The sequence below is a fragment of the Lissotriton helveticus genome, chromosome 5_1 (assembly GCF_964261635.1).
Source record: "Lissotriton helveticus chromosome 5_1, aLisHel1.1, whole genome shotgun sequence".
Taxonomy (NCBI): domain Eukaryota; kingdom Metazoa; phylum Chordata; class Amphibia; order Caudata; family Salamandridae; genus Lissotriton; species Lissotriton helveticus.
Window position 1 is genome coordinate 383,323,514 of NC_136065.1, and position 72,089 is coordinate 383,395,602.

Consider the following 72,089-nt stretch of genomic DNA (forward strand, 5'->3'; position numbering starts at 1 on the left):
GGCCAGGTGAGCCGCACACACTGGATGTCCTGCGAGCACGTAAGTACCCGCTCCGCCTGACAGCCAATGTGACTCGCAATCCAGATTGCCAAACCCCCAGATGGCCTCCCCCTCCCAGCCCATTTGGCAGGGATTTCAAAAACTTCAAACCCTCTCCTAATCTGAACGGCCCTCGCCCAAGTCTCCTGAAGGAGAACAATGTCACAGCCACCCACCAGGGAGTCCCATTCAGGAGAGCCCTCCTTATTAGCTAGTCCTGCCACATTCCAGGAGAGAATTCTCAGTCCTGGGTCAAGTGGCAGGCTGCCCTTGGCTCCAGCATGAGGTTGCAGGGTGGCCTTCAGTGGACCGACGTCTAGAGCGCCGGTTCCGCCGACAGCGGTGGCAGCGCCATCGGCCCACTCTGCTGCCCCTATTTGGGAATTGTGGGCCAGCCTAGTGTTAAGTGGGGGACTCAGTTGGCACGAATTATCAATCGTGTCAGCGCCTCGCTCATCAACTGCCTGGAGCCGGAGTTCCGGCAAAGGGGTCACAGCCAAGCCCACATGACTCTGCACCTCATCCACCCCATTCCCATGGCCAGACAGGATTGGGCGAGTTTGTGGTCAATCAACCTGGTCCAGACAGGAAAACCTGTTGTGGTGAGTGAAGTTGGCCTGAGCAATTGGCAAGGAGGGCCTTGGTCTATAACGAGAACCATCTACGGCAAAGCCCACCCTGGTCCATCCCTTCTCCGTCCCTCCCACCGTGTTGCTAGCACTAGGGTAGAAGTAAGCAAGGGGTACAAGTTCTATTGCGGACTTATCAGGCCTTACAAGCCAGTTGCAGATGTAGTTAGCAACATGCGGGCTCCTGAAGCTTAAAACGATACAGTCCCCTGGCCTGTTTTTCTTGGTAGGGCCAATCCACGGGATCCTCCTTACCATCAAAACCTCACCCTTCAAGCTTGGAGGCAGCGGTCTGTTGATACTGAGCCAGCTTATGACCTTATTACGTAGGGAGTCCTGGGACTCCCTAACACCACCAGCTAGCTCAGGAACTCCCACCATGATAGCCGTATATGGGACAGCTTCTGGGGGCAAGTTGACCTCCCTGCGTCTATCTGGGGGGGGGACACAACCATCACTCAGGGCATTTGTAGGACCCACTGTCGCCCTTGTCTGCGGCACAAGCCGCGGCACAGGGGGTGGCTTAGATCTCCTGGGTGCCGGAACAGGAGGCCCCGGAACTGGAGGTAGCGAAGTGCGCGTCTGGGAAATAGACACACCATTTGCGCTAGGCAGTGCCCTACTAGAAGCCTGGGGTAATGTAGCAGGTGGTAAACTGTTCCCAGATGGTTCCCCGGTGGTTACAGAAATGTTAGGAGCTAGACCAGGGCTACTCCTGATGTCAATATTTCCCCGGGACTGAAGCAGATTCTCTATAGCCTCTAGTCTAGCTAAGATGGGAGCTAACAGGTTCTTAATAGTGGCTGTAAGGGAATTGATTACTGCATCTGAACTATTAGAGGACAGCCCCCCAAAGATAAACGGGCCCTCCATCATTGGTGATGACACAGGAGCTGGCGAGGCCCCAAGATCCGACCCAGACTCAGAAAGAGTGAGCTCAGGGGAGACCGAAATATCTGTACTATCTTCGAGGGTTGTTTCAGAAGCAGCAAATTTTGCCCTTTTTGCCCTCTTTAGTTCAGCTGGTCTTTTCCTCTTTAAGGGCTGAATCACCCCACTATCAACAGGGACTGTTGTCAACACCACTTGACCCGCTTCCAGCGTATTTGAACCCATATTGTCCAGAACAGCGGAGTGGTTGGAGGTCCCTGCTGGCCGTGGGGAATCACGATCCCTCTGCGTGACCGGTGTTCTTAGCTGCCGAAGTACAGACTCAATAGTCTGGTCAATGCTATCCAGGAGAGACATGTGGGTAGCGTCCGTAGTGATGGGTGTACTTGCATCATTTGAGGCGGATTCCTCAAGGTCCAGGAACACACTTTCAGCACCCATCTCTAAGTTGGGAGAGTCCGTAGATAAGTGACACTTGCTAATTTGTGAGCTTGCCTTTGGAAAATTTTTTTCCAAAGTGCTTGTGCCAGGTTGTACCGATTTACTCCTTAAAGCTCTGGTTGCCATGATGGGGTGAGTAAGGAGCAAAATAGCGGGGACGTTAGAGGGGTGGCCCGGTCCGGTCTCTTCCGGCCACTAACGGCCTAAAACGGCCCGCTCTTTGCCCGGTCTTCGCCCCGGTGACCGCCCCGCGCGCGTCCCGCTGCGCGTGTGAGGCGATTCTCCTAGGTATAGCAGGGGGGTGTGGCACTGGGAGGGGGCGCGGCGCGGGCGGGAAGAGGAACCAGCTGGCGGTGTTCAGCAGGAATGCTGGTCCTCGCAGTCCCGCTCGCCGTGCGTCTCACCTCCAACTGCGGCCAACCTCCGAATGTTACAGCCTGTCCGCCCAGGGCTCCGCAAAGAAGGAAGTGGAGGAGCTACTCCTGTAGCTGGCAAAGGCTTGTCCCAAGGAAACTGTCTCGAGCGGCTCCCGCGGAGCGGGGGCCGCGAGAGGTGAAATGCAGTCAGGCGGGGGGCGTGGCACTGGGAGGGGGCGCGGCGCGGGCGGGAAGAGGAACCAGCTGGCGGTGTTCAGCAGGAATGCTGGTCCTCGCAGTCCCGCTCGCCGTGCGTCTCACCTCCAACTGCGGCCAACCTCCGAATGTTACAGCCTGTCCGCCCAGGGCTCCGCAAAGAAGGAAGTGGAGGAGCTACTCCTGTAGCTGGCAAAGGCTTGTCCCAAGGAAACTGTCTCGAGCGGCACCCGCGGAGCGGGGGCCGCGAGAGGTGAAATGCAGTCAGGCGGGGGGCGTGGCACTGGGAGGGGGCGCGGCGCGGGCGGGAAGAGGAACCAGCTGGCGGTGTTCAGCAGGAATGCTGGTCCTCGCAGTCCCGCTCGCCGTGCGTCTCACCTCCAACTGCGGCCAACCTCCGAATGTTACAGCCTGTCCGCCCAGGGCTCCGCAAAGAAGGAAGTGGAGGAGCTACTCCTGTAGCTGGCAAAGGCTTGTCCCAAGGAAACTGTCTCGAGCGGCACCCGCGGAGCGGGGGCCGCGAGAGGTGAAATGCAGTCAGGCGGGGGGCGTGGCACTGGGAGGGGGCGCGGCGCGGGCGGGAAGAGGAACCAGCTGGCGGTGTTCAGCAGGAATGCTGGTCCTCGCAGTCCCGCTCGCCGTGCGTCTCACCTCCAACTGCGGCCAACCTCCGAATGTTACAGCCTGTCCGCCCAGGGCTCCGCAAAGAAGGAAGTGGAGGAGCTACTCCTGTAGCTGGCAAAGGCTTGTCCCAAGGAAACTGTCTCGAGCGGCACCCCGGAAACTGTCTCGAGCGGCATCAAGCGAATTACATATACAATTGTGTAGTGCCTCTCTGATATTATGATGAAGTTCCCTCACCACACATACAGACTGAGACATGCAAATAAGCAATTGACCTTACATGCATACACTAATATTTCTTAGTACTGCAGAACACCTATGTGAGATCAATGGCTTCACAATCTAAATGCATCACTGACATGGAAGTGGACACTACACCTGTAACACACCCCCATTCATCTTGCTCACTGCTGTCCATTGCCAGATGATGCAATTGAGATATATATCTCAGCGGACTTGACATGTGTTACATGTAATTTGGATAAATATAACTAAGCACCATGTACAAGTGTTGACAAAGAACAAGGCACAATAGCCTGTCTAGGGTGATCTCAGTGAAGGGCCTTGAATGTAAGCAGAAATCATATACCAGACATGTTTCAATGTCAGGGCAAGCCTTAAAAGACAGAAGGAATGAGAATGAGTCTTTCATAGAAGAATAGAGTGGCCTCCGCAAGGACAGGGAATGTGTGGTCAAAGCTAGTGTCTGGTGTCTGCCATCCCTGTGTTGTGCTGACTGTTGACACACAGGGCACATCAATGTCTCAAGAGCTCACTCCCTGATGCAAAAGAGTAGCCACAACTTGACTTTGCACTGATGCATATGTACACCCCTCCTCAATGAACACATAGTAAGCACTGCCACTCAGAGTGACATAGGATGACTTGCTTGCAATCTGCAGCACATTACTTTTCAGATGCTGATATAGCACTAACTCTACCAGGAGGCTACTCAATCATTCGGGCTGACAGAAAAGGGAAACGAGGGGGGTCTGGCTATCATCTTTAGAAAAGAGTTGCATGCTTGGGGCTCGGGGCTGGGCAGTAGCCCAGACTGTGAAACCCTATCCTTTCAGATCACCATCACTAACAATTATACTTTAAAAGGCCTTCTGATCTACAGACTACCAAGGGCAAAAACTCCTCTGCTACTGCTATTAAGTCCTTTCTTAGAATCTAGTGTAAAGGGCTCAGATTTCACCATTCTTGGCGATTTCAAGGTACACCTAGAAAAGATTTCGGATAAAGCACTGTATCATTGGCAGATACAATGTCCAGCCTGTCTCTGGAGCAGATTGTTAAGCAGGATACCTACATGGCCGGGCATACGCTCAATGGGATTGCCCGTTCCCTGGTCAGACCATACAGTAATAAAATTCACCTTAAAGGTAGAGCAGGTTAAAGCAGCCACTGCTCCCCAGGCCAGGTGCGTCACTTATCAGGACGGGGCCAAGATTGACACTCCTAGATTTCAGGAGCAGCTTCTCAGGACCATTCCGGAACTTGGGTTATATAGCAACCTAGCTGCTGATCAGGTTTTCAGTTGGGTTAACTCAGTGGTCTAATCAGTAGCCCCCTGAAAAGGATTATCTCTGGGAGGAAAAATCCCTCAGAACCGTGGTTCACCGAAAAATTGAAGGCGCAAAAATCAGCAGGCAGAAGGGCTGACAGAAAATGAGGGCTGACTATGAACAACAGACAAAAGACGAATACAGAAGCACTCTGGCAACATACAAAAAACAAATAATAGAGGAAAAAAGTAATTATTTTACATGAAAAATAAATGAGGCCAAGAACTCCAGTAAGGAACTATTTGCCACGGTAAAAAAACTAACAAACCTCACCATTAATAAACAGATAGAATGCGGCGTTGAACTATGTAACACACTGGGACAGTTCTTCGTTGATAAAGTCAAATCTGTATATGAGTCTTTTGAAACGACCAACAAATCTGTTACTCCACAGTTACACATACAACCTAAGCATGGCATGCACACTGGAAACCTTAATCCGGGGTTCCACTTTCGGCCCCCATCAATGGAACAGATTAAACAGGTGGTAATTATACCTAGGTCTGGGGACCTAAGGGACCCCTGCCCATCCAAGGTGATGCACCTGTTCCCAGATCTACTGAGTGAACAATTAAAGTTGGTTTTCACAAAGATAATTAAGTCTAGCTGTTTCCCAGATGCCTGGAAAACTGCTTCAGTCCTCCTGTTACTAAAGAAGCCAAATCTGGGTCTGCATGATACTGGGAACCACAGACCAATTTTGAGAATTCCTTTTCCACTGAAACTATTGGAAAAACTACTGAATAAGCAACTGTCAAAATTTCTAACCTCTGAAAACACCCTGGACCATTCACAGTATGGGTCCCGGGAGGAACATGGAACCAAGACAGCTTTGATCATGGCAGTTGAGGAACTCAGGAGTGTATTGGATGCAGGGGGGAAGGCGGCGCTGATCCTTTTGAATCTCTCGGTGGCCTTCGACACTGTAAACCACGATGTACTCCTGACCCGACTAGCAGAACTAGGAGTTCATGAGACGGCACTCAAGTTGCTATCCTCATATTTGACCGATAGAACTTTCACAGTTAAATTAGGAGATGCCACATCCAAACCCTTTAATTCACCATGTGGGGTACCTCAGGGGTCCTCCTTGAGCCCCACCCTTTTTAATATATATGTTGCTCCACTAGCAGCTATAATAAGGAATTGTGGTTTCCTACCAGTCTCCTACGCAGATGACACCCAAATAGTGGTGTCCGTCTCAAACAAACTAGAGGAGACAGCAGACAGATTTAGCAACTGCATGAGACAGATTAATCACTGGATGCAGCGTAATTGCCTAAAATTAAACGGTGACAAAACCGAAGTTATGCTGCTTGGGACAGATAGGAATTTTTGGTCGCCGAAATGGTGGCCGGATAGCTTAGGCGACTGCCCCTCCCCAGTTGACAAAGTTAGAAACCTGAGAGTTGTATTTGATAATAAACTGTCTTATAATGCTCAGATAAATAAATTATTGCCTATTATTCACAGCACTGGCCTTGTCTAGGTTGGATTACGGGAACGCCTTGTATGCGGGGATACAAATCCAACATCTAACAAAACTACAGCGTCTACAGAATGCAGCAGCAATGCTGGTGCTGGACATTCCCAGATCTGAGCCGGTCGCCCACAGACTAAGAGCACTCCACTGGCTACCAATGGAGAAAAGGATACAGTTTAAGTCAGTCTGCCTGGCCTACAAGGCCCTCCACAGGGTAGGATCTTACTTTTTAAAAACTCATCTGAAACAGTATGAGCCATCCAGGAACCTGAGATCTGGCCAGGAAAATTTGATTCAGGTCCCTAAATTCAAGCAGGTCAGGTGGGGGGGGGGGGGGGGGGGAGAAGCTTCCTGCTGCAAGCAGCCAACACCTGGAAACTTCTCCCTATTGCAATAAAAAATAGCCCTCGCTACATTCATTCAGGAAAGACGTAAAAACCTGGCTTTTTGCTTCTTAGTTAGAACATTATATCACTGGCAGATCTAGACTTTTACATTGACTCAGCGCCAAGATGCCCCTGGGCATTCGCGCGCTCTACAAATTTGCAAATCAGATCAAATCAAATCTTTTGAAACACAACAAATTACCATACACACTGATATCATAGAACCATGTCAACCCTCACGGGTGAACAATTTCACCCAATACCCACATACTGTTCTATTGCATCAACCTTACACTGTCTGACCATCACAAAGACAAATTGCCATGTACACAATGTCCAAATTGACATCACCTAATGCATAACTGTGCTCATTACCATTTACAACATCAGCACATATGTGTAGCTGCTGTGATTGTGGCAGGAAAACAACTATTGTGATGCCATGCTGCAGGTAGTCAAATAAAGGTTGAGATGAGATAATGTAATCTGTATGATTTTGCTCTACACAACGCATAAGACAAGTGTATCTTCTGCTAACTCATTGCACCCTGAGACCTCAATTGGACATAACTCAAGCCACTGCCACGCCATCACGAGGCACAATAGTCTTGGAGCCACACTGCACACACAAGGATGACAAGTGTACGTGCTAGACAATTTACTGCCTTATGTTCATATGTCTGTATGGGTTACTTCAGACATCATTCTCCAGATGGAATCTGCAAACATGGTAAGATTTTTGGACTCACACTGGTCATACCAATGAAACATAATTTGGAAACAGTTGTATACACCCGGCACCTCCTGCTACTCCCACACAAGCAACATTCAACAGATTGCATCACACATGAGATATCTCTGAGCTTCCTGGGCTGATGATGGCTGTAATTAAGGTAGTCAGTCTTGCACAAAGTCACACTCAGCCCAATACTCACTCCCTTACTTGCTGCTATTAGGCCCTCAAGCATCCATCCAGCGGGGTCACCACCAGAATGTAGGCCATTAGCGGGGTCAAGGCCCAGCGTGCCTACCTGCCACTTCGAGGGGCCAGCCCCAGCTGTATCTCGGTGACATGCTTGCTGAGGCGGCAGATGTCATCCCACCTCTTGTGGCAGTGGGTACTGCGCCAGTTGGAGACTCCCAGGGTCCACACCTTCCGGCTGTTGGCCCTCCATATGGTCTTGCGCTGATGGACTTTGAGCTGTAGGCATGGGAGACATGTAGAACAAGTTTTCAACAATATGTAGTGGACCTTTGTGTGCCAGTTTAGAAGCAATTCTAAACATACCACACACATTAATCCATTGCCAGCATAGTCTCATAGACCATGCCACATTCTACACTCTGATCAAGCTTGATGAGTACAATGACAACGTCTGTGAAGATGGACCTACCACCTGGTCATTACATACTTATGCCACTTAGATCAGGGTGAGCAAGGACATCATCTGTGGTGCGTAATGTGAGTGACCATGACAGACAGTACACTGTAATTAGTACCTCATGGAAATACTCACTGTCTGACACTACATACACCATTATGGTACATGACACTACATTCACTCACTTAGGTGACAAGGTTAAGGGCTGTCATGTTTACAAATGATATCTATATCTGTATGTGTCGAAATAGGAGAATGCACTTCTCAGAAGGCTAAGCAAGTCAGCTGTGAGATGTGGACTTTATACATTGTGCATTCCCAGGTCAGCCCTTTTGCCAATTGCGACACTGAAACTGGGATGCCCTCACAGTACTCCCCTGCATGTGGAATGTGAATGATGACACAGTACATATACATGTGATCCTCACCTCAATATGGTAACAAAACTAGGATTACATCTCCACTGTACATGTCTCAGTTGTGTAAGAGATGTGTCCAGAGACATCTAGACAGTTACAGATACAGGCCTTGATCTCGTGGGTAGACAGCACTCATCTCCATTGTGTCACTGTATACCTATTTAAGTAACTTATCTGTACCCTCAGCCCAATCGACATGTCCCATCTCCATGATGTTGACATAGTAATTGTGAGATTGATTTAGCAACACAGGGAACAGGTGCACAAAGTGATAATTGTCCCAGTCATCAGTGTAACTGTACAATTGCCAAACCTCATTCTGTCTAACTCCTCATTGCATGCAGTCAGGGGTCATGGGGAAGAAGGCTCTACACACTATTGCACCATTACTGTTAAGTCATTATGCAAGTCAGAGTAGCAAACATGATTCTGAGCCGTGCGGAGAACAATATCTGAGGTTAAAGTGTCAAAGAGAGCTACACTATTTACAATGGTGCCATCCTCGCCACAGACCTAAGTGCAACATATGGAATGTCATGTATGGGCCATGTAGTGGTCCAACGATGAAGACATTTACATTGGCTTTCACTCTGAAGCACATACTAGTGTACAGGTACATAAGCTAAGCATGGTAATCACTCCAAATAATGTAAACATTCACTTACCAGTACCTCTGGCGCACCATGTAGCCTCCCGTGCTGGCCAAAGACCTCGTCCACCAGGAGCCCCAGCTCCTCTGGGGTGAAGGGAAAGGCCCTAATATTCTCAGTTCCAGTCATAAGTGATCCCAAAGATGAAAAACAGCAGCAGGTGAAGGGGAGGTATGGCAGGCAGCAGTGTGTGAAAGCAAGTGTCAAGTATGCCCATTTGCCACACATATATAGGTAATTAGGGTGGTTTCAGTGGTATTCTGCCATTGCCATTGGTCTGCCTTGGTCGCATTTATCAATTGCGTGTAATGGCAGTGACCGCCGTGGCTGAGCACTCCTACTGCGATTTTCAAATCCTTCAATTCTGGCAGTAAGACATGTCCCATTGGTTGGCATGTTATTCGCATAGGCGGTGTCACATCGCGGGGGTCAGAATCTTTCCACCGCATCGCTGGCACTTTACAATGGTCTCCAATGGAGGTGACCACAGTGACTGAGCATGCCCACCGTGCTGTTCAAATCCTCAAATGCTAGCCGTGACTACATGTCCCATTGTCATGTTATTTGCATAGGCGATGTCACACCACTGGGTCAGAATCAATCCACCGCATTGCTAGCCTTTTACAATTGTCTCCAAATACAGTGACCACAGTGGATGAGCACGCCTTCCGCGATATTCAAATCCTCAAATGCCGGCCGTAACGACGTGTCCCATCGGCTGCCACATTATTCGAATAGGGGTGTCACACCGTGGGGGTCAGAATCTCTCCGCTGCATCGCTGGCATTTTACAATTGTCTCCAATGGCAATGAGCGCAGTGGTTGAAACCTACCACGCGGGTAACACCATCTGGCATTTGCAGTTCTTGAGTTACAATTTGCAGAATTAATCTCCACACCAAATCAGACATCAATGGCACCTTGTGAAGGGACTCAAGAGTGTGACATTAATTTTTGTCATCCAACACATGAAATAGCACTTCCCAGTGGATTTACAACACTGCTTTGCCCTTCCTCATAAGTCAGTGTCATTCATGTGTGCATGGACACACATTACCAGCGGAGTTGTGTTTCCTTATTGTGAATGTGGCAATGTGTGTAATGCAGACTCCTCATACAGGCTTAATGGACTAAACACAAAATTATGCATATATGCTGTACACAGTGTTGTGAAATAATGATGGCTTGTCCTGTTTTGTCAGAGACAACAGGTATTTCCATTTCTGGCTTAATGCTGTGTGCCACCTGTGGTGTGCTCACTACCCACATAGCTTGGTACCCATGAATTAGCAATGTGCCATAGGTCTATCACCTTTTCCATTGAACCCATTCTGGTAGTCTGTATGTACATCTTATCAACCTAATCAACTATATGATGCCAATGTATGTGTATAGGTCACACGTGCATGACAATGCATCAACATGGCTGTAAATCTTGTACTGGTCTGAGTCATTGTGTACACTGTAACCAACCTATCATCTTTGTCTATTTCCACACATGTGTACCCTGCCAGAGGGAGAAGGAGACAAGCGCCTGTCTAATGGCCGTTTCCAGACCTGTTGACCATGGAAGAGCGAGACATCATCAAGAAGTTCCGACTGTATCGCCTGACATTTCAAGAGCATTGTCGGCAGTTGGTGCCTCAGTTAAGGGCTAAAAGAACCTATCCCACAGCTCTGACCCCAACAGCGAAGGTGATGGCCACCCTGCATTTCTTTGACACTGGTTCATTTCAGTACACGGTGGCTACATCAGATGCCACCGTTGCGTGATGCCCTGTCTGCATTGATGATACGGATGGACAGATATATACATTTCCCAAGAAGAGTAGAATTGACAACTGTGAAGCGGAAACATCATCCTTCTATCAATGTGCAAGTTACATGCCTCACATATTTGACCCTTTTACATGTCTGTACAAAAATTGCCAAGGTCTGCCCATGACTCCTATATCATGAAGAACAGCAACACAGCCCGTTGATGTCACAGTTTCATCCAGAGAGGGCCTGGTTTGTTGGTGAGTGGGATGTGTCAATTTTTTGTTTGTGTGTGTGACATGCTGATCCCTCATCAAAAATATTGGTTGTGATTGTACATCTGTGTGTCTCACAACTAGGTGACTCAGTGTATCCAAACCGGCCTTAGTTGCTGACCCCACTGAGAAATCCAACAGCACCGGGGTAAATCCAATTCAATGATGCTCATAGAAGGACACGTCAGGTTGTGGAGTGGGATTTTGGGCTCCTGAAGGCCAGTTTCTGGTGCTTGGACAAGACCAGTGGAGCCCTCCTCTACTCACCTAGGAAGGTGTGTCAGATCACAGTCGCCTGCTGCATGCTCCACAACCTTGCATTGCGCAAGGAGATTCCTCTGATTCTGGATGATGGTGACCCGCAGGACTCCCAGGGTGAGAATCCTGACATGGACAGTGAAGCTGATAGTGGTGAAGAGGAAGGTCTGGACCGGCGTCAACAGCTCCTCATCAACTACTTCCCTTGAGTGTAAGTAATTATGCCTCAAGATAGCATGACTGTGACAGTTGTATTTGCTATCGTGGTGAAGCAGTGAGGATGTGGTGGGGTGCTGACAGTTTTTTTGTGCACATCTATGGTGTACTTTGTGCATACCTGTCTTTGGATGGACTCTTAACTGATGTATGCGTTTAAGGTGTAGTTATGGGTTGTCTGATCTGATCCTTGTACTGTGTACTCCAGGAGTGGAGCGTTGTTGTTGTGACATCATATAACTGATAAAGTAAATCTTGTTTTGTCATTGTAGGTTCCCTCGCCCTGTCATTTTCCAATGTGAAATGTCGGTGTAATGACATCATCTGCAGAATGATGCTGTCCTGCCATGCAAAATGGACATGAAGTGTCTCTGGGAATGTCTGACCCAGACTTTGTGACTACAACTCAGCACTGCAAGCTACTTGCACTGCAATGGATAGATGTTTCAGGTACAAATAGCTATTTCACATGTGTTGTGTGTTGGTGCATATCCTATGTGTTCCATTGTGTTCCTCATCATATTTCGTCTGCGGGACAATACATGTTGTCAATGTTCACCTAGGGTGATATCTCTCTGTGTGCGAACTGGATGTAGGTGGATGTAGGTGACCATATGTGTCATTATTGTATGCAACAGAAATCATGTGACAACACATACACATGCCCTAAGGATATCCAGAAGATGTGGCCACACCTGTTTGGAGTGTTCCAGTGCAGAGTTGGAGTTTTGACTCCCTGTTTCTTTGACTGTTTGGCTGTGTGAGGTTTCTTGGGGTCTACTTGACATGTCTTCATCCGCACTAATGAAATACCAGTGTGATTACTCTGGGATTGAACAGTACATAATGTTTTCCTAAACATATTTGTATCTTTTAATCAATGGGGGACAATATTTTAATGATGTCCTACTCCCTAGCTCCTCCCGAGAAAGAGCACAATTATTATCAATATCAGAGTAGTTCCTCTGTCAAGTGGACACAGACCGTTGCGCCAGATGGCTAGGATACGTGTCGCTAGGAGATTTGAGAATCAGATCTTAATGCCCTCGCACACCTGTTAGGGTGTCATGGTTCATCATTGGGCACTACTCGTCTGGCCGGCGCAGCAATGCCTGACAGGCCTGGGGGCTTCTTTATCAGAGATTTTTTGAGTGGTGACCTAAAATAGGCTCTGGGACCTACAAACAACTGATATAATGAAAAAAGGGTACCAGTATTAGGGAATAACAGAGGTGCTATTTTGTAGTCCTTAGGTACTAGGATAGCTACTAGTCATAAATTGGCAATTCAGGTTGGATGGAGGAGGGTAAGTTTGACTGCAGTGTGACTAGCAAGTGTCCCTCTCTGTGGTCAGGACCCTCAATTTGCCTAAGAAACATTACCCATTGTCAACTGAGGTGGAATTGCTGACCGGCACCCTAGTAGGGGATACCGGCACACACTATTAGGACTAGGCCTGGACGGTAAATTCAGTTCCACTCGCTGGATTTGCGGAATTTTGTTAACTTTGCGTTCCGCTGAGAATGCGGAATTTTTGCAAATTCTGCGTTCTCCGCAAAACGCAAAGTGAACAAAATTCTGGAATTTTTTGCTTGATCGTGCTTTCAAAATGCGTGTTCATGAGATATTTCCCCCCAAGCACGCAAACAGCGTTCGCAAACAGGAAAAAAGCATTGCGAACGGGCGGAACAAGCAATTCCGCGTGTTTGCAGAACTCTGCATGCTCGCGGAGAAGTTTTTTACCATTTCGTGGAGCTTTGTGTAGCGCGACTACACAAATTTCGCCCACCCCTAAATTTAGGGCTCCTTCGATTATTGAGGTGCCCCTCAGCCCCGATAGGGGATAAACTGACTTTTGGTCCTGACGAAGTGCCGCCCGTAGATTGGAACGAAACATGTTCACCTCATGATACTAGTGACCATTTTTGACTAGTAGCTATCCTGGTACCTAAGAACCACAGGATAGTCCTGGTACCCTTTTTTTATTAAATCAGAGGAGGCCATGCACCAAAGGGGGCTACTGGGGGCCCCCCAACATGCTTTCTGACATGGTTTCCATGGCCCGCCCTTGAGATTACTGGCCGGCTTCCGACTGGCCAGTTTACTTTATGACTGCATCCATCATTATGAGGCGGTCAGAAAGTAAACAGCATGGCACATTACGTTTCGTATATTTTTAATATATATTAAATATTATATTTTGTTATACTAAAATTTAATATACATTTTACAGGTTTTTTTGTTAAATGTTTTATGTATTTTTATATAATTTTTTTATAATATAAAAATATATTTTTACGTTTTTTGAATTTTGTTTTTAAATCTCCAGTCTTGTATATGGGGAAATAGTTTTTTTCCTGTTTTATTACACAGCCACTTTTTGGGATTTACTTGCTTTTATTTTCTATCAATTTTGTTTTTAGGTTATTTTGGAAGAGAGAGCCTTGTGGTTGGGAGCTGCATTTCATTGCTTAAGGTAAGTTTGCTTTATATTACTTTTAAGGTAATTTTGGGGTAGTGGGGAGTGTAGTTAGAGTAGATAGAGTGTTAAATGTAGTGTTTTTTGTAGTATAGTGTAGGTTTGATAATTTAGGGGTCCTATTAGAATAGCGTGCGGATCGCCACCGCCCATATGGCGGTGGCGATCCGCAAGCCATTCCTCACCGCCCGCCTACCATTTGGAGAAGTGTGGCCCAATGGTTAGAGCGGCAGACCCTGATGCAGAAGTCTGGCCCGGGACCAGGATTCAATTCCCGCCTCGGCGGGTCTTGGGCTCAATTTCCTCGGACCTGATATTTCTCGCCTCGGTGCCTATTCTAATCATGAGTCCCACTCTGCAACTCTGGGCAATAGCTTGCTTAATCTCCACAACGGCCCCAACAACGCTAGGATTCCTGGCTTCACCTTGGGGGTGCCCAGGAGTGGGCACTTCACAGGGAAAGGCCAGGAAGATTTCCTCAGCGGTATTCGTATAAGCGTCGAGAGGCCTCCGGGTAGTCATGCGCTATACAAGTACCTCTACATTTACATTTACATTTACTATGGCGGGGGCGGTTTTGCGCCATTTGACGAGTTGACCGGGCGGAAAAGGGGCTCAATATGGTGGCGGTGTCTGCAAGACACCGCCATCCATATTAAAATGCAGGCGGAGATGTGCCTTTCCATGGCGGCTTTGCCCCCATAGAATGGCATGCGGTTTCTGCATATTGGGGCCCGTTGCGGGCCCCCGGAGTGTTGGCGAGGTGGGGTGCACATGGGGGGGACCTATGGTACCCCCCTACATTGGCGTAGACAAGGTGGCAGGTGCCTGTCACCTTGTGCATGCCAAATCATAAGGTGCATCTACAGCATTGTTGGGGGCGGTGCTGGTGAGCACGACCCGCTACAATGTTGTGGATGGGGGATGCCACCACCACCATAGCGGTGGCATCCTTATTGCCGGTTCAGGACCGCAGCACCACTGGCGGCCGGTCCCAGCACCGCTAGGGTGGTCGGCGGACTAAAGTCAGCCCGCCATCCTAATAGACCCCAAAGTGTTATGTTTCTTTTCATGGTTTGTAAGAGTAGGATAATGTTATAGAGTGTTAGTTATATGTTATTTAAATATTTTATGTTAAATTGATGTCATATTTAAAGTATGTGGCGTTATATGTGTTTTTATGGGAGGGTGTTGTTTTTCTATGTTTGCAGGTTTCCGATGGAGGTGAAGACACACACTTACCCTGCCCGCCGGGTCCGCCGTCTCTGCTTCTTCTCTCCTCGTGGAACAGAAAGCCAGGAGGAACAGCCAGGCTCCCCTGACCAATCACAATGTTGCAATGCTGCATTGTGATTGGTTTTGAGCATCCTGGTTCGCCACTCAACCAGGGATTGGGGACCTGGGCATGTTCTCCATGCAGGCTACATTACAGGGACAGTGTGCATGACTGTTTTGGGTGGGCCAAGAGGGCCGACCAAACAGTCATTGCACACTTAGAGGTGGGCAAACCACTCCTTCCCTGCTCCAAAAGCAGGGCAGCCCCGCCCACTAGCCCGCCCACAACGGAAACATAAAATGATAATAATTCAAAGTTATTATCATTTTATATTTCCTTTGCTTTGCACTGCTCAAAAACAGTGGGGCGACGCTCTTCCATCATAGAAGAGGAGCCGCGACTGAAGACATATTCTTGATTGGTTACAAATTATTGAGCTGAAAATGCTTAGAATTGGGTGTTCCATATCATCGCACTTATTTACATCAGATGAATCAGATTTTCCTCTTAAGGCATATTTCAAAAAAACACAGAATAATCAACAAATTCAGAGAAGACTGCACTGTCAGACACAGAAACCAGGGACATAAGCATATCAACAGGCATTCTGTGCTCCAGATGGAAACAGGAATAGATTAAATATTGATGGAAGACATTGGTTTATGTGATATAAGGCCCAGCTGTTTTTGAACTCAGCTGGGTCACAGCTGCCAATATAGCCAAAAAAGACAGAAGGCATTCCTTCGTGCTGCCAGGATTATGATGTTCTTCGACATCATAAGAAAGTGCGGCAGCTATTACTAAAACTCTTGTTTCAAGGGGTGACCTTTACTAAGTTAATATAACAGTAAAGAAAAAATATGGGCTGCTCTCTTGTTTTTCGTGTCTTTTCTCCTCTATGAACTTGAGCCTGGAGAGAACTGTAGTAACACCTTTGCTAGATTTTAATTGGGCACAGCCCTATCAAGATTGTTGAAATGCAAATTAGGAATATGCAAAATAATAAAAACTGGCTATGAGCCAGCAGAACTCTCTAGCACTCTGTCTGGGAGCTTCTATTAAATTTAAAATAGCCCAATCTGTGGGGAGGGTGGGCACTCTCATTCTCAGGAGTGCTCTCTGCCCCCCTACCATGACCCTAGGCTCTGGACCTCTCTTCCCCTAACCATCAGAAGGAATAACCATCATCTTGGCAGTTCTATAACACAAGGAATCTACTCCTAAACAGAATCTATAAAAAGACAGCGATGGGCAACCTTACGCCAGTGGCGGTCACTAGTGTAACAGTACCATTGCGCAGGGGATGACCACCATAATGCGAAACAAGCTAACAGCATGCCAAGGGTGACCACAATATTCCAAAGATGGCCATCATTATGCCAGAGATTAAAACCACTATATATGTGAAGGCCATCATTGTGGAAGTTAAAAGTATAATATGTGCAATTATAGGGCAATATGTTCATGTTTGTATTTCGGGTAACATTAATAATTGGCACAGGCACTATGTGCTTCAAATAGTGCTCAGTTCAAGTATACTTGGCACAAAAGGGGTTTTGGGCCTTCTAATTAAAGTTCAAGCGCTTATATTTGCGTTACCACGACTGTTTATTCTTTGTGCATCTGATCCTTCAATTATTTTATTAAGATAACATTTATTCCAGTACAGGCAATTAGCCACGGCCTTTTTTCAATTCTCGTGTCTTATGTGTGAAAGAGCCAATTTCAATTTGTATCGCTTTTGTAAACAGTCAACACGTGCTTCAGGAACGTAATCGCTATTAAAAGTAAACTATGGCAGGTGCATCACGAGTAAGTACCTTAACATATCTGCGAAGACCACACCATGCCATTCGTTTCTAGATTACACCGTCTGTAGTAAGGAAATCCTCCCTTTCATCGAGAAATAAGCCATAGAAGTTCGAGGAGATAGCGACCATCGCCCCCAAATGACCGCTTTGTCATTCCACCTAACTCACCACGCCGTGACCAGCCAGACCACAGAAGGCAACTACACTGAAAATCTCAAAAGGCTGAAATGGACTGACTCAACCATTCCAGCAATAATGAGCCAATGTAGATCTCAGTATGATTGCATAAGTATTGACACGCCACGGCCCATTACATCATGGGAAGTCTTCTCACGGGAACTGCTTAAGAAATTTCCACGTATCACACGAAAAACTGAAAAAGGAAATCAGGCTATAACAACCGGTGAAATCAGGGAATTAAAATCAGCACGTAGCAGCGCCTTAAGACAGGCACGCAGGCTCTCCGGAGTAGATCATAACCTAAACAACTTCAAGCAAGCTCAAAAAGCACTCCGAAACGCAATATTTATTGAGAAAAAGAAACGATCTGAGCAGTTCTGGCTAAAACTGATACATGCAAGCAAGAATGAAAATCCAAAGTCGTTCTGGTCACTTGTTAATTCTAAAACACGTAAACTAGGAGGACAAAGCAGCGCGAATATCTCGGAAACTGAATCCTATCTAATAACACATTTTGACGAACCAGAAAAAGAAACCCCATTGGTTAGTCCATCAGCCATTGCTCTACAACCCAAACTGACCAATTATCCGGCATAACGGATGTGAAGACATCAGGAACCCACGACGAATCACACACAAGGGCACCAACGACAACCGATACGAAATCTCTGCCACAGCCCATAAAAACATCACAAAGGGCTCCAATAACCCAAGAAACAACCACAGGAAAAATCGCCCGAATTATAACAGAGGGCCGCTCAGATGGAGCGCCAGGGCCAAACTGTTTACCCCAATCTCTGTTTAAACAGGACACAGAATTTTGGGCAAACAAGTTGGCTCCGCTTTTTTCCTACTGCGGGATTAACTCGGTTTTGCCGGAATCATGGCAAGGAGCGATTATACACCCAATCTACAAAGGTGGTAAGAGATCGGACCCAAAAAACTACAGGATGATCATCCTATTGGACGTGGAATCGAAATACTATGCTAAATTGCTTCTTCAGGATTTGGCGTCCTGGGTCGCAAAAAAAATCTTATACCTTTCAATCAGACAGGATTTGAGCAAAAATCAGGCACTATAACAAACCTGCTTGCAATCTCTGTCTTGTTGGATAAAGTGTCCACCTCAGGAACACTGATGCATGGCTGTTTTGTCAACTTCAAGGCCGCTTTCGATCGCGTTCCCAGAAACAGATTATGGCTCAAACTGCAGAAATGGGGGATTCAACCAACGCTATTACAAGCCATAATCGCATTACACTCCAGCACATGGATTCGCATAAAACTCGGGGATGGATCACACATCTCTAGGAAAATACAAACAACTTGTGGAGTTAAACAGGGTTGTGTGCTGGCGCCCTTACTCTTCAATCTCTTCATTTCCGACCTGTCAGAGTTACTTGACAAAGTTAACTCCCATCCTCCAAAACTTGCTGGGACAAGAGTCCGTAACCTATTGTACGCAGACGACCTGGTTCTGCTTAGCCACTCTAGGGTGGGCTTGCAGAGACTTCTTGATCAGCTGTCCCTATATACCATCGAAAACGATCTGGAATTGAACCTAACCAAGACAAGGGCAATGACCTTTGGGCAAAGGAAATACCAAGGTGGCGGATGGCAGTACAAAGGCAAAAACGTTGACAGAGCCCTTTCCTATAAGTACTTGGGGGTTCACCTGGACGGAAGGGGAACATTCTCTAAACACAGAGATGAGGTAGAAGCTAAAGCCCTGACAATTCAGGTGGTATTTAAGACTCTTGCAAAACATCTGACAGGTCCTAGTCTAACCCCACTTATAACTGTAATGAAGGCAGAAAATTATCAATTTCCCCACCTACAGCTAGGAGATCATGCAGGGGAAAGACAACAGTCACGTGAACAAAATAATAACAAGAGTATTTAAACAGGTCCTGGACCTACCTAAATCCTCCTCCACCGCTCAAGTACGTCTTGAACTTGGTCTTCAAGACCACCAAGCAATAGGGCAAGGAGGTTACATCAGGCTGTGCAACAAGCTGCGCAGCTCCAGAGAGGGAAGTCTGGAGGCCCTCTTGTGGCTGGAAATTTCAGCTGGCCAAATTGGCAGCTCACACAGGCGTTACTTGCAGAACTCCTTAAAACTCCTCGATATAGAAGAAATCTGGGCTTCCAATCCACCGCAGCAGGTACTTAAATCCCACATCAAAAGAAACGTCCATCTCTGGTCCTTCCACTCGGACAGAGCACAATTGGTTCAACGCAAGTACGCCCGGTCAGTCATATCAGGATTTAATAAATAACAAAGGGGGGGGGGAGAGAGATAGGGGGTGGATTCCTTCTCCCAAGCAATATAAATAAACAACAAGAATCCACCTGATTGGGTGATGTGTTCCCTACTGTGGTGGGGAGCACATAGTGTTTTTAAAATACCCCTCACACACCAAAAGGACCCTTGGTGTCATGCTTCATCATTGGGGTCTTCGCACCCCTCTACTGGATGCGGCGTGCTGCGACCTACAACTACGCGGGAGCACTGATCATACAGACTATGCGTGGTACGTGTGAGGGTTGGGTGTGAGTATGTGGTGAGGCAGTTTAAGTGAGTGAATGGTTCAAAAGTGCCTGACTCGTTGGGTACGTCAGAGCTATTTTAATGAGCCCCCGGGCTAGTACTGTCAAAATGGGTGCAGATTGGGGTGATTATGTGATATTAAGCACATCGCCTCTTGGGGGAGTCGACATGTTTCGGAGATCAACTCCTTCTTCAGGACAGGGTGCACCACACCCCACCTTACTCACGTTTTCGTAAGTAAAAAGTGTATTTACAAAAGAGTGGAGATGTAGTACTGTAATGTGCCTACAAATTCAATGGAGTTCTCTGCCATTATGCAAATAACCTAAAAGGAAAAACAGGAAGAAAAGACCACAATGTAGTACTCCACTCCTCATTTTTGTACATGGTGCAGTGACCTGTAACAAATGTATAAATGGTGTTGGGTCACTAGACAAAATTATGTCATGCTACTCGTGCAGGTGACCCTGTAAAAAAGGGGACAAATACATTACAAACACACACATAACATGAAACACACACTCTAGGGCATTAGATTCCTTGTGCCCCTAGGACCTAACTTATAGTGTGAAAAAGTCAGGTTGTAGAGGGTAAAAAAGGCATACTTTGTGTTCTTGGTACAATGCCTCATGAGCCTCCAAACGTTGGGGGTTGCTCTGGCCCACTGGCTCCTGTAAGTAATACATAGTATAGCAGTTGTAGGTACTTACAGGCTGGAGAAACACAATGGCCCCATCTTTCTATGAGCATTTACTCATGAGTTACAGCAATCGTAATGTCCTTGCTCCCCCGAACGCGGCTCCGCGGAATGTGGTTGAGCGCCCATGGGGCGGTATTTATAGTGATAGAAAACCTCGCTTGTCATGTTAATTGGTAATTTAATAGGCGGAAGGGCCTAATATGGGTATGCCGCTTGTCCGTGATCTTGGCGATTTGTCAGAAGCAGTGTTAGTAGTTAGGGAGTATTAGGAGCTCATGCGCGAATGCTGTCGTGGCAGCGTATTTGGTACGCTCATGCGTGTAAGCTCGATAGTGCCGCACATGCGCGAGAGAGAGAGAGAGACGTCTCTCTCACATTCATTAGGTTATGCCGAGGGAGGGGTAGGGCACGTGATCGGCCCCTTGGGGACATATCCCGAGTAGATTTTCACGTGTAAATACAGGCTGCATAATTATTTCTACATAATAGAGATGGTTTTGAAAGAGCTTCAGACCATGGGGAGACTAAGTAAATAATAGAGAAAATAAGATATTTCATTTCATTTAGGAGCTGGATAGTTGAGGTCATAAGAGGCAGATAAAAAGGGATGAATAATCCCTTAATCAATCAAAAGGCAGTAGTTGATTTAGTTGGAATGTGGATAGTCATTCAGGTTACTTGGCCCCAAGGGATTTCATCATTGAGTCCGTCAATGTGTGTTCTCAGACGGAAAACCCACCGTTGTTCCTTTTGGAATAGGCCCTTATCCGTTGGTAGTTGTTCAATCACTGTCCATTTGATGTCATTTACACAGTGTTGGGCTTCCAAAAAATGTGTTGCCATTTTGGTGGTACATTTTCTACACCTGGTATTGCTCTTGTGCTCATTCATACATGTTTTTATGGCTCTGGTTGTCATTCTCACGTACTCCAATGCACAAGGGCATGTAATCATGTAAATTACATATTTGCTGTTGCAGGTGGTGAGACTCCTTTGTTCCCATGTTGTGCCTTTTTTGAAGGTTAGGTGTCTGTACTTTCTGGTGAGGTGGCAACTGCTGCAGTTACCGCATGGGAAATGTCCCTGTATTCCATGCATAGAGGGTGTGGATGGTTGGCTCTCTTTAGGGCGAGTGTGGACTAACCCTGGGCGTAGTTCGCGTAGTAGCGCTACGCGAAGCTACGCGAAGTGCACTTCGCACAACGCGAACTTCACGTAGCACTACGCGAACTGCGTAGTTGCATGTTCGCACTGTGCAAGATGCATTTTCAATGATTGCACAGTGCGAACAAGCATCCGGCACTGTGCAATCATTGAAAACGGCATCTTGCACAGTGCGAGCTGTAGTTTTCTGCTGCTCGAGTAGATTTTTACTCGAGCGGCAGCTTTCTCAACGCAAACTGGTAGTTTCTGATCACGAGCGGTCGCGAGCATGCACGACCACTCGCAATGAGAAACCTGACCTCCCCGCATTGAGAGTCTCGCCGGGATGTCATTTTGCTTGCTCGCGGTCGCGAACATGATGTTGAGGACCGCGAACAAGCAAGAAATGACCGCTGCACTACGCTACGCTGCTACGATTGCTGTAACTCGTGAGTAAATGTTCATAGAAAGATGGGGCCATTGTGTTTCTCCAGCCTGTAAGTACCTACAACTGCTATACTATGTATTACTTACAGGAGCCAGTGGATCAGAGCAACCCCCAACGTTTGGAGGCTCATGAGGCATTGTGCCAAGAACACAAAGTATGTCTTTTTTACCCTCTACAACCTGACTTTTTCACACTATAAGTTATGTCCTAGGGGCCCAAGGAATCTAATGCTCTAGAGTGTAGCATAATAATCATATGTCTCCTTGTTACACATCACCTGGAGAGGCATAGCAGTTTTATCACTTTTCCAGGTCTACCACAATGCTTCATGTTATGTGTGTGTTTGTAATTTATTTGTCCCCTTTTTTAGAGGGTCAGCTGCAAGTATTTGTTTGTTCATAACATGTTGGCTTGTCACTGGAAGCCACTTGGCAGCCTTGTTGGCCGTGCAGAAGATAGTTTTTTTTGTTTTTTAAACAATGTCCTTTACTTACAGCTGGAGCAAAGTCTAAAGCACAAATGGCCTTGGGGCAGATTTGACATTTTTGGCGTAATGCAGCGCAGAAATCAAAGTAGTTGGGCTGCACTGAGTCATGGGAAGACAAAAAGATCACCGTGAGGAAATGCCTCAGGGTGATCAAGCTATTATGCTTTTTCATCATGCAGAATGCAAATTATTCTTGCAGTTGTGGCTATGCGGTCACTGTGTGTGTCTATAGGTGCATGTGTGTTTTTGAGTGTTGTTTAACATAATATCTATCTGTTTATGTCTCTTGATAGGAAGAAGACGCATATCTTTTCCATAAGTGGACACTTAAGTATCAAAGGTTTTGGTATAGATGTAACTTTTAAATAGTACATTTATGTTACTTGTCACTTCAATACACCATATGGAGTTGCAGTAGCTATTTTACATCATAGGTCCTGAAGAAAGCTGGGCTAAATGCCCCCTAGGCTGAAACATGTCGACCGTACTGCACAGCACCTTTTAGGTAGTCTTACTACCTGGGAGGTGTTTTATTCTTGACACTGAGACTTCTGTTTAAACGTTTTTCAGAGTCTAGGCAGTCAATCTTTCACTCACCATTATTATTTGAGCACTGCAATTATATGAGCATTACAATTTTTGTATTCACACCACTTCAGGATGTACATTATGATCACATTTTTTGACATCCATTCCCATACCGGCACTTCATGGTCGGATTTGGGTTGGAATGATAAGCAATTCCCACGTGATGCAAACTCCACCATGAGGGTGGTCTGATGGTAATTGCTTCAGCCTTCTGTTATCCACAGTTGCTGTCTTCAACAACTTGTTTCACGCATGCACCGCGCTGTCACACTGTGACTGTAGTAGCTACACACCATCTGTGGACCTGGTCTGCTCTTTTGTGTTTTTTGTATCATGACTACAGGGGAGTGAGCAGACAGGTCAGTAAATATTCCCCTAGACCCTCCACACACCTGTTTTTTCTAGTATTAAGTGCAACTTTTTAGTTGCGGGTCAATTTGATTAGGTGGCAAATAAGGTTTTGTTTACACCCTTTAGCTCACTCAACCTGATTGTGTATGTACCGGTCTGTCTGCCTCCACTCACACTCAAGGATAAGATTTCCTACTGACATCACTGTGTAACCATAACAATTCTCCTTGTGGGTTTGCCACTCTTCCATTACAGAGTGACTTACAATGGCATATACGCCCTTTAATTGTAGGCTGTTAATCTGCTTCAGATACCTCCTTTTCTCTCCACAGTAAGAGGCAGTTAAAGAGTTACTCTTTGACATGCCCCAATGATAGCAGACATCCTCATGCCTAGTTTGACGGAATTTTCCATCTAGTACAGCCATTCTCGGATTAGGAATGGTCTCATAATCCTCTAATACTTGATGCAATTGACGGAGCAACACCATTCACTTTATCGTATTCTCACCCCAATTGGAGTCAGAATGATTTAACAGGTAATTGTTTTTCTATCTGTTGAAATAGCAATATGCATTGCTTTAGAGTTGCGTTATTTGATGACCGCGCATGCGCAGGAGATAAGCGACTCTGCTCTTTCGCGCATGCGCAGGAAAGGAATAGCGGCATCTTCCGCAACTTTTTTCAACTTTGTTCAACCTTTCACAAGTTTCCCAAATCATGGAGGCCACACCGCGCAAGTACCGGTATCTATTAAAGGAGGAAGGACGACATTTTTCGCTCACCTCCACTTCCGCTCGGTCCTAAACTGGAGGCACCGACGGACAGGTGAGTCGCCCGGCGTCTTCCGTGTGTGCAAACTAGTTTAGGTCCTGTCCAAGATACAGGATTAGTCACTACCCACAGAGGTGGTGAAATTCAATGGAGTTAGTTTGACCCTCAATGTTTATTAAACCTTGTTTATTAAACCTTGCGTTTGGGATGTTACTCTGTCGTTTGACACCCCTCTTTAGTGAAAGAGCTTAGGATTTTGAGTGACTCAGGCTTTTACCAAATTGGCCCTTCTGAGTACTTCTCTCTAATGCCAGATTACTGTGGTCCTTAGCAAGTGTTTTGTTTATATCTATCTTCTGTATTGTTTGTAGACAAGTTGTGAACAAGCAATTGAGAGATATATAGCATAGCCAGGAGAGAGCCCTGTGACATCATTAATATCGCAATATGCGTAAATCCTTTTTAACTCCCAGGAGTCTATGATATTGATTGTGTGAGTGAATGGTATGACAGGCGAGTTACTATCACACGTAGGTTGAGTTTTATGTGTAGAGTCATTGGCTTGGGCACTGTAAAGTTGTGTGCTTACCGTCCCCTTTTTTCTACACTGCAGAGCGGGGCCTCATACTCCCGAGCGGTCGCCGGGTGAGGTGAGGTCATCACCCACACTAAGCTGGGTGAGTATCACCGTGAGGAAATGCCTCAGGGTGATCAAGCTATTATGCTTTTTCATCATGCAGAATGCAAATTATTCTTGCAGTTGTGGCTATGACGTCACTGTGTGTGTCTATAGGTGCATGTGTGTTTTTGAGTGTTGTTTAACATAATATCTATCTGTTTATGTCTCTTGATAGGAAGAAGACGCATATCTTTTCCATCAGTGGACACTTAAGTATCAAAGGTTTTGGTATAGATGTAACTTTTCAATAGTACATTTGCGTTACTTGTCACTTCAATACACCATATGGAGTTGCAGTAGCTATTTTACATCATAGGTCCTGAAGAAAGCTGGGCTAAATGCCCCCTAGGCTGAAACATGTCGACCGTACTGCACAGCACCTTTTAGGTAGTCTTACTACCTGGGAGGTGTTTTATTCTTGACACTGAGACTTCTGTTTAAACGTTTTTCAGAGTCTAGGCAGTCAATCTTTCACTCACCATTATTATTTGAGCACTGCAATTATTTGAGCACTACAATTTTTGTATTCACACCACTTCAGGATGTACATTATGATCACATTTTTTGACATCCGTTCCCATACCGGCACTTCATGGTCGGATTTGGGTTGGAATGATAAGCAATTCCCACGTGATGCAAACTCCACCATGAGGGTGGTCTGATGGTAATTGCTTCAGCATTCTGTTATCCACAGTTGCTGTCTTCAACAACTTGTTTCACGCATGCACCGCGCTGTCACACTGTGACTGTAGTAGCTACACACCATCTGTGGACCTGGTCTGGTCTTTTGTGTTTTTTGTATCATGACTACAGGGGAGTGAGCAGACAGGTCAGTAAATATTCCCCTAGACCCTCCACACACCTGTTTTTTCTAGTAATAAGTGCAACTTTTTAGTTGCGGGTCAATTTGATTAGGTGGCAAATAAGGTTTTGTTTACACCCTTTAGCTCACTCAACCTGATTGTGTATGTACCGGTCTGTCTGCCTCCACTCACACTCAAGGATAAGATTTCCTACTTACATCACTGTGTAACCATAACAATTCTCCTTGTGGGTTTGCCACTCTTCCATTACAGAGTGACTTACAATGGCATATACGCCCTTTAATTGTAGGCTGTTAATCTGCTTCAGATACCTCCTTTTCTCTCCACAGTAAGAGGCAGTTAAAGAGTTACTCTTTGACATGCCCCAATGATAGCAGACATCCTCATGCCTAGTTTGACGGAATTTTCCATCTAGTACAGCCATTCTCGGATTAGGAATGGTCTCATAATCCTCTAATACTTGATGCAATTGACGGAGCAACACCATTCACTTTATCGTATTCTCACCCCAATTGGAGTCAGAATGATTTAACAGGTAATTGTTTTTCTATCTGTTGAAATAGCAATATGCATTGCTTTAGAGTTGCGTTATTTGATGACCGCGCATGCGCAGGAGATAAGCGACTCTGCTCTTTCGCGCATGCGCAGGAAAGGAATAGCGGCATCTTCCCCAACTTTTTTCAACTTTGTTCAACCTTTCACAAGTTTCCCAAATCATGGAGGCCACACCGCGCAAGTACCGGTATCTATTAAAGGAGGAAGGACGACATTTTTCGCTCACCTCCACTTCCGCTCGGTCCTAAACTGGAGGCACCGACGGACAGGTGAGTCGCCCGGCGTCTTCCGTGTGTGCAAACTAGTTTAGGTCCTGTCCAAGATACAGGATTAGTCACTACCCACAGAGGTGGTGAAATTCAATGGAGTTAGTTTGACCCTCAATGTTTATTAAACCTTGTTTATTAAACCTTGCGTTTGGGATGTTACTCTGTCGTTTGACACCCCTCTTTAGTGAAAGAGCTTAGGATTTTGAGTGACTCAGGCTTTTACCAAATTGGCCCTTCTGAGTACTTCTCTCTAATGCCAGATTACTGTGGTCCTTAACAAGTGTTTTGTTTATATCTATCTTCTGTATTGTTTGTAGACAAGTTGTGAACAAGCAATTGAGAGATATATAGCATAGCCAGGAGAGAGCCCTGTGACATCATTAATATCGCAATATGCGTAAATCCTTTTTAACTCCCAGGAGTCTATGATATTGATTGTGTGAGTGAATGGTATGACAGGCGAGTTACTATCACACGTAGGTTGAGTTTTATGTGTAGAGTCATTGGCTTGGGCACTGTAAAGTTGTGTGCTTACCGTCCCCTTTTTTCTACACTGCAGAGCGGGGCCTCATACTCCCGAGCGGTCGCCGGGTGAGGTGAGGTCATCACCCACACAAAGCTGGGTGAGTATCACCGTGAGGAAATGCCTCAGGGGGATCAAGCTATTATGCTTTTTCATCATGCAGAATGCAAATTATTCTTGCAGTTGTGGCTATGCGGTCACTGTGTGTGTCTATAGGTGCATGTGTGTTTTTGAGTGTTGTTTAACATAATATCTATCTGTTTATGTCTCTTGATAGGAAGAAGACGCATATCTTTTCCATCAGTGGACACTTAAGTATCAAAGGTTTTGGTATAGATGTAACTTTTAAATAGTACATTTGTGTTACTTGTCACTTCAATACACCATATGGAGTTGCAGTAGCTATTTTACATCATAGGTCCTGAAGAAAGCTGGGCTAAATGCCCCCTAGGCTGAAACATGTCGACCGTACTGCACAGCACCTTTTAGGTAGTCTTACTACCTGGGAGGTGTTTTATTCTTGACACTGAGACTTCTGTTTAAACGTTTTTCAGAGTCTAGGCAGTCAATCTTTCACTCACCATTATTATTTGAGCACTGCAATTATTTGAGCACTACAATTTTTGTATTCACACCACTTCAGGATGTACATTATGATCACATTTTTGACATCCATTCCCATACCGGCACTTCATGGTCGGATTTGGGTTGGAATGATAAGCAATTCCCACGTGATGCAAACTCCACCATGAGGGTGGTCTGATGGTAATTGCTTCAGCCTTCTGTTATCCACAGTTGCTGTCTTCAACAACTTGTTTCACGCATGCACCGCGCTGTCACACTGTGACTGTAGTAGCTACACACCATCTGTGGACCTGGTCTGCTCTTTTGTGTTTTTTGTATCATGACTACAGGGGAGTGAGCAGACAGGTCAGTAAATATTCCCCTAGACCCTCCACACACCTGTTTTTTCTAGTATTAAGTGCAACTTTTTAGTTGCGGGTCAATTTGATTAGGTGGCAAATAAGGTTTTGTTTACACCCTTTAGCTCACTCAACCTGATTGTGTATGTACCGGTCTGTCTGCCTCCACTCACACTCAAGGATAAGATTTCCTACTTACATCACTGTGTAACCATAACAATTCTCCTTGTGGGTTTGCCACTCTTCCATTACAGAGTGACTTACAATGGCATATACGCCCTTTAATTGTAGGCTGTTAATCTGCTTCAGATACCTCCTTTTCTCTCCACAGTAAGAGGCAGTTAAAGAGTTACTCTTTGACATGCCCCAATGATAGCAGACATCCTCATGCCTAGTTTGACGGAATTTTCCATCTAGTACAGCCATTCTCGGATTAGGAATGGTCTCATAATCCTCTAATACTTGATGCAATTGACGGAGCAACACCATTCACTTTATCGTATTCTCACCCCAATTGGAGTCAGAATGATTTAACAGGTAATTGTTTTTCTATCTGTTGAAATAGCAATATGCATTGCTTTAGAGTTGCGTTATTTGATGACCGCGCATGCGCAGGAGATAAGCGACTCTGCTCTTTCGCGCATGCGCAGGAAAGGAATAGCGGCATCTTCCGCAACTTTTTTCAACTTTGTTCAACCTTTCACAAGTTTCCCAAATCATGGAGGCCACACCGCGCAAGTACCGGTATCTATTAAAGGAGGAAGGACGACATTTTTCGCTCACCTCCACTTCCGCTCGGTCCTAAACTGGAGGCACCGACGGACAGGTGAGTCGCCCGGCGTCTTCCGTGTGTGCAAACTAGTTTAGGTCCTGTCCAAGATACAGGATTAGTCACTACCCACAGAGGTGGTGAAATTCAATGGAGTTAGTTTGACCCTCAATGTTTATTAAACCTTGTTTATTAAACCTTGCGTTTGGGATGTTACTCTGTCGTTTGACACCCCTCTTTAGTGAAAGAGCTTAGGATTTTGAGTGACTCAGGCTTTTACCAAATTGGCCCTTCTGAGTACTTCTCTCTAATGCCAGATTACTGTGGTCCTTAGCAAGTGTTTTGTTTATATCTATCTTCTGTATTGTTTGTAGACAAGTTGTGAACAAGCAATTGAGAGATATATAGCATAGCCAGGAGAGAGCCCTGTGACATCATTAATATCGCAATATGCGTAAATCCTTTTTAACTCCCAGGAGTCTATGATATTGATTGTGTGAGTGAATGGTATGACAGGCGAGTTACTATCACACGTAGGTTGAGTTTTATGTGTAGAGTCATTGGCTTGGGCACTGTAAAGTTGTGTGCTTACCGTCCCCTTTTTTCTACACTGCAGAGCGGGGCCTCATACTCCCGAGCGGTCGCCGGGTGAGGTGAGGTCATCACCCACACTAAGCTGGGTGAGTATCACCGTGAGGAAATGCCTCAGGGTGATCAAGCTATTATGCTTTTTCATCATGCAGAATGCAAATTATTCTTGCAGTTGTGGCTATGACGTCACTGTGTGTGTCTATAGGTGCATGTGTGTTTTTGAGTGTTGTTTAACATAATATCTATCTGTTTATGTCTCTTGATAGGAAGAAGACGCATATCTTTTCCATCAGTGGACACTTAAGTATCAAAGGTTTTGGTATAGATGTAACTTTTCAATAGTACATTTGCGTTACTTGTCACTTCAATACACCATATGGAGTTGCAGTAGCTATTTTACATCATAGGTCCTGAAGAAAGCTGGGCTAAATGCCCCCTAGGCTGAAACATGTCGACCGTACTGCACAGCACCTTTTAGGTAGTCTTACTACCTGGGAGGTGTTATATTCTTGACACTGAGACTTCTGTTTAAACGTTTTTCAGAGTCTAGGCAGTCAATCTTTCACTCACCATTATTATTTGAGCACTGCAATTATTTGAGCACTACAATTTTTGTATTCACACCACTTCAGGATGTACATTATGATCACATTTTTTGACATCCGTTCCCATACCGGCACTTCATGGTCGGATTTGGGTTGGAATGATAAGCAATTCCCACGTGATGCAAACTCCACCATGAGGGTGGTCTGATGGTAATTGCTTCAGCATTCTGTTATCCACAGTTGCTGTCTTCAACAACTTGTTTCACGCATGCACCGCGCTGTCACACTGTGACTGTAGTAGCTACACACCATCTGTGGACCTGGTCTGGTCTTTTGTGTTTTTTGTATCATGACTACAGGGGAGTGAGCAGACAGGTCAGTAAATATTCCCCTAGACCCTCCACACACCTGTTTTTTCTAGTATTAAGTGCAACTTTTTAGTTGCGGGTCACTTTGATTAGGTGGCAAATAAGGTTTTGTTTACACCCTTTAGCTCACTCAACCTGATTGTGTATGTACCGGTCTGTCTGCCTCCACTCACACTCAAGGATAAGATTTCCTACTTACATCACTGTGTAACCATAACAATTCTCCTTGTGGGTTTGCCACTCTTCCATTACAGAGTGACTTACAATGGCATATACGCCCTTTAATTGTAGGCTGTTAATCTGCTTCAGATACCTCCTTTTCTCTCCACAGTAAGAGGCAGTTAAAGAGTTACTCTTTGACATGCCCCAATGATAGCAGACATCCTCATGCCTAGTTTGACGGAATTTTCCATCTAGTACAGCCATTCTCGGATTAGGAATGGTCTCATAATCCTCTAATACTTGATGCAATTGACGGAGCAACACCATTCACTTTATCGTATTCTCACCCCAATTGGAGTCAGAATGATTTAACAGGTAATTGTTTTTCTATCTGTTGAAATAGCAATATGCATTGCTTTAGAGTTGCGTTATTTGATGACCGCGCATGCGCAGGAGATAAGCGACTCTGCTCTTTCGCGCATGCGCAGGAAAGGAATAGCGGCATCTTCCCCAACTTTTTTCAACTTTGTTCAACCTTTCACAAGTTTCCCAAATCATGGAGGCCACACCGCGCAAGTACCGGTATCTATTAAAGGAGGAAGGACGACATTTTTCGCTCACCTCCACTTCCGCTCGGTCCTAAACTGGAGGCACCGACGGACAGGTGAGTCGCCCGGCGTCTTCCGTGTGTGCAAACTAGTTTAGGTCCTGTCCAAGATACAGGATTAGTCACTACCCACAGAGGTGGTGAAATTCAATGGAGTTAGTTTGACCCTCAATGTTTATTAAACCTTGTTTATTAAACCTTGCGTTTGGGATGTTACTCTGTCGTTTGACACCCCTCTTTAGTGAAAGAGCTTAGGATTTTGAGTGACTCAGGCTTTTACCAAATTGGCCCTTCTGAGTACTTCTCTCTAATGCCAGATTACTGTGGTCCTTAACAAGTGTTTTGTTTATATCTATCTTCTGTATTGTTTGTAGACAAGTTGTGAACAAGCAATTGAGAGATATATAGCATAGCCAGGAGAGAGCCCTGTGACATCATTAATATCGCAATATGCGTAAATCCTTTTTAACTCCCAGGAGTCTATGATATTGATTGTGTGAGTGAATGGTATGACAGGCGAGTTACTATCACACGTAGGTTGAGTTTTATGTGTAGAGTCATTGGCTTGGGCACTGTAAAGTTGTGTGCTTACCGTCCCCTTTTTTCTACACTGCAGAGCGGGGCCTCATACTCCCGAGCGGTCGCCGGGTGAGGTGCGGTCATCACCCACACAAAGCTGGGTGAGTATCACCGTGAGGAAATGCCTCAGGGTGATCAAGCTATTATGCTTTTTCATCATGCAGAATGCAAATTATTCTTGCAGTTGTGGCTATGCGGTCACTGTGTGTGTCTATAGGTGCATGTGTGTTTTTGAGTGTTGTTTAACATAATATCTATCTGTTTATGTCTCTTGATAGGAAGAAGACGCATATCTTTTCCATCAGTGGACACTTAAGTATCAAAGGTTTTGGTATAGATGTAACTTTTAAATAGTACATTTGTGTTACTTGTCACTTCAATACACCATATGGAGTTGCAGTAGCTATTTTACATCATAGGTCCTGAAGAAAGCTGGGCTAAATGCCCCCTAGGCTGAAACATGTCGACCGTACTGCACAGCACCTTTTAGGTAGTCTTACTACCTGGGAGGTGTTTTATTCTTGACACTGAGACTTCTGTTTAAACGTTTTTCAGAGTCTAGGCAGTCAATCTTTCACTCACCATTATTATTTGAGCACTGCAATTATTTGAGCACTACAATTTTTGTATTCACACCACTTCAGGATGTACATTATGATCACATTTTTTGACATCCATTCCCATACCGGCACTTCATGGTCGGATTTGGGTTGGAATGATAAGCAATTCCCACGTGATGCAAACTCCACCATGAGGGTGGTCTGATGGTAATTGCTTCAGCCTTCTGTTATCCACAGTTGCTGTCTTCAACAACTTGTTTCACGCATGCACCGCGCTGTCACACTGTGACTGTAGTAGCTACACACCATCTGTGGACCTGGTCTGCTCTTTTGTGTTTTTTGTATCATGACTACAGGGGAGTGAGCAGACAGGTCAGTAAATATTCCCCTAGACCCTCCACACACCTGTTTTTTCTAGTATTAAGTGCAACTTTTTAGTTGCGGGTCAATTTGATTAGGTGGCAAATAAGGTTTTGTTTACACCCTTTAGCTCACTCAACCTGATTGTGTATGTACCGGTCTGTCTGCCTCCACTCACACTCAAGGATAAGATTTCCTACTTACATCACTGTGTAACCATAACAATTCTCCTTGTGGGTTTGCCACTCTTCCATTACAGAGTGACTTACAATGGCATATACGCCCTTTAATTGTAGGCTGTTAATCTGCTTCAGATACCTCCTTTTCTCTCCACAGTAAGAGGCAGTTAAAGAGTTACTCTTTGACATGCCCCAATGATAGCAGACATCCTCATGCCTAGTTTGACGGAATTTTCCATCTAGTACAGCCATTCTCGGATTAGGAATGGTCTCATAATCCTCTAATACTTGATGCAATTGACGGAGCAACACCATTCACTTTATCGTATTCTCACCCCAATTGGAGTCAGAATGATTTAACAGGTAATTGTTTTTCTATCTGTTGAAATAGCAATATGCATTGCTTTAGAGTTGCGTTATTTGATGACCGCGCATGCGCAGGATATAAGCGACTCTGCTCTTTCGCGCATGCGCAGGAAAGGAATAGCGGCATCTTCCGCAACTTTTTTCAACTTTGTTCAACCTTTCACAAGTTTCCCAAATCATGGAGGCCACACCGCGCAAGTACCGGTATCTATTAAAGGAGGAAGGACGACATTTTTCGCTCACCTCCACTTCCGCTCGGTCCTAAACTGGAGGCACCGACGGACAGGTGAGTCGCCCGGCGTCTTCCGTGTGTGCAAACTAGTTTAGGTCCTGTCCAAGATACAGGATTAGTCACTACCCACAGAGGTGGTGAAATTCAATGGAGTTAGTTTGACCCTCAATGTTTATTAAACCTTGTTTATTAAACCTTGCGTTTGGGATGTTACTCTGTCGTTTGACACCCCTCTTTAGTGAAAGAGCTTAGGATTTTGAGTGACTCAGGCTTTTACCAAATTGGCCCTTCTGAGTACTTCTCTCTAATGCCAGATTGCTGTGGTCCTTAACAAGTGTTTTGTTTATATCTATCTTCTGTATTGTTTGTAGACAAGTTGTGAACAAGCAATTGAGAGATATATAGCATAGCCAGGAGAGAGCCCTGTGACATCATTAATATCGCAATATGCGTAAATCCTTTTTAACTCCCAGGAGTCTATGATATTGATTGTGTGAGTGAATGGTATGACAGGCGAGTTACTATCACACGTAGGTTGAGTTTTATGTGTAGAGTCATTGGCTTGGGCACTGTAAAGTTGTGTGCTTACCGTCCCCTTTTTCCTACACTGCAGAGCGGGGCCTCATACTCCCGAGCGGTCGCCTGGTGAGGTGAGGTCATCACCCACACAAAGCTGGGTGAGTATCACCGTGAGGAAATGCCTCAGGGTGATCAAGCTATTATGCTTTTTCATCATGCAGAATGCAAATTATTCTTGCAGTTGTGGCTATGCGGTCACTGTGTGTGTCTATAGGTGCATGTGTGTTTTTGAGTGTTGTTTAACATAATATCTATCTGTTTATGTCTCTTGATAGGAAGAAGACGCATATCTTTTCCATCAGTGGACACTTAAGTATCAAAGGTTTTGGTATAGATGTAACTTTTCAATAGTACATTTGTGTTACTTGTCACTTCAATACACCATATGGAGTTGCAGTAGCTATTTTACATCATAGGTCCTGAAGAAAGCTGGGCTAAATGCCCCCTGGGCTGAAACATGTCGACCGTACTGCACAGCACCTTTTAGGTAGTCTTACTACCTGGGAGGTGTTTTATTCTTGACACTGAGACTTCTGTTTAAATGTTTTTCAGAGTCTAGGCAGTCAATCTTTCACTCACCATTATTATTTGAGCACTGCAATTATTTGAGCACTACAATTTTTGTATTCACACCACTTCAGGATGTACATTATGATCACATTTTTTGACATCCATTCCCATACCGGCACTTCATGGTCGGATTTGGGTTGGAATGATAAGCAATTCCCACGTGATGCAAACTCCACCATGAGGGTGGTCTGATGGTAATTGCTTCAGCTTTCTGTTATCCACAGTTGCTGTCTTCAACAACTTGTTTCACGCATGCACCGCGCTGTCACACTGTGACTGTAGTAGCTACACACCATCTGTGGACCTGGTCTGCTCTTTTGTGTTTTTGTATCATGACTACAGGGGAGTGAGCAGACAGGTCAGTAAATATTCCCCTAGACCCTCCACACACCTGTTTTTTCTAGTATTAAGTGCAACTTTTTAGTTGCGGGTCAATTTGATTAGGTGGCAAATAAGGTTTTGTTTACACCCTTTAGCTCACTCAACCTGATTGTGTATGTACCGGTCTGTCTGCCTCCACTCACAGTCAAGGATAAGATTTCCTACTTACATCACTGTGTAACCATAACAATTCTCCTTGTGGGTTTGCCACTCTTCCATTACAGAGTGACTTACAATGGCATATACGCCCTTTAATTGTAGGCTGTTAATCTGCTTCAGATACCTCCTTTTCTCTCCACAGTAAGAGGCAGTTAAAGAGTTACTCTTTGACATGCCCCAATGATAGCAGACATCCTCATGCCTAGTTTGACGGAATTTTCCATCTAGTACAGCCATTCTCGGATTAGGAATGGTCTCATAATCCTCTAATACTTGATGCAATTGACGGAGCAACACCATTCACTTTATCGTATTCTCACCCCAATTGGAGTCAGAATGATTTAACAGGTAATTGTTTTTCTATCTGTTGAAATAGCAATATGCATTGCTTTAGAGTTGCGTTATTTGATGACCGCGCATGCGCAGGAGATAAGCGACTCTGCTCTTTCGCGCATGCGCAGGAAAGGAATAGCGGCATCTTCCGCAACTTTTTTCAACTTTGTTCAACCTTTCACAAGTTTCCCAAATCATGGAGGCCACACCGCGCAAGTACCGGTATCTATTAAAGGAGGAAGGACGACATTTTTCGCTCACCTCCACTTCCGCTCGGTCCTAAACTGGAGGCACCGATGGACAGGTGAGTCGCCCGGCGTCTTCCGTGTGTGCAAACTAGTTTAGGTCCTGTCCAAGATACAGGATTAGTCACTACCCACAGAGGTGGTGAAATTCAATGGAGTTAGTTTGACCCTCAATGTTTATTAAACCTTGTTTATTAAACCTTGCGTTTGGGATGTTACTCTGTCGTTTGACACCCCTCTTTAGTGAAAGAGCTTAGGATTTTGAGTGACTCAGGCTTTTACCAAATTGGCCCTTCTGAGTACTTCTCTCTAATGCCAGATTACTGTGGTCCTTAACAAGTGTTTTGTTTATATCTATCTTCTGTATTGTTTGTAGACAAGTTGTGAACAAGCAATTGAGAGATATATAGCATAGCCAGGAGAGAGCCCTGTGACATCATTAATATCGCAATATGCGTAAATCCTTTTTAACTCCCAGGAGTCTATGATATTGATTGTGTGAGTGAATGGTATGACAGGCGAGTTACTATCACACGTAGGTTGAGTTTTATGTGTAGAGTCATTGGCTTGGGCACTGTAAAGTTGTGTGCTTACCGTCCCCTTTTTTCTACACTGCAGAGCGGGGCCTCATACTCCCGAGCGGTCGCCAGGTGAGGTGAGGTCATCACCCACACAAAGCTGGGTGAGTATCACCGTGAGGAAATGCCTCAGGGTGATCAAGCTATTATGCTTTTTCATCATGCAGAATGCAAATTATTCTTGCAGTTGTGGCTATGCGGTCACTGTGTGTGTCTATAGGTGCATGTGTGTTTTTGAGTGTTGTTTAACATAATATCTATCTGTTTATGTCTCTTGATAGGAAGAAGACGCATATCTTTTCCATCAGTGGACACTTAAGTATCAAAGGTTTTGGTATAGATGTAACTTTTCAATAGTACATTTGTGTTACTTGTCACTTCAATACACCATATGGAGTTGCAGTAGCTATTTTACATCATAGGTCCTGAAGAAAGCTGGGCTAAATGCCCCCTAGGCTGAAACATGTCGACCGTACTGCACAGCACCTTTTAGGTAGTCTTACTACCTGGGAGGTGTTTTATTCTTGACACTGAGACTTCTGTTTAAATGTTTTTCAGAGTCTAGGCAGTCAATCTTTCACTCACCATTATTATTTGAGCACTGCAATTATTTGAGCACTACAATTTTTGTATTCACACCACTTCAGGATGTACATTATGATCACATTTTTTGACATCCATTCCCATACCGGCACTTCATGGTCGGATTTGGGTTGGAATGATAAGCAATTCCCACGTGATGCAAACTCCACCATGAGGGTGGTCTGATGGTAATTGCTTCAGCTTTCTGTTATCCACAGTTGCTGTCTTCAACAACTTGTTTCACGCATGCACCGCGCTGTCACACTGTGACTGTAGTAGCTACACACCATCTGTGGACCTGGTCTGCTCTTTTGTGTTTTTGTATCATGACTACAGGGGAGTGAGCAGACAGGTCAGTAAATATTCCCCTAGACCCTCCACACACCTGTTTTTTCTAGTATTAAGTGCAACTTTTTAGTTGCGGGTCAATTTGATTAGGTGGCAAATAAGGTTTTGTTTACACCCTTTAGCTCACTCAACCTGATTGTGTATGTACCGGTCTGTCTGCCTCCACTCACAGTCAAGGATAAGATTTCCTACTTACATCACTGTGTAACCATAACAATTCTCCTTGTGGGTTTGCCACTCTTCCATTACAGAGTGACTTACAATGGCATATACGCCCTTTAATTGTAGGCTGTTAATCTGCTTCAGATACCTCCTTTTCTCTCCACAGTAAGAGGCAGTTAAAGAGTTACTCTTTGACATGCCCCAATGATGGCAGACATCCTCATGCCTAGTTTGACGGAATTTTCCATCTAGTACAGCCATTCTCGGATTAGGAATGGTCTCATAATCCTCTAATACTTGATGCAATTGACGGAGCAACACCATTCACTTTATCGTATTCTCACCCCAATTGGAGTCAGAATGATTTAACAGGTAATTGTTTTTCTATCTGTTGAAATAGCAATATGCATTGCTTTAGAGTTGCGTTATTTGATGACCGCGCATGCGCAGGAGATAAGCGACTCTGCTCTTTCGCGCATGCGCAGGAAAGGAATAGCGGCATCTTCCGCAACTTTTTTCAACTTTGTTCAACCTTTCACAAGTTTCCCAAATCATGGAGGCCACACCGCGCAAGTACCGGTATCTATTAAAGGAGGAAGGACGACATTTTTCGCTCACCTCCACTTCCGCTCGGTCCTAAACTGGAGGCACCGACGGACAGGTGAGTCGCCCGGCGTCTTCCGTGTGTGCAAACTAGTTTAGGTCCTGTCCAAGATACAGGATTAGTCACTACCCACAGAGGTGGTGAAATTCAATGGAGTTAGTTTGACCCTCAATGTTTATTAAACCTTGTTTATTAAACCTTGCGTTTGGGATGTTACTCTGTCGTTTGACACCCCTCTTTAGTGAAAGAGCTTAGGATTTTGAGTGACTCAGGCTTTTACCAAATTGGCCCTTCTGAGTACTTCTCTCTAATGCCAGATTACTGTGGTCCTTAACAAGTGTTTTGTTTATATCTATCTTCTGTATTGTTTGTAGACAAGTTGTGAACAAGCAATTGAGAGATATATAGCATAGCCAGGAGAGAGCCCTGTGACATCATTAATATCGCAATATGCGTAAATCCTTTTTAACTCCCAGGAGTCTATGATATTGATTGTGTGAGTGAATGGTATGACAGGCGAGTTACTATCACACGTAGGTTGAGTTTTATGTGTAGAGTCATTGGCTTGGGCACTGTAAAGTTGTGTGCTTACCGTCCCCTTTTTTCTACACTGCAGAGCAGGGCCTCATACTCCCGAGCGGTCGCCGGGTGAGGTGAGGTCATCACCCACACAAAGCTGGGTGAGTATCACCGTGAGGAAATGCCTCAGGGTGATCAAGCTATTATGCTTTTTCATCATGCAGAATGCAAATTATTCTTGCAGTTGTGGCTATGCGGTCACTGTGTGTGTCTATAGGTGCATGTGTGTTTTTGAGTGTTGTTTAACATAATATCTATCTGTTTATGTCTCTTGATAGGAAGAAGACGCATATCTTTTCCATCAGTGGACACTTAAGTATCAAAGGTTTTGGTATAGATGTAACTTTTCAATAGTACATTTGTGTTACTTGTCACTTCAATACACCATATGGAGTTGCAGTAGCTATTTTACATCATAGGTCCTGAAGAAAGCTGGGCTAAATGCCCCCTAGGCTGAAACATGTCGACCGTACTGCACAGCACCTTTTAGGTAGTCTTACTACCTGGGAGGTGTTATATTCTTGACACTGAGACTTCTGTTTAAATGTTTTTCAGAGTCTAGGCAGTCAATCTTTCACTCACCATTATTATTTGAGCACTGCAATTATTTGAGCACTACAATTTTTGTATTCACACCACTTCAGGATGTACATTATGATCACATTTTTTGACATCCATTCCCATACCGGCACTTCATGGTCGGATTTGGGTTGGAATGATAAGCAATTCCCACGTGATGCAAACTCCACCATGAGGGTGGTCTGATGGTAATTGCTTCAGCTTTCTGTTATCCACAGTTGCTGTCTTCAACAACTTGTTTCACGCATGCACCGCGCTGTCACACTGTGACTGTAGTAGCTACACACCATCTGTGGACCTGGTCTGCTCTTTTGTGTTTTTGTATCATGACTACAGGGGAGTGAGCAGACAGGTCAGTAAATATTCCCCTAGACCCTCCACACACCTGTTTTTTCTAGTATTAAGTGCAACTTTTTAGTTGCGGGTCAATTTGATTAGGTGGCAAATAAGGTTTTGTTTACACCCTTTAGCTCACTCAACCTGATTGTGTATGTACCGGTCTGTCTGCCTCCACTCACAGTCAAGGATAAGATTTCCTACTTACATCACTGTGTAACCATAACAATTCTCCTTGTGGGTTTGCCACTCTTCCATTACAGAGTGACTTACAATGGCATATACGCCCTTTAATTGTAGGCTGTTAATCTGCTTCAGATACCTCCTTTTCTCTCCACAGTAAGAGGCAGTTAAAGAGTTACTCTTTGACATGCCCCAATGATAGCAGACATCCTCATGCCTAGTTTGACGGAATTTTCCATCTAGTACAGCCATTCTCGGATTAGGAATGGTCTCATAATCCTCTAATACTTGATGCAATTGACGGAGCAACACCATTCACTTTATCGTATTCTCACCCCAATTGGAGTCAGAATGATTTAACAGGTAATTGTTTTTCTATCTGTTGAAATAGCAATATGCATTGCTTTAGAGTTGCGTTATTTGATGACCGCGCATGCGCAGGAGATAAGCGACTCTGCTCTTTCGCGCATGCGCAGGAAAGGAATAGCGGCATCTTCCGCAACTTTTTTCAACTTTGTTCAACCTTTCACAAGTTTCCCAAATCATGGAGGCCACACCGCGCAAGTACCGGTATCTATTAAAGGAGGAAGGACGACATTTTTCGCTCACCTCCACTTCCGCTCGGTCCTAAACTGGAGGCACCGACGGACAGGTGAGTCGCCCGGCGTCTTCCGTGTGTGCAAACTAGTTTAGGTCCTGTCCAAGATACAGGATTAGTCACTACCCACAGAGGTGGTGAAATTCAATGGAGTTAGTTTGACCCTCAATGTTTATTAAACCTTGTTTATTAAACCTTGCGTTTGGGATGTTACTCTGTCGTTTGACACCCCTCTTTAGTGAAAGAGCTTAGGATTTTGAGTGACTCAGGCTTTTACCAAATTGGCCTTCTGAGTACTTCTCTCTAATGCCAGATTACTGTGGTCCTTAACAAGTGTTTTGTTTATATCTATCTTCTGTATTGTTTGTAGACAAGTTGTGAACAAGCAATTGAGAGATATATAGCATAGCCAGGAGAGAGCCCTGTGACATCATTAATATCGCAATATGCGTAAATCCTTTTTAACTCCCAGGAGTCTATGATATTGATTGTGTGAGTGAATGGTATGACAGGCGAGTTACTATCACACGTAGGTTGAGTTTTATGTGTAGAGTCATTGGCTTGGGCACTGTAAAGTTGTGTGCTTACCGTCCCCTTTTTTCTACACTGCAGAGCGGGGCCTCATACTCCCGAGCGGTCGCCAGGTGAGGTGAGGTCATCACCCACACAAAGCTGGGTGAGTATCACCGTGAGGAAATGCCTCAGGGTGATCAAGCTATTATGCTTTTTCATCATGCAGAATGCAAATTATTCTTGCAGTTGTGGCTATGCGGTCACTGTGTGTGTCTATAGGTGCATGTGTGTTTTTGAGTGTTGTTTAACATAATATCTATCTGTTTATGTCTCTTGATAGGAAGAAGACGCATATCTTTTCCATCAGTGGACACTTAAGTATCAAAGGTTTTGGTATAGATGTAACTTTTCAATAGTACATTTGTGTTACTTGTCACTTCAATACACCATAAGGAGTTGCAGTAGCTATTTTACATCATAGGTCCTGAAGAAAGCTGGGCTAAATGCCCCCTAGGCTGAAACATGTCGACCGTACTGCACAGCACCTTTTAGGTAGTCTTACTACCTGGGAGGTGTTTTATTCTTGACACTGAGACTTCTGTTTAAATGTTTTTCAGAGTCTAGGCAGTCAATCTTTCACTCACCATTATTATTTGAGCACTGCAATTATTTGAGCACTACAATTTTTGTATTCACACCACTTCAGGATGTACATTATGATCAAATTTTTTGACATCCATTCCCATACCGGCACTTCATGGTCGGATTTGGGTTGGAATGATAAGCAATTCCCACGTGATGCAAACTCCACCATGAGGGTGGTCTGATGGTAATTGCTTCAGCTTTCTGTTATCCACAGTTGCTGTCTTCAACAACTTGTTTCACGCATGCACCGCGCTGTCACACTGTGACTGTAGTAGCTACACACCATCTGTGGACCTGGTCTGCTCTTTTGTGTTTTTGTATCATGACTACAGGGGAGTGAGCAGACAGGTCAGTAAATATTCCCCTAGACCCTCCACACACCTGTTTTTTCTAGTATTAAGTGCAACTTTTTAGTTGCGGGTCAATTTGATTAGGTGGCAAATAAGGTTTTGTTTACACCCTTTAGCTCACTCAACCTGATTGTGTATGTACCGGTCTGTCTGCCTCCACTCACAGTCAAGGATAAGATTTCCTACTTACATCACTGTGTAACCATAACAATTCTCCTTGTGGGTTTGCCACTCTTCCATTACAGAGTGACTTACAATGGCATATACGCCCTTTAATTGTAGGGTGTTAATCTGCTTCAGATACCTCCTTTTCTCTCCACAGTAAGAGGCAGTTAAAGAGTTACTCTTTGACATGCCCCAATGATAGCAGACATCCTCATGCCTAGTTTGACGGAATTTTCCATCTAGTACAGCCATTCTCGGATTAGGAATGGTCTCATAATCCTCTAATACTTGATGCAATTGACGGAGCAACACCATTCACTTTATCGTATTCTCACCCCAATTGGAGTCAGAATGATTTAACAGGTAATTGTTTTTCTATCTGTTGAAATAGCAATATGCATTGCTTTAGAGTTGCGTTATTTGATGACCGCGCATGCGCAGGAGATAAGCAACTCTGCTCTTTCGCGCATGCGCAGGAAAGGAATAGCGGCATCTTCCGCAACTTTTTTCAACTTTGTTCAACCTTTCACAAGTTTCCCAAATCATGGAGGCCACACCGCGCAAGTACCGGTATCTATTAAAGGAGGAAGGACGACATTTTTCGCTCACCTCCACTTCCGCTCGGTCCTAAACTGGAGGCACCGACGGACAGGTGAGTCGCCCGGCGTCTTCCGTGTGTGCAAACTAGTTTAGGTCCTGTCCAAGATACAGGATTAGTCACTACCCACAGAGGTGGTGAAATTCAATGGAGTTAGTTTGACCCTCAATGTTTATTAAACCTTGTTTATTAAACCTTGCGTTTGGGATGTTACTCTGTCGTTTGACACCCCTCTTTAGTGAAAGAGCTTAGGATTTTGAGTGACTCAGGCTTTTACCAAATTGGCCCTTCTGAGTACTTCTCTCTAATGCCAGATTACTGTGGTCCTTAACAAGTGTTTTGTTTATATCTATCTTCTGTATTGTTTGTAGACAAGTTGTGAACAAGCAATTGAGAGATATATAGCATAGCCAGGAGAGAGCCCTGTGACATCATTAATATCGCAATATGCGTAAATCCTTTTTAACTCCCAGGAGTCTATGATATTGATTGTGTGAGTGAATGGTATGACAGGCGAGTTACTATCACACGTAGGTTGAGTTTTATGTGTAGAGTCATTGGCTTGGGCACTGTAAAGTTGTGTGCTTACCGTCCCCTTTTTTCTACACTGCAGAGCGGGGCCTCATACTCCCGAGCGGTCGCCGGGTGAGGTGAGGTCATCACCCACACAAAGCTGGGTGAGTATCACCGTGAGGAAATGCCTCAGGGTGATCAAGCTATTATGCTTTTTCATCATGCAGAATGCAAATTATTCTTGCAGTTGTGGCTATGCGGTCACTGTGTGTGTCTATAGGTGCATGTGTGTTTTTGAGTGTTGTTTAACATAATATCTATCTGTTTATGTCTCTTGATAGGAAGAAGACGCATATCTTTTCCATCAGTGGACACTTAAGTATCAAAGGTTTTGGTATAGATGTAACTTTTCAATAGTACATTTGTGTTACTTGTCACTTCAATACACCATATGGAGTTGCAGTAGCTATTTTACATCATAGGTCCTGAAGAAAGCTGGGCTAAATGCCCCCTAGGCTGAAACATGTCGACCGTACTGCACAGCACCTTTTAGGTAGTCTTACTACCTGGGAGGTGTTTTATTCTTGACACTGAGACTTCTGTTTAAATGTTTTTCAGAGTCTAGGCAGTCAATCTTTCACTCACCATTATTATTTGAGCACTGCAATTATTTGAGCACTACAATTTTTGTATTCACACCACTTCAGGATGTACATTATGATCACATTTTTTGACATCCATTCCCATACCGGCACTTCATGGTCGGATTTGGGTTGGAATGATAAGCAATTCCCACGTGATGCAAACTCCACCATGAGGGTGGTCTGATGGTAATTGCTTCAGCTTTCTGTTATCCACAGTTGCTGTCTTCAACAACTTGTTTCACGCATGCACCGCGCTGTCACACTGTGACTGTAGTAGCTACACACCATCTGTGGACCTGGTCTGCTCTTTTGTGTTTTTGTATCATGACTACAGGGGAGTGAGCAGACAGGTCAGTAAATATTCCCCTAGACCCTCCACACACCTGTTTTTTCTAGTATTAAGTGCAACTTTTTAGTTGCGGGTCAATTTGATTAGGTGGCAAATAAGGTTTTGTTTACACCCTTTAGCTCACTCAACCTGATTGTGTATGTACCGGTCTGTCTGCCTCCACTCACAGTCAAGGATAAGATTTCCTACTTACATCACTGTGTAACCATAACAATTCTCCTTGTGGGTTTGCCACTCTTCCATTACAGAGTGACTTACAATGGCATATACGCCCTTTAATTGTAGGCTGTTAATCTGCTTCAGATACCTCCTTTTCTCTCCACAGTAAGAGGCAGTTAAAGAGTTACTCTTTGACATGCCCCAATGATAGCAGACATCCTCATGCCTAGTTTGACGGAATTTTCCATCTAGTACAGCCATTCTCGGATTAGGAATGGTCTCATAATCCTCTAATACTTGATGCAATTGATGGAGCAACACCATTCACTTTATCGTATTCTCACCCCAATTGGAGTCAGAATGATTTAACAGGTAATTGTTTTTCTATCTGTTGAAATAGCAATATGCATTGCTTTAGAGTAAGCGTTATTTGATGACCGCGCATGCGCAGGAGATAAGCGACTCTGCTCTTTCGCGCATGCGCAGGAAAGGAATAGCGGCATCTTCCGCAACTTTTTTCAACTTTGTTCAACCTTTCACAAGTTTCCCAAATCATGGAGGCCACACCGCGCAAGTACCGGTATCTATTAAAGGAGGAAGGACGACATTTTTCGCTCACCTCCACTTCCGCTTGGTCCTAAACTGGAGGCACCGACGGACAGGTGAGTCGCCCGGCGTCTTCCGTGTGTGCAAACTAGTTTAGGTCCTGTCCAAGATACAGGATTAGTCACTACCCACAGAGGTGGTGAAATTCAATGGAGTTAGTTTGACCCTCAATGTTTATTAAACCTTGTTTATTAAACCTTGCGTTTGGGATGTTACTCTGTCGTTTGACACCCCTCTTTAGTGAAAGAGCTTAGGATTTTGAGTGACTCAGGCTTTTACCAAATTGGCCCTTCTGAGTACTTCTCTCTAATGCCAGATTACTGTGGTCCTTAACAAGTGTTTTGTTTATATCTATCTTCTGTATTGTTTGTAGACAAGTTGTGAACAAGCAATTGAGAGATATATAGCATAGCCAGGAGAGAGCCCTGTGACATCATTAATATCGCAATATGCGTAAATCCTTTTTAACTCCCAGGAGTCTATGATATTGATTGTGTGAGTGAATGGTATGACAGGCGAGTTACTATCACACGTAGGTTGAGTTTTATGTGTAGAGTCATTGGCTTGGGCACTGTAAAGTTGTGTGCTTACCGTCCCCTTTTTTCTACACTGCAGAGCGGGGCCTCATACTCCCGAGCGGTCGCCGGGTGAGGTGAGGTCATCACCCACACAAAGCTGGGTGAGTATCCCCGTGAGGAAATGCCTCAGGGTGATCAAGCTATTATGCTTTTTCATCATGCAGAATGCAAATTATTCTTGCAGTTGTGGCTATGCGGTCACTGTGTGTGTCTATAGGTGCATGTGTGTTTTTGAGTGTTGTTTAACATAATATCTATCTGTTTATGTCTCTTGATAGGAAGAAGACGCATATCTTTTCCATCAGTGGACACTTAAGTATCAAAGGTTTTGGTATAGATGTAACTTTTCAATAGTACATTTGTGTTACTTGTCACTTCAATACACCATATGGAGTTGCAGTAGCTATTTTACATCAGAGGTCCTGAAGAAAGCTGGGCTAAATGCCCCCTAGGCTGAAACATGTCGACCGTACTGCACAGCACCTTTTAGGTAGTCTTACTACCTGGGAGGTGTTTTATTCTTGACACTGAGACTTCTGTTTAAACGTTTTTCAGAGTCTAGGCAGTCAATCTTTCACTCACCATTATTATTTGAGCACTGCAATTATTTGAGCACTACAATTTTTGTATTCACACCACTTCAGGATGTACATTATGATCACATTTTTTGACATCCGTTCCCATACCGGCACTTCATGGTCGGATTTGGGTTGGAATGATAAGCAATTCCCACGTGATGCAAACTCCACCATGAGGGTGGTCTGATGGTAATTGCTTCAGCTTTCTGTTATCCACAGTTGCTGTCTTCAACAACTTGTTTCACGCATGCACCGCGCTGTCACACTGTGACTGTAGTAGCTACACACCATCTGTGGACCTGGTCTGCTCTTTTGTGTTTTTTGTATCAAGACAAAAAGAGTGCCTTATCTACAAGGATATGGGGGCCTATTTATAATCATATCACGCACTGCACTACACTGCGTGATAGGTAAAGGGCAGAGATGTGGCGTACTTAACAATGTGCTGCCTTGTGCCAACACAGGCACTCTTGCACCATGATGCAAAGGTGCCTATATTGTTAAAAGGATTCCCTTGAGCCATTAACCACAGCACACATAGAAAGAGGAAAAAATTACGAGAAATAATCATATTTCTCCTTATTACACATCACCTGGAGAGGCATAGCAGTTTTATCACATTTCCAGGTCTACCACTTATGGTAAATCTGGAAATGCATTAAAATCCATAGTTTTTTGTGTGGGAGCATCCATGCACCACCCATGGAAAGCCTCCCTGGGGCACAGTAACGCAATGCAGCGATTTGCACTGGATTTATCAAGCCACTCAGGGCCAAACAAGTTGGCCTTGCTTGCATGGATTGATAAATCGCATCCCAAGGGTTGTGTTGCTCTGCACCCGGTTACGTGGTGTAAAAGCAATGCAACCCTTGATAAATATGGCCTCTGGTGCTGTTTCTCTCTCTCTCTCTCAGCACTGGTGTACTTTTGACTGCTACGAGCCAATGCAGACAACAGTGCACCATAGTGTGACTGCGTTCTGTCAAGGATAGGTTTTGTACTGGAAAGGGACACCTCCAGTACAAAAACTATGTATTTTTTTCCCCGCTTTGTATGTGTGCTGCACAGTGCCACACACATGCAAAATCTGAAAGGTTTTGAGAAAAGCAAACTTTTCTCAAACCTTACGCCTGCCTCGGAAAAGCATATGTTTTGAAGCAAACTCCTCACTATTAAGACAGTATTGCGCTGCTTGGCATTACTTTAAACAACTTTTCTATGCAAATTAGCATTTGCACTGGAAAGTAAATACCATCAAAACATTTTGCACCAGGTTTGAATTACTTTTGTGCCACACCCCCATCTCAAAGCGTTGTTAAATTTCCTCCTCATTGTTTTTCTATATCTGAGATTTGAAATGATTGGACTGCACTGAAAGTGGCTTGGTCTCTTTTTGAGGAGGGTAGTAATGGTGTTGAAAGTCTATTTTAGGAGCGGGGAGTGGTCACACTGTAATCATGGACAGATGTGAAGGCTTGTTTGAAGACGTTTGGCGTTAGTTTTCTTTTTTTTCTGAATTATGCCACGTTTGAGAAATTATTTAAATATAGGCACATAGCTTTCCAGAGCTGTGTTCCCAGTACTTGGATTGCTCTAATTCTGAACGATCTGCAGTTGAATCTGGAGGGTCTATGCAGTTCATTTTTGCTTGATCTCAAGTTATGGCTGGATGTGAGATTTGTGAATATAGGTATTTTGGTCCAAGTCCTAATAATATCCATCAGTGTCCCGCCTTACCTTTTGAGATAGTGCAGAGGAGATAGAACTTTAGTGTCTGTGCCTCTGGGATCTAATTCAGGTCTACTAGGCTCAGACTTACGTGGGACGATTGCTTTAAATTGAAGCAGTGTCTGGTAGCTTGATTTGTTTGTCTTTGAAGTTTCAAGCTCTCTTCGGGGTTCCTATGTCCTTAAAGTTGCAGTAACCAAATCATCATAAATTAAAGTGTTTTTCAGTTCAATGCATTTTAATAACCTAAGCTGAGGAAGGATCCTTCTCTGTAACATGAGATAGAAGTTGAAGCTCCTGTCAAGGTTGGATGGCCAAATGACAGTTTGAGTCACAGATATTCCAAAGCTTTAGGTAGGAAGAGTATGCTGTAAGAAGGAAGAGTAGGCTGTAGGAGGAAGAGTATTTAGTAGTTCCTCAGAGGAACATGATTGGTCTATGACTCTTAGGAGGTTCTTCTTTGAATCATTAAGGTAGAGTACATCTCCCACCATCCGGTAGTATACTTCTTTTGGTTAAGTGGTGATGCTTTTGCAGTGCTGTCCAGGATAGATATTAAATGACCCTCATCCATATTTCATGGGACAAAACATGACCTGTTTTGACCATTCAAAACACCAGGGGTGTCAATAACTCCTCTCTTTAGCAGCTTGAGCCGGGTGGGGAACACTGAGCAGTGTATTTAACATAATCCATATTTGTAGAGCATGAACATATCATCCCTTAAGGTTTCAAAGTGCTGGGGGCCGTCGGGGAGATTAAGTGACCGATTGCCCTATGGTACTGAGCTGAGCAGCCTCCGGCGATCGAACCGTGCGCCGCGCACTCCAGAGTCAGCCGCTCTGGTCGCTGCACCACACCTCTACCACCTCCCAACATAAAACCTTTAACAGGATGTTTATGGCTCCATTATCTGAGATTGGAGTAATTGGTCTTCAAACAAGTCATAAATACTTCTGCAAGAGAACATTACGATGGAGTTGGAAGGAGGAACAAGTGAAACATAGTGCATGAAAGGGAACAAGTGAAACATAGTGCATGAAAGGAAAGGACAATAGGGAGAATGGATGGATTGAGAGGGATGGATGAAAGGATATATGACCAAATTCATGGAGAATCGAGGCAGAATAGGCTCCATTTGGCTACATTATTTTCTGAATTTCAGAAAATGAGTGCCTGGCTCACTTACCACACACGCTCTATCGGAATATGGTTCATGGTGGGAGTATGTGATTTTTCTGGCTACTCCCTTGCAAAAAAAAACTGGGGAATTATTACAGCAAGCTCACGGATGACTAGCTCATTCATGTTAAATGATCCTGGTGATAAAGCTCAAAACTATTGTGCAGAGGAGGACGGTGAGGTACACGGACAGACAAAGGTGTGTATGTGCAGTGGCGGTTTAGAAGGTGCCATGTGCTTTAATGCAACCAAGGAAAATATGCCCCATCTCCTGGTTTGGTAGTAGAAAAACAGCTGTTTAGGGGGTGGAGAGGCCCGCTTAAATCCCTGTCCCTGGTGTCACTGCACCTGCTTCACTATTGATACCTACCCGCCTGTGTATGCCTGCCACGAGCTAATCATTGGTAGGGAGATAATATTTACACTTTTCTTATTATTTTTGCTATTCTGCTAGCAGATTTATGTTGTTTTTTGGTTGAACCAGGAAATCAGATCAAGGAAAGAAATTGTGTTTTTAGCATTTCCCTACCAATTGATGTAGTTCTGATTTGGACGTGCTAGTAAAGTGTGGCTAGAAAAACTTGAAAATCCAAAAACTGTAGGAAGGCGGCCAAAAAACTTGGATTTCGCATATTCTTTTATACCCTTCTTTGAAATGCGATCTGTGTTTTCGATTCATGGTTAAATCGCTAGCCACTTGGAAATAAGCTGCAGCAAAACAAAAGAAAGCAGAGAGGTTAAAAGAAAGAAATGTCGAGTAACGGTTTGAATCATTCAAGTTCACCCAATTAAAAAGTGCCTCCTGCGGTTTTAGGATTTGCGGAAAGTGCGGCGCCGCGTGGACTGCAAATGAGCCCCAAGTATCCAAACAGGTCAAAGACAATGTACTAGAAAAAGTCTGGGAAAGGAATAGGAGCTGGCACTGGCAGTTTCAAGGGCAGACCACAGAGTTCTGCCGTCTAGTTCGTTCACTTTTTAAGGACCAGCAGATTGACACTTTCATACATGCTCCATGTTTATTGTTTGCAGTTCCACCCACAAACAGGTGTAGGTAGCTGTATGTCAAAAACCTTATGTCATACACACACAGTTAAATACATATATTGCCCAAAGATTGGGCTTTTGCTCAGGTCCCTACAGCAATCAGCTGGTATCGATTTTTTATAAGTTGTCAATGGCTGGATGGGCTGTCCCTAAAATAGTGACATTTTGTGGAAAGTTACATGAGGCTATAAGCAGTCCCCACTATAATCTTTCCACTATACTGCCACCCCCTTGATGTTTCAGTACCACCCTCTCCCCCAGCAGCCGACCCTACCCAGCTTTTGCCCCCCCTCACCCCTCCTCCCGCTGTTCACCCTTGCCGCCCATTATCTGGGTCAGCTCATTTGTCTAGATTTGCCAATGATTGTTGAATTGATTCACAAGCATTGACAAGCCCAAACAATCCCAAAAGGGCCGCTGTGCATGCACCCACACTTACAGTGGCCATTTGCAATGGAGTTTCAAAAACCATGAGAGTTTCAATGAATAAATGGCTGCTGTGCAGTGGTCATCTTGTAATGAAGTTTCAAATAAACATAAGAAACTCCACTACATTATGGCCACCATGTATGCAAAAGCATGCACAGCGGCATCTCCTGAAATACATTTTTTTAGCACAGCCCAGAGGTCGAAGCCTGTAACAAAGCTGGGACCAATTGGCTTGGCCAAAGTTTGTATTTTGTTCTATGGTGATAAAACCTGGCCATATGATTGTAAAAACTTTATTGCTTGATTAAAAAAAACATTGCAAGTACAAAATATATCCGAAAAATTCATTTAAAAAAGTGGAGTTGGTTAAGACCAATATGGATACAGATGAGGTAAAGGACTTGCCAAGTCGTTATGACAATAAGGGGTCACAAGCTGTGGGCCCCTCACAGAGTTTTTTTGCTGCATGATCCATGTACCTTACCAGGGCACAGTTTAGTTTAGTGTTCCTGGGATCAAAGCAGGCCAAAACTGCCGCTCTACACGATCTGATCCTATTAGTATTACAGAAATGCTTGAAGAGCAGTTTTGGGCAGATACAAATTATGTGTATTATATCTTCTTTGTGGTTACCACAGAGTCGACATAGTTCTCGTCCGTGGTCTCTTTTCCATTTTGGTAAATGAACCAACAGGTTGATAACTCCCAGTCTCAGTTTTAAAAAACTTTGTTTCATACGTGCAGTGAAGGAAACTGTTAGGTACTGCTGTGGGGTCAACAAGGCATAAGATTGCAAGGTCAACCACCCATGACTTCTTTTTGCTAGGCGAGCCTTGTCTTCTACTATTGATAGCTTTTTAGTGCTTATTTTCGCTATCCGTTTGAATTCCTTTTGACTTATGTGCGAGCTCCAAAGGTCGTTTAGGCATATAGTTGTTAGGCCTTTTTCCCGAAAATCGTGCCCTGCACACCATGAATTCGTGTCAAGACTGAGCCACAGATGATGTGCTAGACTGCCTTCCTTTGATGACCTCAATTTATGGCAGCACACAAGAAAAGACATGGCTCTGGCATGTTTTTGCTGGCAAATTCCCAGTTCCAACCTGATTTGTGCCGGTGAGTTTTGGGATGGTAACTTGAACACTGTTCTGTAGATCTTTGTGATGATTTTGTCCAGTTGGCCACTGTCCAAGCCTTTGAGGACTTCACTACCATAAGTTAGTGTGGGAATAATTTTTGCCTGAGCAACCTGTATTGTTGGTGCAAAAGTTGGGCCTTGTAGTTTCTTATGGATTGATCCAACTGCAAAAGCAAGTGCGGCTCCCTTCCTTTTTTGTTCTTCTAAGTGGGTTTTGTATTTGTCCTTGTTTTTAAAAATGACACCTAGGTACCTGTGGCAGTTGGATTCAGCAATGCTTCCCTTGTTCAGGGTCCAAGACCATTTCTTAGCGTTCCGTGGGTGGACCGCCAAGATTTTGGTCTTCTTGTTGTTAATCAGTAACTCGTTCTTGTTTGAGTATTCCAAGGAGGCGTCAAGGAGCCTTTGCATATGTGAAATGCCTGTCAGGACTCATGGGGCCCAAGGTAGATGCTCAATGTAGTCCACAAACATCAGGAATCCATTTATCAATGAACAGATACGCTAAAGTGTGCGTGCATACACATGTTGGGCCCTTATCCCAACTAAGGTGTGTGTGGAGTGACTGCGAGCGGTCCTCAAGATACATGTTTAGGCTGAAGGAGTGCATGTTTTTGTTGGAACAGCATAGGGATGATTGAGAAATTGTGATGGGTTAAGCCTAGTGAGAGACTGTGCACATGTGCAGGGCCAGGATACCGTTGTGGGTATAGTGCGCTTTACAAATACACATAACATGACATTTGCTGAGTATTTATGTGTGTGTGTGTTTTTGATGAGGAGACTTCGATCCAAGACATTGTCCTGGTTCTGTGCTTCAGTCTTGCAGCCACTAACTTGGTACCTAGTTCTTTTATTGTTGAGTCCCGGACTCTCACGGGGTGACAGGAGGCCTCATATGAAACCCACTTGGGTGCCTATAGGTGTGAACGTTGTTTTACCATTTCTTAAGTTTCTAATGTGTTTGAAATTGAGCTTGTGCTAACATTGTATAGTATTTTAATTGCGTTTATATAGAGCTTACTACCCCTGACAAGGCATTGAAGCACTTTTTTGGAGAGTAGCACGCTACTCGAGAACCCATAAAGGATTAGTGCTGAATTAGTATAGTGAAATATGAAATTAAATTTGAGTGGTGGGTATGTTAGTATGTTATTTGGATTGAAAAGGACAGAAGAGGGAAAAGGGTTGCATTTATATAGCTCTTACTACCCCTGATGAGGAGGTGAAACGCTTTTTTGCACGTAGCATGCTACTCCGGAGCCCAAACAGGATTAGTGGGGAATTAGAATAGGGAAATATGAAATTAATTTGAGTGCTGGACTTATTAGTCTTTTATTTGGATTGAAAAGGAATAGTGGCGGGATAGAAGAGGGAAGGGTCTAGAAAGTTTTTCTTCTTTTTTTGGAGTTCATAGCAGGAAACATCCTTTACGACGCAACTTTTACCACGCAGTGCCTTTACAACGCAGGTTTTTCAACGCAAGTCATTACAACGAATTGCGCTGGGGGGCGCTCTAGGATAGGTAATAGTTTAACTTACTATCCAACACCTTCCCACCCACGGGGACTGGAGTTGGAATAGTAAATTAAACTATTCACTATCCAGCACCCCCCAACGCAAGTCGTTATAACAACTAGCATTGAAAAACCTGCGTTGTAAAAGCATGCGTGGTAAAAGCATGCGTTGTAACAACGTATATCCGTTCATAGCAGTAGGAGATGGTTTGGGATGAGTAATGGGAAGGTGTAGGGGAAGAGTCAAAGGGAAGGGTTTAGAAAGGCTTTTTTGGAAGATCTCAATAGTAAAAGATGTATGAGATGATGCAATGAGGGGTAGAGGAGGGAAGAGTCTAGAAAAGGTTATTTTGGGGATCATAGTTGTAGAATGGGCTTTGGGATGAGTGAGAGTGGAAGTAGAGGATATATTGAGAGAGGTATAGTGTGAGAAATAGGGTAGTGCATTGGAAAAAGTTGTAAAATGAGGTTTGAGATGAGTCAGAGAGTTGAGGTAGAGGATATATTGAAAGCGGTATAGGGTGAGAAATAGGGTAGTGCATTGGAGGGAGTAGTAGAATGAATGAGGTTTGAGATGAGTCTGAGTGGAGGTAGAGGATATACTGCGAGAGATATAGGGTGAGATATAGGCTAATGCATTGGAAATGCTGAATTAGAAGCAAAGTCATAAATGTAAAGATACATAAGTACATGGAAGGTACATTAATGCATAAGGAAGGTAATATATGTAGATTAAATTCACATTTAAGAAACTCAGACAGAAGTGTTGTACTTTAAATTATCTGATTTTTATTGTATGTAATTTATTTGTGAAGCAATTGTAGATAAATAGTTATGATAAAAGATTTACTTATTTATGCAGTCTCTTATATACATGTTAACCATAGAATAATGTAACTATAAGTAATATGTACATTTTTTAGGCAGAACTAACGAATATCAACATCTTTAAAAACTTAGGGGTCGATTAGGATGGCGGACGGACTTTGTCCGGCCACCATCCTGTTGTGGCAAGGGACCGTGCATCGTATTGGGATGCACCCGCCACAGTGGCGGGTGCATTCCACATATTTTTTTTTAATCTGTTTTATTATTTTCGGTCAAAACATCGACAAGGGTATCAGAATGTACATATTCACATGATACAGTTAGTTTACAGAACCATTAAAAACAAATCCTCGCTAAGTCTAACAGTATGCTGTCTGACATTAAGTGGAACATTAGGCAGTCTACTTGGCATAGTTCCTTCAAACATCCCCAGATTCATCATCAGAACTAGCTTCATCAAACTCAGGGATTGGCCCACATATGTCCCCTTTGTACGTATTCCATGCTGTCCATATCTTGGTCCATTTCCACGGGCATTTCCGATTTATATAAACTGTTCTCTCAGTCAGCATAAGAAGGCCATATCTCTACACCAGGCCGCCAGCGACAGCAGTTCCACAGCCCCCCATTTTTGCGCTATGTTACGTTTTGCTATTATGAGTCCCAGTGTGACCCACGTTTGCCCAGGACGTGCAAGGTCATTGGGTTCCCACATGTTTAAGAGGCATCTGCGCAGCTCTGGCATGAGCGACACTCCCACTGTCTGTGATATAGTTCGCAGTACCTTGCGCCAATAGTTGGCTATCAGTGAGCAGTCCCATATCGTGTGGAAGAAGGCCCCCTCCTCCCCACGCCCTCTAAGGCAATATGGATGTTGTGCCCTACCCATTTTGTATAAAGTGCTTCTAGTGTGATATGTGCGGTGGAGGATCTTAAGTTGCACCAGTCTAAACTGTGAGGGTATACCAATTTCCTTGGGCCAAGGCCTCCTGCCATTCAGTTTCATCCATGTCTCCCACATCAACCGTCCATTTTTCTTTTAACAAGGCCGTAGGTTCCGGTAGGTTGTTAATTAGCTTGCGATAAGTGAAGGATGTGGCGCGTTTTGGCATATGATCTGTAAGCAATCTATCCTCCAGTGCAGTGTTTCCCAAACTGGGGTCCGCGGACCCCCAGGGGTCCGTGACACATTCCCAGGGGGTCCGTAGGAAACAGTTGGAAAAGCACAGACAAGTTTCTTGTATAATTAGCAGCTTTCCAGCAACAATAAAAGTGTCAAGATAATACCAGTGATTAATGTACCTGCTGGAGCGTGAGGAGAGTTTTGTTCAGTGGCAGCTTTGACTTAACTAATGCAGCACAGAGGGTTAATGTGCCTACTGCAAAGAACGTGTAACATGCATTTTAAAAAGCAGTATTTTTTATGTGCATAGGTTCGTGGTTACTACTTTTGTCACAGATATTCTTTCGTTACTGTGCACTTCATAAGTGACAATCGTAATGTAGCAGAGGGACCTATAAACTGTCATCAAAGAGCTGCTTGCAAGCTGCATGCTACCAGTTAGTAACTTATGTTTTTTCCCAGTTATTCATTATCCTGATGCTGCTAGAAAGATTTATTTGGGTGGAAATACATTTTTAATGTTAAAGTCAATGCTAGCCACTGTGTCTGAATCCTGAGTTTGTCCTTTTTCAGACCAAGCACTCTTTAAACATTTTATATACACACTGATTTACATGTATGAGTCAATGTCTCTATATGTGTGTGATGTGAAGTGCTCTGACATCCTACAATGGCATGAGAGGTGCTATAAAATAAAATGAAATGAAACACATGTGACAGAGAGGCTACTACTTCAATATAAAATACTAGGGGCCAGATGTACGATCCGTTTTTATATGCGCAAACGGGTTTGCGAACCCGTTTGTGCATGCAAAAACCTATTGGGCCATGAACATTGCCTATTTTGCGAGTCGCAATTTGTTTGCGACTCGCTAAACAGGTTTTGCAACTTGCTATTTGGAAGGGGCATTCCCTTCCAAATAGCGAGTCTCAAAACCATGTACAAATGTTTTGCTGTCACAAAACACTCGCAATTACCACCTACTTCAAGTAGATGGTAATGCATTCGCAAATGGGAAGGGGTCCCCACGGGACCCCTTCCCCTTTGCAAATGCATGCACAATTATTTTTTTAGGGGCAGGCAGAGGTCCCAGGGACCTGTGCCTGCCCTTAGATAATGAAACGAAAACGTTTCATTTTCTTTTTTTTAAATGCATGGTAAACGGGCTTCATTTTTCTTTAAACTGCTTTATTTAAAAGCAGTCCCAGACATGGTGGCCTGCTGAGCCCAACAGGCCACTATACCTGGGAGGGCTGGCATTCCCAATGGGTTCGCAAATTGTGAGAGGCTCATTAATATTAATGAACCTCGAAATTTGCGACACCATTGGGAATCCCAAACAGTGTTAAACACACTGTTTTACATTTCATTTAGCGACTCGCAATTTGCCACTCGCAATGTGCTGCTTATTGCGAGGCGCTAAATGAAATGGTCGTGCATCTGGCCCCAAAATCCTTAGTACTTTGAGTATTTGTCTTGTGTGCACATGTGTGTATTTTTTTCGAATTACTGTTTCAATATTTGAAACTTAACTCATACAAATTGCTTGGGGGTCCCCGGCTTCCAGTGGTGACTCAATGGGGGTCCTCGGGAGTCAAAAGTTTGGGAACCACTGCTCCAGTGGGGAAGCTTCAGGATCTCAGTGTCCTGCGGCAGTACTGCGGCAGTACTGCCAATAGTGCGAGTCGTATTTGAGTATACCGGAAAGCCTCAGTTGGAGCTAAGTCGTACTGTTGCCTGAGCTGATCAAATGGTATGACATTCCCTTTGTCCCTCAAGTCCCCCACTGTAGAAATACCTATAGTGTCCCATTGGGTAAATCCCTTGCTATTTCTCAAATGTCCTAATTGCTTCGTGTCCCAGAGTGGGGTAAGTCGGGTAACAACCCCCTTCCAACCCAGCCGTGTCTGCGCTGTGTGCCATAGCATGACTGTGTGTTTTTTTGGACCCAGCAGTTTCACAGCCTGCCCTTTATTATATAAGGCCGCAAGCATATTGCCCGTGCCCAGCTGAGCCCGATCTGCCCTGTAAGCTGGGTCGGCCTGCGATGCATGTATGCATTGGTTAATGACTTTGAGTTGTACCGCCCAGTAGTACAGTTGGACGTTGGGGAGCGCTATGCCTCCGTCATACCATCCGCGGTGTAATTTTGCTTGGGCTATTTGTGCCGGCCTGTTGCCCCATAGCAGTGCGGATACCTGTGCAGATATTTGTTTAACATATTTTAGTGGTACAGGAAATGGCGTGTTTTCAAGGGCTTATAAAAAACGAGGCAAGGCCATCATTTTAAATAATGCCGCTCTCCCCAACAACGTCAGGGGAAGTGACTCCCAATGTGCCACATCTCTCTTTAAGCGCTCCAGTGGGGGCATCAGGTTTCTGGAAAAGAATTCCGCTGGGTCTGCTGTGATGTGAATACCTAAGTATTTAAATGAGTCCTGTGAAACTACTAATGGGCAGCTCGCAGGGAGCCGTGGTGGGAGACCCCTTAGTACGTAGAGAACCGATTTGGACCAATTGATAGTGTACCCCGATATGCGTCCGAAACTATCACATGTCTCAAGGAGTACCGGTATGGAGTGTTCAGGGTCTGTCAGGTATACCAGAATGTCATCAGCATAGAGGGGAATACGATCTTCCCTCCCCTCCGCCCACTGAATACCTCCTTATAATGGGTTTCCTCTAATCTCCTTCACGAGGGGCTCCAATACTAATGCAAAAAGGAGCGGCGACAGGGGGCATCCCTGTCGTGTCCCTCTCGCCAGTGGTATAGTGTCCGATATGTGTCCATTGGCTGTTACGTACGCCGGCGGTCCAGTGTACAGGAGGCGGACCCACTCACAAAACTTAGGGCCAAATCCCAAATGTGAAAGGACAGCAAAGAGATAATTCCATTCCACCATATCAAAAGTCATCTTCGCATCTAGGGATATGACAACTGCCGGTTCTGTCAGGGCCGGTGCTTTAGCTAGCGCTCCATGCAAGCGCCTTAGGTTTAGGGCAGTGTTTCTATTCGGCATGAAGCCTGATTGGTCCGGGTGAATTGAATGTGGGAGGTGTGCCATCAGTCTGGTCGCCAGTACTTTAGCAAGTATCTTTGCCTCTTCATTGAGCAGGGATATTGGGGATACGAGATACATTCGGACGGGGGTTTTCCGGGTTTCGGGATAGCCACTATTGTGGCCAGTCACTGGTCTGGTGTTAGTGCTCCTCTTTCCAAGCTGTCGGTATACATTTTCAGCAAGTGTGGACTGATAGTGTCCGCCATCTGCTTATATAATTCTATCGGGATCCCATTGGGTCCCACCACCTTACCCGATTATAGCGAGCGGATTGCTGCGTGCAATTCGTCCTCTGTGATATACGCCTCAAGTTCCAAAGACGCCTCCTGTGTGAGTTTGGGCATGTCTATATCTTTTATGGAGGCCGCAGCCTCGGCCTCTGATACCTCCGATGCCGATGTATAAACATCTTGGAAATGCCCTGCCAATGTATGCACTATGGTCCGTGGGTCTGATGTGTACTGCCCCCCTGCCATCCGTATTTGTGCTATTCCCCTAGTGCCCCACTCTCGCTTATTCAGCCAAGCCAGGAGCTTCCCCGCCTTGTCCCCTACATCATATACCTTATCTTTGGTGGCTGTGAGGTTGGACACCACCTCCCTACGCAGGTGGTCCCTATACTGTTGCTGTTGAGGTGCAGAGTGTGCGCCAAGTCAGGTGTGGGGTCTGTCGAGTGGTCCGCTTCGGCTCAGTGTAATTCTAGCTCTAGATCCGCTAGGTCTTTCAATTTTTCCCGTTTGTGTCCCGTAATGGAGACTATTGCCTGCCCCCTAACGACCGTCTTATAGGCCTCCCACAAAACTGACGGGGAATCGACAGATGCAGTGTTTTCCGCAAAGAAGTATTTCGTGGCTTTGCGGATTTCCTTCCGAATTTTCGGGACTTGTAAGTATCCGGGGTAAATAGGGTAAAGCCTCTTACGGGACATGTGGTGGTAGGAGAAGGTTAACACTACTGTTGAGTGGTCTGATATGCCTCTGGGTTTGATTGTAATGTCACCGACGTTCTGCAGAGTAGTTTCTGGTGTCATGAAATAGTCTATTCTGGACAGACTGTTGTGTGCATTGGAATGGAACGTGTATTGTCGTGTTGTGCGATGGGTGTGTCTCCAGACGTCAACCAGCCCCAGTGCCTCCGTAAAACTCTGCAGGTGGGAGATTCCAGGTGTCTGTGTCATCTCTGGATATCTATCTATGCTCGCATCCATTGTGGCATTAAAATCCCCTCTGATGAGGAGGTCACCCTCCAGTAGTGTAAGTAAAAAATCACTAAGAGCTGGGAATGCCACTGTGTGGAGCGCCAGGGGGATGTATACCGATACTACATTAATGATCTTACCTTTCCACTGACCCTGTAATGCTGCAAATCTCCCCTGATCATCCTTTCTGGTTTGGAGCACTATGAGGGAAGAGTTTTTACGCACCAGGATGCCCGTTCCCCGAGACCCTGACGAGAACTCGGAGTGCACCACCATCTTATACCCCATCTATCTAATGCCTTACATGCCGTGCCTGTGAGGTGTGTTTCCTGCAGGAGTGCCAATGTGGGAGCTTGACGTTTCAGGGCCTGTAGCACCAGGCCTCTCTTAATTTTGTCTCCTAGCCCGTGCACATTCCAAGTGAGTAGTGTGAGGGGGGTCACCTGAGCCTCAGGGGCCGTGTCCTGGGTACCATCAACCGGGGGGTGTGTTGCCATGGACATGTTGACTGCCGAGTGTGTACCGTAACCCAAACGTGTCATGCGGAAAGCTGTCAGCCAGTTGGAATTCCATCATATTATCATTGCCGTTACCAACAATAACAAAAAAACTTAGAACTCATAATTCCCAACCCCTTATCCCACCCTCCCACCCTGCTTCCCTGCCGACGGACTCTGAACTGCCCGCCACCCCAACTCAGCAGAGTGCTTCATCCCAACCCAGAACAGTGTACTTGCGTGAAGGGGGTAGGAAGTCCAAGTAGAAGCGCAGCCTTTCCCTTCCCTCCATAGCCCGCGTCTGCCCAGTGTCCAAAGGCGGTTCAGCTGCAGCTTTGTCTATACGTGGGTGTCTACTGATCTGCCATCGTCCTGATGTCTTGTTCTATCCGTGGCCGATGTCGTCCGCTTCTGGCCATTGTGAACCTTCCCCATCTGGTTGCCGCTGATCCTGGCTGCTGAAATCTCCGCTCTTGTCCCGACGGCGCTGACCTCTATTCCCGCGACGCGGCCCGTCCATTCGTCGCCAGTCTTCAAGCCAGTCATATGCCTCTTTCGGCGTTTCGAAAAACCACGTTTTACCATCTGCCACAACCCTAAGTTTTGCTGGGAATAGCATTGAATAAGGCAGGTCCTTAGCTTTCATCGCCTTTTTAACCTCAAAGAAACTTCTGCGGAGCCGTGAGACTGCCGCAGTGTAGTCTGGGAAGAAGGAAACTGCTGAGTTTTGAATTTGGATCGGTGGGGATACTCTCGCAGTTTGCAATATGGCGTCTCTATCCCGGACGTTAAACAGTCAGGCTAGCAGCGGTCTGGGGGGCGCCCCCAGCTTGGGCCGTCCACCTGGAACTTTGTGAGCCCTTTCTATGGAGAAAAAAGTTGAAAGTCCTTTTGGTTGCAGCCGGGTCTTTATAAGGTCCTCCAAGTAGAGATCCATTGCAGGAGCGCCTTCACTTTCTGGAATTCCAAGAATTCGAACTTTGTTTCTGCGAGAGCGTCCTTCTTGATCGTCCAACTTTTCCACCAGTAACTTATTTTCAGTTTCAAGCCGGGACACCGTTTTCTTCAGCGCCGCCGTGTCCGTTACCAAAGTTTTGGTGACTTGTTCGACTTCTGTGACCCTGGTCATTATTTTTGGAAAATCCGCCCTCAATAGGGATACATCTGTGGAGATTGACCCTACTGTGGTCTGGACATTCGTTAGGGCTGCCATTATATCCTCCAGAGACACTTTTTGGGAATCGTCGTCTTCTGTGGCCTTCCCTGAGGAGTTTCTGCCCCCAGGAAGTGGTGGGAAGTCCTTTCCGTAGGCATATTTGTCCAACTTGGCTTGCGTGTTCGGTGTCCGTGGGCCCCTGCCCGCCATGGCGCCGACTGAGGTTGTCCGGGTATGTCGCTTGTTAGCGTCCTCTCCTCCTCTGGGTTTGACAGCCCACGTGGCCCTCAGCGTACTTAGGACCCCCCGCTGGACGTGGTGCGCCTTTCAGCCGGTCTGCTTAATGAGTGGTAGCAGTGGGGAGGCGGGGGGGGGGGGTTCGCCTGCCTGGATCCCCCTCTGTCCGGCCCAGTCACTGAAGTGAAATGTGCGTCTGTCCCCGGCCAGCCACCTCCATGCTTTCACTTTCAGGTCACAGCCTGTGGGCCCTCAGGCTTCCCACAGTTTCATGCGTGCCTGCAGGGGGGTCGGTACTTAGTGGCTCTTCCCCAGGGTAGATATGTGCCCTACCGATCTCCGCCGTTGCTGAGGCTTTTGGGCTTCCGGGCACACTCAAGATCGGGGCCCTCCGGTAATCCAGTCCCCAGTTTTACCTCAGCCTGTAGGCCTCACCCCGCAGTCTCCTCCTGTATAGCCATGGGCACCATATTGTAGGTAGGCCTATTTATGCCAGCGCCCGCAGGGGCCGCGCCTCCGTCCTTTATGTCCAAGTGTGTATCCAGCACCTCCACCACCTTTTGGGCCGTTCCGCCGCCGTCGTGCTCAGCGCCGGGCGTGCCAGGTAATTTAATCCCCGGCTTCCGAGTGGAAAGTAGGCCGCTGTAGCTTGCCTGCGTCCGTCCCTTGAACCCGGTGTCGGATTTCTACCGGAGTTGCGCCGGCAGCCACTGCTCGGTCCCGGGCATTAGCATAAGTCTCTGGAGTGCAGCAATGTAACGAATTAATGGCCGGATTTTCGTGGAAGGCTACTTCTTCCCAGGAGCTCCTTCAGGCAGCAGCCAACTAGATCGGCTGCTGGCGACGCCCCCGCATCCCGCATTTTTAACTTTGCGGCGGGCGGTGCTGAAAGCACCGCCCATCGCAATGCTAAAAATGCATGTTGTGCGTTTCAAAGCACAACATGACAGGCACGTCATGTGCATGTATTTCGTGATTTTATTCCTGATGAAGAGTGGTCCTGTTCATGTATCGCTTTTTGGGTGACACAAAGCAGCTTGAATGTGGACCTTATGGCAACCAGTAAACAATGTAGGGCTTTTAAGGCAGGGGAGATGTGGTCTGTGGCTTTATATGTAAAAGTAGTCTGGCAGCAGAGTTCTGAATCCATTTTAGTCTTTTCATAGTTGTTAAAGGTGATCCGTGGTAGAGGCTATTGGCGTAATTGAGTTTGACTAGAACAGGAGAGATGGTAGCCTGGACCTTGTATGAAAATTGTGCTGACTTCTATTCTGAAATGACATCACAATACACCATATGATTGGTGTTGCTGTTGCATTGGCTTTAATAAAGAATTGTGAGTTTTACATGGAAAGACTGGAGCTTTCCCAGTGTTTGGGACTAAGATGCACCAAACCAAGGATAACTTAGCTGTCCCAGACCACTTTGTATACAATGTTACAATCCACCTCACCTGAATAGACTCTGAGAACCTCAGAATCCAATGTAAATAGTATTATGAGAGAATCCTCAAATGTATTTTGTAGTAAAATGTTTCATGTCACCTTCATTGGTGCATATTCTAGGAACCATGCACTTGTGTAATAATGCATGAATTCCTTTGTCTGTAAGGTCCTATAAAAGGGGGTGCTTTTCCTCCGCTTAACGGAACACCATTATTTCATCCTTAGAAGAAAAAATATATGCTGGATTTACTACTGAACATTACTGAGTTATTTGTAGCTGTGAACTGGATGCTTTGATGCTAGCTATACCGATGATGTATTTGATGTATTTGCCTTAATAATTCTTTATATAAATCTTTAAACTTTGGCCCGTGTCTGTCATTCTTATTGAGAATGTTACAATCTTATTTCATTACTGATAGAGATAGAAAGATAGAGACGTGTCCAATCTGGGAGCAACAAAGTCCATATAAGGACTACAGTGCTACCTTCCTCAGCCCTTGGCACGCTCTGGGTAAGTTAGGGGGTGATTACGATGGCAGACAGACTTCAGTCCGTACGCCATCGTATCGGGAAGTGGGACCTACAAGGCAGCGGACACACACTGGGAATTGTGCTGCGACTGCCACCACGGCGGTCGCACTCCCCATAGTTTACTTTGCGGCAAGTGCTGCTGGCAGCAGCACCCACTGCAATGTAAAAATGGCACGTATTACATCTCCCTGCACTACGTGGCCGCCACCATACGTTGCCTGCCACATGGTGCAGGGAAAGTAGGGGGCACCATTGGTGCCCCCCAAGTGCAAATACCAACTGCCCCTGCACAAGGGGGGCCTGCCACAGGCCCCCAAAGGCCATCCCTGCCAGCCTTTCCATTGCTGGTGAACCGCCATGGAAAGGCTGCTGGGGAGCCAGCATCATAATCTGACCTGCGGTGCGTGTTAGGCACTGCCGGCTTGTATTACATGCTGAGGGCCTCCACCTCACCAGCGGGCTCAAGGAGCCCATCGGATGTTTGGCGGTCAGAGTTTCCAACCGCCATGTTACCACCTGCCATAATAATAAGGCGGCGTTAATGGCCTCACGATGGCGGTGAACCCGCCACCGACAGCCTGTCAGTGGCGGGTTCACTGCCATACTAATCATCCCCTTAATGTGAGACAGATTTGCATGCCAACATAGGTGTCCCATTCCCAAGGGGAGGATGGGAACCCAATATCAGGATATACATGGTACCTCAGTGTAAGAAGTAGGAGGAGTACTAGGGCCAGGTCAGCCTGGAAGAAGAGTTTGGCTAGCCCTTCAATGTGTAAGATTGTTCTGTTGCCCTGAATTTTGGATGTGTGTGTGCTCTGTTGCATAAAAGATTTGATTTATTAATTTCCCCTTTACGTGCCTCTGTATGCAATGGCAAGCTGTTCCTTCATAGAGACCTCAGGCACATGCTACACAGACTGTGAGTCTACTCTGCACCAGGTAAACTGAGAATACTGTTTCTCGGGCTCTTTGATATGTAGCTGTTGGTATTTCTGTCTTCCTCAAACACATTTTAATAAGTACATCACACACTTTATCATTTATCTGGAAATCATAAAGTGTGCCTGTCCCCTCTACTGGCAGCCTTGGCGTCAACCCCTTCAACTGGTGAAGTCATGGAGAAAGAAGGTATGAGTGGAGCTGAAGAAAAAAGCACTGGCAAAGCCAACAGATTTAATAATGGGCATCTTGCAGACTTTAAAATAGTCCCTCATGCATTACAATGTCGGTGGAAGCACACAAATAAAAAAGTCAGTTAAAAAATGGTGATATTAAAACACTTTTGTGTACTGATTAAAGATGTGATTAACACTGTTTCAAGCCAATAGCTGTTTGTTGCAAGGCAAATTAAGCTAATGGACGAAGAAGACTGACCCACAGCTCCTTTAAGTTAGCGTAGAGTGCAATATGTTTGCCGTGACAGGAGTATGCCCCATACACACCAGGACTAAAAAGGACTCACATATGGCTAATACTCCAAAGCTTCCATCAATATCAAATACAGGGAGGGAGAAGGAATGAATTAAAGTTTTCCACTCTGCTTCCAAATTAGGTGTCTGCCAAAAGTATCAAACATGAGTGGGGCCAAGTATCGTCTGAGGATCACACTGAGAAAAGTTTTTCAAAAAAGATTTTGGGACGCTCAACAGTCATTTTTGAGCAATGGTATGTATTTGTGTGACATCGATGTACTAATAACTGGTAGCTTCATCATTGGGTCTTTTTCCTCCACCAGGAGGCAGTTTTCTTGCTTGGAAAGACTGTGTGGGATCCGAATCAACAGAAAAAGTGATCTTAAATTACCTCCTACCCAGCACTTCCATGATTCATTAAAACATGGATAGGGGTAAGATTAAAAACAAAGAGCGTATGTGTACAGGGATATTTTAGGTGTCCCTCACGCCAAACATATCCAAAGGGATGGATGGATCCTTTTTCTGTACCAGACAGGACACTATCCCCTGGCTTGAACTCTGTCAGGAATGTTCACTTTTTGTAAGTATGGGAGAAAGCAATGTTCTCCTACGAAAAAGAAAAGATATACATACTGCACATATAAACTGTTCTGGTTAGACAATCATTACACATTATAATGCTCTGTAAACCCAATGATTAGGTTACTTTGTAAAGAGATAGGCCACATCATTTTTCGTATGTTACAATTGCACATTTTGCAGTGGAGAAAAAGAGAAAAGCGACCCAAGGATAGGAAAAATTGAAATCTTTCTGTTCATGTCTCTAATTAGTTAGAATAAATTTATCAGATTGTGAGAATAAATGTCTGTAAAACGGTTCAGGTGGATTAAATTAAAACCTGTTTTATTATTGTTTTATTTGATGGTGGTGACGGCGCTCATCCATCCTAATGGAGGAGCCGCCACTGATCAGGACTCTAAGAATACATGAGCTTGCAAAAAATAAAGAACTGAAAGAGAGCACAGAAAATACAGTGTTAAATTAGAGAACGCCATAGTCTTAATGCATCTTTTGCAACAATGCACATTGATGGGCTATCCTTAGAGCCAGCAATCCAAGAGTCTACCTGACCTCGGAGGCATGTTTTTCCAAAGCACAAACTATGCTGCTCCAGAGCCCATGCTTTCTAAAGAGCAGGGCATAATGTTCAAAAAGACAATACGTGCTGTTACAGGGGGTGTGCCCCCCTGAATATTCAATCAACAATATTAATGGAACAGAGTGACAAGGACAGAATATCACAAATACATTATTGACATGTAAGTAAATCTAGATTTCTACACCTAACTCCACTCATAAATACATACACTGTACATATATCCTCAAGGTAGGTAGATGCGTAGTTAAGAATAGTAAATGTATACATCCCTGTATGCACTTGACTTTCAATATTTTGTCCTTCAGTGCTCTTTCCTCAATATTAGTAGGCCACTATGTTGTTGCCGTGGATATTCATTAGAATAATCATTACAATGTAGCTGTATCCAAAGTGTAAATGCATATTGTTCCGAACCCAAGGTGGGGTGTAGTGCACATAGAAGAATGTTATTGCAGAGCACTCAGAACGATGTGCCAAAGCACTGGCCCCAGAGCATGTTATTACAGAGCACAGTGCCTCTGTAAAATGGCCGACTTTGCTTCTTCACCTATATGTGGGCATTGTCAGAAGTTTCTTTCAGAGGTGGGAAGTCACGTTTTCTCCTAGAGGCACAGTTTTCTCATTAAATTCAGTGCACAGCTCTTTTGTAAAGTCCTTCAATAAGGTCCATAATTTAAATTGACGTCACAGTGGTGTTCGTAAATAGGCGCCTTGTGGTTGCCTCTGTGATTATGCAGGCCTAGAGAGGCAGCTGGGTTCTGTAACACCCTCAACTTCTTAATTAAGTGGCTGTTAATTCTCTCACGCTGAGATTCGCACCAATCAAGTTAGCCCCATTGCAAGCCCAAAAGCGCCAATTGAAATTCTTTCCCGGAAAGAAAGGCCTTCAACTTCCTCGCTTTCAACGTTAAGAAGTCCGATGCAACTACCGAGTTGGTTTGAGGCCTCCAATAAAGTAATGGAGTACAACATTCCCTGGGCTGGTCACTGAATAATTTACCAATCATTTGTGGGCATATCATCAAGGACCGCCATCATTAAGCGCACTTGTCGCTAGGATAATTATCGCCGGGTAACGTGGAATTTTATCGCTGAGATGGCGTGCTATTAGCAACGCTTATCTCAAAAGCCATAAAATTCCAAGCGCTAACTGCCAAATGTGAGATTAATGCTGGAAATCCAGCGATAATCTCACAAAGTTTGGCGTTACCTTGATGATAGGGCGAGGCATACTTACCCATGATAGCCACCTTACATAGGGTATCATGGCTAAGTCAGTCTCGACGCAGGCGTAAGGAAAGTAGCGATAACAGAGGTTATCGCTACTTTGCTTGTCGCTCTGCAGGTTAGCGTGCCCCTTGTTAATTGGAGAAATGTCACTTAGCGACATTTCTCCAGTAATGTCAGGGCAGGAACGCCCACTTTGCATCTCATTAGAGATGCAAAGCTGGGCGTTCAGTAAACAGGTGCTGATGCAAGGTTTCACTCTCCCCAGCCTCAAAGGTTCTTCTTTGTCTGGACAAACCAGGCAGCCTGTTGCTCTTCTGCCAGCCCATGGCTCAATTTTTTTAAATCTTAGTATTCCTGTCAGAGAAACATCTGCCAGATATGATTAATCATCGATGGAAGGCTGGGAAGTCGTCGAATGTCCCACTTTCCTGGCACCAGCGTCATGGCGGGAAGACGATAGGCAGAACTGATGCCATCTCAGCCCTGGCTCAGCCCACGGGGCGCTGTGTTGGCCTTAGGGTTCCCAATGACTTTTAATATAGCAATAAACAAACGTAGGAGTAGCCAAGAGTAGAAATATTGTCAGCTCACAGAAAACATGAAGAGCATAAACACGCCACATCAGGGAAAAGAAAGAGAAGACTTTAGAGATTGCTACAAACAGTGCCACTATTTATTTAAGAAGACATTTATTTACATACCCATTTACTTCACAGTTTTGTTGATCAATAAGCAAGTTCTGGCAAAAAAGACTGCATGGAGATAATCTTTTGCTCTGCAGTATTAACAAGCTTGTTGTCACTTTGTCATATTTAGTGCAGACATGTGCACCTGCACACAATTCTGTAATGTAATGTAATGGTATATTTATAGAGCGCAACTGTCACTCCGAGGAGCATCTTGGCACAGAGACGGAAACCAAAGATGGAAGCAAAGCTGGTTTACTGCTAACGGTAAAAATAGATCAGATCGGAGTTTTGTAAAGAGTATCCGGTGCACTTGCACTAAAAAGTCCAGGTTTTTAGTCCCTTCCTAGACAGGGACTCGGATGTAATCTGGCGAAGTTGTGGAGGAAGTTTATTCCATGCCTTTGAGCCTATAACTGTGAGCGATTTTCCTCCCTTCAACACCAATCTGAAAGCTGGTATTTTCAACAGATTGGCATTTGCTGATCTTAAACTTCGGGAGGGAACATAGCGCTTAAAACCAGTTCTAAGATATTGGGGGCCCGAGGAGTGAAAGGCCCTAAAAGTGATGATAAGGACCTTGAACAGTACGCGTTTGTGAATTGGCAGCCAATGTAATATATCTAGCCCCGCTGATGCGGACGACCTCCTGGGCCACTTCAGTACCAGCCGTGCAGCCGCATGCTGGACCTTTTGAAGCTTGTGCAGGACTGATCTATTTGTTCCTGCATATAGGCTGTTACAATATTCTAGCCTAGATGTAATAAGGGCACGGCAACGGTTTGCCTTGCTGAGATGGGAATCAGATCGAAGAATTTCTTTAGGATTTTTATGATGTGGAAGCAGATACCGGCATCTGCCAAAGATTGCTGTTTTAATGATAAGGTGATATCAAATTTTATTCCTAGATTCCTAACCACGTTTACTGTGTTTGGGGGCGGGGCGATATTCGCTGGCCACCAAAGTTTAGGCGAGAAAAACATTTGTTGGCCTAAAGGTAGAATTTAGTTTTTTTCAGAATTACACCTCAGGTGGTAATTATTCATCCAACTGAAAGTCGCTGCGAAGCATTTGCAGAGATTTTCTTCGGCCTGAGTACTGTCATTGTCCAAGACCAAAATTAGGTGCGTATCGTCCGCATATGAGATGGTGTTTATGTTAAAGGACGGTATTAGCTTACTCAATGGCACCATATAGGCCTTAAAAGGGTCGGGCTGATACTCGAACCCTGGGGTACCCTTGAAAGAAGTGGCTTTTCTTGAGAGTTATATTGGCCTAGTGTGATCACTTGACGGCAATCTTGCAGGAAGTTCTTCATCCACTCTAGAACACTGCTAGATATACTAGATGATGCAAGACGGTCTAAAAGAATGACTTGTGAGACCATGTCGAAAGCAGTAGATAGGTCTAATAATACCAAGACTGCTCTCTTACCCTGATCCAGGACTGCTCTTAGGGTTTCAGTCGTATACAATAGGGCAGATTCTGTGGAGTATTGAGCTCTGAAACCTGATTGATTAGAGTGTAGCTAATTTGTTTTCTCCAGAAATGTTGTAAATTGACTATTAACACATTTTTCAGTTAACTTACTTAGACTAGGTAGGAGCGAGATGGGACATAGGTTGGAAAGAGTAGTAGGATCCGCCAGTTGTTTCTTTTGGAGTTGTTTTACCGCAGCAAGTTTCCACTCTACTGAAATCTTGGCTGTTAAGAGTGAGGAGGTTATTATGTTATTTATATTACGGTTCACAATGTTGATGAGCTTGTGTAATAGAGTAGGGGGGCAGGGTTCAAAGGGAAAGCCCGATTTAATGGACATGATCGCCTGGCGCGATTCTTCCATCATAATTGGCTTGAAAGTTTGCTTACATGCTCTGTCCATGTCTACAGAGACTTCCTTGTTTGTGAAAGAGAGAGTAGGAGGGGGAAGTCTTTTAATAATATCCGAACTTTCTCTTCAAAAAATTCTGCTATATTATTACAGAGACTTTGAAAGGGGGGAATCTCTTGTTGTAGACTTTTGGGATTCGTAAATAGATTAACTATTTAAAGATCTCTTTCTGATTGGTATTGGTGGTTTTAAGAGCCTCCGTATAATATACTTTTATAGTGGTTTTGATCAAGGCATGATATTTTCTGAGGGCTGTTTTGAAATTATTTAGCTAATTTTCATCCTAATTTCGACGCCATCTGCGTTCTAACGACCTGACGTGACCTTGCAGTTCTTTCAGGAATTGTGAAAACCATGGGGCAGAGGGATTCTTTTTTGATGGGCTGTGATGTGAGAGCAGGGGTTCCAACCGATCTCTCAAGGCATGTATCCCCTGCCAACAGAGTTGGTTGTCTGCTAAAAGGTCTTCTAGCATGTTAGGTCTGCCCGTAAGTGCCTTTGGAAGAAGATCTGGATGTGCTATTAATTCCTTTCATCTAGCCTTGTCCTGTTGTGGGGCCTTGTTGCTATCCCTAGTGAGAGGCCTATTCTTTGTCAAGATCTCAAAGGGAATTAATTTATTATCGGTCCATGTTTGATCGACAGGGGGCTTGACTTTAAGGGTTTCCAAGTTAGAACAGATACAGTCTTGTGTGTGGCAGATAAGGAACATTTTTCTAGGCCAAGTATGCCCATTATCTCCTTGAAACATGTTGCTCCTGGATCCTTATGTGAGTTGAGAAGTAAATTGACATCACTTACGAAAGTAAAATTAGAAAACCTGAGAGCTAAATCGCTAACCATCTCTCCAATATTCTCTAGGAAATCTTTATGAGGTCCCGGAGGGCGATAGAGTAGTGCTCCTGCGAAGGAGAATGAGTCATATAGCTGGAGGAAAAATGTGATGCCCTCTGCTCCTTTCAAGTCAGGTAATTGGTCTATCGTGCACCTAAAAGTGCCACGATAGATAATTGCGCGCCCCCCGCGTTGTTCTGATCTGTCTAACCTCTGAATGAGATATCCGGGGGAGAGGGCTTTCACAATGTCTGGATTGCACCAGGCCTTCAGCCATGTTTCAGTCACAAAGAGGCAATCCAGATTATCATTAACTATTAGGTCATAGATATGAAGCGCTTGCTTACACATCGACCTTGCATTTATTAGGCCACTGCGTAAGCCGCTCTGCCTGGCGTTCTCTTTAACTACAGGTGCCTGTGTGAGTTTAAAGACCTTTTTGCAGTTCTTGCAGTTGATATGTCCCTCCCATTTTGCAACATCTAAATACTGGTGACAGTTAGGTAGGTAGAACAGCGTTTCAGGATTGTATAAATTCCCTCGTGAGGGGCTGTTCTGGCAGCGGAGAGGTAACATTTCTGGCCCTGGGCCCGGTCCAGGCGCGGACAGGCACAGACGGGCTTGCCTTTGGCCTGCCGGCGGCGTACCCGCTGCGCGCGTCCACTGCGCGTCGGCGCAATCCCCAGTTATATAGTTGATTGGCAGCAAGCCAGTCAAGAAACTAGACAGTCTCCTTGTTCAAAATGGCCCCTGTTAATGGGCAACAGGAAGTGAGGATTTTGGAAGCAGGTCGCGTTTAAAACCTCCCTCCACTCAATCAGCACAAGCTGTGGTGGACCAGGAAGAAAAAAGGCGCCCACAGAGGTAGGGTAGTAATTTTAAAAACAGTTTCTGAGCAAGCAATCAGTATTTTAAAAGTGAAAATGCAGCCAAATAATAGTTGTCATTTGTGAATGCAATCACAATACTTGCGATAAAAGAGTTGTTTCTAGAAAGGCATAATAAATGTCCCAGCAGCGCGTGCTCTAAAGATCACCTAATACCAATTAAGTAGCCATTCTGCTGCGCGTTGGTGCCATCCCCGGTTATATAGTTGATTTGCAGCAAGCCAGTCAAGAGACTAGACCGTCTCCGTGTCCAAAATGGCCCCTGCTAATGGGCAACAGGAAGGGGGGATTTTGAAAGCAGGTCGCATTTAAAACCTCCCTCCACTCAATCAGCACAAGCTGTGGTGGACCAGGGAGAAACACGGCACCCACAGAGGTAGGGGAGTAATTTTAAAAACAGTTTCTGAGCAAGCAATCAGTATTTTAAAAGTGAAAATGCAGCCAAATAATAGTTGTCATTCGTGCATGCAATCACAATACTTGCGATAAAAGAGTTGTTTCTAGAAAGGCATAATAAATGTCCCAGCAGCGCGTGCTCTAAAGATCACCTAATACCAATTAGGTAGCTATTCTGCTGCGCGTTGGCGCCATCCCCGGTTATATAGTTGATTTGCAGCAAGCCAGTCAAGAGACTAGACCGTCTCCGTGTCCAAAATGGCCCCTGCTAATGGGCAACAGGAAGTGAGGATTTTGAAAGCAGGTCGCATTTAAAACCTCCCTCCACTCAAGCAGCACAAGCTGTGGTGGACCAGGGAGAAACAAGGCACCCACAAAGGTAGGGAAGTCATTTTAAAAACTGTTTCTGAGCAAGCAATCAGTATTTTAAAAGTGAAAATGCATCCAAAGAATAGTTGTCATTCGTGCATGCAATCACAATAC